At 33.0% G+C, this 72,089-nt stretch overlaps 3 protein-coding genes across 5 annotated transcripts in view; 2 read left to right on the plus strand and 1 right to left on the minus strand.

Moving 5' to 3' along the window:
- The first annotated feature begins 6,282 nt into the window (after nt 1-6,282).
- LOC145584857 (SPX domain-containing protein 4-like) lies at nt 6,283-14,938 on the plus strand. The gene is made up of 3 exons (XM_081641642.1): nt 6,283-6,808; nt 13,788-13,950; nt 14,161-14,938. The coding sequence occupies exons 1-3, from the start codon at nt 6,443-6,445 to the stop codon at nt 14,652-14,654; spliced, it is 1,023 nt and encodes a 340-aa protein (XP_081497768.1). The 5' UTR covers nt 6,283-6,442; the 3' UTR covers nt 14,655-14,938.
- Nucleotides 14,939-16,247: 1,309 nt separating this feature from the next.
- On the plus strand, nt 16,248-23,305 carry LOC145584858 (proteasome subunit alpha type-3). Its single transcript, XM_081641643.1, has 9 exons — nt 16,248-16,468; nt 16,599-16,682; nt 18,541-18,614; nt 19,229-19,315; nt 19,413-19,497; nt 19,619-19,665; nt 19,998-20,063; nt 21,547-21,637; nt 22,944-23,305. Exons 1-9 carry the CDS (start codon nt 16,325-16,327, stop codon nt 23,013-23,015), a joined length of 750 nt encoding a protein of 249 aa, XP_081497769.1. The 5' UTR covers nt 16,248-16,324; the 3' UTR covers nt 23,016-23,305.
- A 41,220-nt stretch (nt 23,306-64,525) lies between these two features.
- The window catches only part of LOC145586213 (nodulin homeobox-like), a 19,917-nt gene continuing 12,353 nt past the window's right edge, over nt 64,526-72,089 (minus strand). Inside the window, exons 9-17 of one of the 3 annotated variants that reach the window (XM_081642991.1) lie at nt 71,257-71,418; nt 70,641-70,932; nt 70,408-70,533; nt 70,252-70,321; nt 67,800-67,863; nt 67,509-67,701; nt 67,153-67,430; nt 67,023-67,057; nt 64,526-65,363 (exon numbers count right to left, since the gene is read on the minus strand). In XM_081642991.1, the coding sequence (XP_081499117.1) occupies nt 64,793-65,363; nt 67,023-67,057; nt 67,153-67,430; nt 67,509-67,701; nt 67,800-67,863; nt 70,252-70,321; nt 70,408-70,533; nt 70,641-70,932; nt 71,257-71,418 (1,791 nt within the window). In that variant the 3' untranslated portion in view covers nt 64,526-64,792. Of the gene's footprint in view, nt 65,364-67,022; nt 67,058-67,152; nt 67,702-67,799; nt 67,864-70,251; nt 70,322-70,407; nt 70,534-70,640; nt 70,933-71,256; nt 71,419-72,089 lie in introns of all 3 variants that reach the window. The other 2 variants (XM_081642990.1, XM_081642989.1) reach the window with 2 other exon arrangements.

The following is a 72,089-nucleotide window of genomic DNA, read 5'->3' on the forward strand; positions in this document are numbered from 1 at the left end:
AAAAGAAATACGTTAAAAAGCATAATGGTGTCAGACAAAAGCAAAACGGATGCCTTGTTGGAATTCCACAAAACAGCGCGAAAAGACCTCGTTGCCCCTAGTTATGCATTTATAAATGCATACCTTTCCTCCCTTTAAAATGCCTCGTAAGATGGGGATCTTGAAAGAGAAAGTAGGTGAGAGAAAATATATATTTTTATTATTTAAGTAGAGACCATAAAAGAGAGAGAAATGATAAAATAATTTGAGTGGGGTTTAAAGTAAGAGAGAGAATTGATAAAATATAGTATAAAGTTACCAAATATAGAAGTGATGCATTTAGAAAAACACCCATAAAAGGAAAGTGATGTAAATAAAAAAACGGAGGGAGTAATTTTTTCTTACCAATGCTTCAAAATTCCTATTTTAATTGTTTTTTTTTTTTGTGTGTTTTTAAACTTATTTTTCCCATTTCAATTTTTGAATTAATGTCATTAGTTTTTTAATTTGCTAGATCATGATACCAAATTTTATTTCCAACTCTTTTTTATAAAAGTTTCGTTAATAAGGAGTATGAAACATAAGTGAAAATTGTTTTTTAATATTTTTTTCTTCAAATTGTTATTTCCATAAAAAGGGTTGGAAAATTAGGTGGGAATTTTTTTTTTTTTTTTTTGTTGTAAAAAACCATGAAATACAAACTAAATTAAGCATGCGTGTGTAGCAAGGCCATAGAAGGGGGAGTGCAAGAAGGTGTCTTGCACAGGGCCCCAATTTTCCGAGGGCCCACTTTTAATTTTTTTTTTAACTTTTTGTTTGCTCTTTTTTTTTTTCTAAATAGCAAAAGTTGATACTCGTATTTTTCTGTAGTTTCATATTTATTTTTAGAAATTAATTAAGTCAGCATTAATGCATTATTCTCACGAGTCACGCCTAGCAATTCTCCAATTCCTATGCACAATTTCATCTCCCTTATTCAAGCTTCTATTTATTAATTTCATCAAATTTTCACACCAAAATTTTCTCTATTAAAGACAGGCATATAAACAAAAATAAAATAGAAATAAATTACAAATCCTCATATAGTCATGTACTCAAATTGCTTTGTGAATTGTTGATTTAGGAATTTAATTTGAGTGATTTCGATAAATTCATGCAAGTTTTTGCTTAGTTCATCCTTCGTTTGATATACAGTAAGGTAATTTTCTTGTTTTAGCAATGTCAATTAGTTTTCTTCTAAATATACTACGACTCTAAGAGTATGTATTAGTTTTTAAATTTCATGAAATAAGTAAGTAAACGTGTAATTATTTTTGTTAGTGTGTTTGAAGGTTGAACCTGTTAGTGACGTGCCTAGTCTAAATAATAATGTTGATGATACTAATAATGTTAACGTTGTTTTTTTTTTTTTTTTTGACACGAGTGTTGTTGGTGATGTGCCTATTACAAATAATGTGTATTATTTGTCGCTTTGATTAGTAAAAAAATAAAGGTAAATGCTAACGAACGCCCCAAAAGCGTTGGATAAGAATAACTAAAAGTGGAAATATCAAATAAAAATGAACATTCGTCACACCAATCGACGCGTGATTTTGGCATGCATTCCCAAGTTAATACCACTTTAGGAAATGTTTTAAATGCTTATCCAACGCCGCGGGGCGCGTTCGTTAGCAAGATAAAAAAAAATGCATATTACTTAAATGTAAGTACTACATTAAAAATTAAAAATTGGTGAGAGTGAGGGATAACTCAAGTGGTTATAGCTTTCCTCTCGGTGTCAAGTCGGTGATCCTGGGATTGATTCTCATCAATCGCCTTTGTGGCTCTCTAAACACCCAAAAAAATTAAAAATTTGTATATTTTTAAACGGATTTTTCACCAAATGCCTCTGAGTTATTTTTTTATTCACCAAATACCCATGAAAATTTTCAAATTCACCATTTCCCACGAGTTTTACAAAAATGTCATCAAATGGCCTTAATGACCGACGGTGGTTAACTCCGTTAGTCATTAGGGTTAATTATGTCATGTGGCAGAACCTAATTGGTTATTTTTTTTAATTATTTCATTAATTAAATAAAATTAAGAATTTTTTTTTAGAAAATTTTTCCAAAAACAAAACCCCACCAACCAGACACCTTCCGTTATACTGCCAGCCTCGCCAGCACCGGCCAGGCCCCTACCGCCGGCGCTAGGCCTTCCCGACACCGGCCAACCCCCTACTCTATCCCCCACCGACGTTGTGCTCACCCATTAGCCCTCACTGTCTTTCCACCTTAGTCGACCATCAAACACCCTTTATCGTCTTTCCACCTTAGCCGAACATCAGTGAACTACTCCGGCCGAAACCCTTCGCCGGCAGCCCAGGTACCCTCCTCCACGTAAGCGCCACCCACCTTAGTATAAACCACCACCTCAAAACCATTAAACCCCAAAATCGAAACCCTAAAATCAAAATCTAGGGTTTCGATTTTGGGGGTTTTTAATTTTAGGGTTATGGCGTGGTGATTCATGGGGTGGAGATGGAAGGGGGAGGGTGGTTTGGGTTTGTCGGTGAAAGGATGAGAGTTTGGACACCGGTGGTGGGGAGGGGAGGGGTTTTCGATAGAGATGGTAGGGGGAGGGGCACCAGCTAGTAGGGTGGAGATGGCGGGAGGATGGCCAGGTGGGGTGTCAGTTTCGGATGGCGCCGGCACGGATGTCTCCCTGACCCCTGCATTGGCGGGGAGTGGCGAGGATATGGTGGTGGCCGGGGTTGGCTGTGGTGGGTGGTTTTTTTATAATTTTTTTTAAATTTTTTGATAGTTAAATGTATAATTATTTTTGAATTAAAAAAATATTAAAAAAAACAGGGAATAAAATTATGTCACTTGGCAATTTTAGCCTTAATGACTAACGGAGTTAATGTCCGTTACTCATTTAGGCATTTAGTGACATTTTTGTTAAATTCAGGGGTATATGGTGAATTTGAAAAGTTTAATGGGTATTTGGTGAATAAAAAAATAACTCAGGGGTATTTGGTGAAAAATCCGTTTTTTTAAATTATTAAGGGCCCATTTTTTATTTTAGAACATGGCCCCCAAAATCAGTGAGACGACCTTGGTGAGTAGTTGATAGGAATTTTAATTGTCGGTTAGGGTTAATTTTTTGTTTTACCAAATTGTCGTCATAGTTTGAGGTTTTTTCTTATTTACCAATCTAATCAATTGATCGATTAGAGTTGGGGCCTGTTCTGTTCAGCTTAATTGCAGTTAAGTTCTGTTCAGCTCCAATCAGTTTAGTTTAGTTTAATTCAATTCCTAATTTCCTTCTCTCATAAACAATTTCATTTCAATTTTATTCAGTTCATCCCCATCAGTTCAGCTCAATTGTTTTTAGTAAATTGGAACATGCCCTCAGTGAGTAATCTTAATACTACTTCCATTTATTATTATCTGCTACTTTGGGGCCGGTATTATTTGTGAGATATAAAATATTCCAAAGTTGCACATATTCTCTCCGTGTTTTAATAAGTGTTACAGTTTGACCAGTACATAGTTTTAGGTAATTTAATTGACTTAAATAAAATAAGAGGTAAGTGGAGTAGTTGGAGTATTGAAAAATTGTACTGCCTCCGTTAAATGTTATGTGCAACTTTGGGGTATTATTTGTGAGATATAAAATAATCTAAAGTTGTACATAACATTTAACAGAGGCAGTAAAAGAAAGATAGTGGGGTTAATAGTTTATTAAAAAGTAATGAATGTGTGAGGAAAGATATAATAAAAAAATAAATAAAAAAAAAAGTAGTAAAGGGTTTAGGTGGAGTTAGTCTTAAGTACTCCTGGAGTCCATAAGCATAGTACTCCTCGGATACCATACTACCATGCTATACATGTTATTATGTTAAAACCTTGAGTTATTTTAAATTGAATCTTATATTACTTTGCTAAACTATAATGTTATTTGCTTAAACATTGTGTTATTTATTATATTAGACTTTTGTTTTTTTGTTAAAATACTGAATTGTGTTATTTTGGTTTAAATCATATGATGATCTTTCTAAGCATGAGGTTATTTTGCTTAAACTTGGTGTCATTTTTATTTAATATAAATTATTTTATTATATTAATTAAACATTGTATTGTTTTGCCGAAAACCTTAAAATTATTTTATAGGAAGTAGCTAAATAACAATAGAGAATAAAATCGAAAGAGATGAATATAGCCCGGTGAACATAACATATAATATTATGTAATAAAAAGTTTTCAATCAAATAACATAGAGTTATATTATACTGAATAGCATAATGCACTAGGGTGAGCAAAATTTAGGATACCCTGACCTGGAACTGGAACTTGCTTGGAACCGCAGGTTTTAGAACCGGATCGATTCCGGGTAATAAAATTGGGAACCTGTTGCAACATGTTTCGGTTCCGGGTAATAAAATTTTGGACCCGAAACCTGTAGGGTACCCTGTCAGTATAGGTTCCCTATAGGATACATGAAACCGGAACCTATCATTTAAACCCAAGTATAAAAGCCCTATATCAAAATTGTATAAAAGCCGTCACCTACCTTTCTCCCTCCTCTTATTCATTTTTCATTTTACTCTTAAAGGTTTAATTAATGGTATTAATATAAGTATTTGTAATTTTGTATTAAATATTTTAGACAATTAAGTAACTATTAAGCTTACTTTGAAAGGCAGGGTACCTTGTTTCGGAACCCGAACCTGCAGGTTCCGATTTCGGTTCCTAATTTTTAGGAAATTGTTGAACAGGTTCCGGTTTTGGGTCCTATTTTTAGGAACCTGTTGCAAATGTATCCGGTTCCGGGTCCTGAGATTTTTACAGGGTATCCTGATACGCTCACCCCTATAATGCACTAAATAAAGTAACATTCTTCCATAATATGATATACATACAATGATAAAATTGATGTAATAACATTATTGTATAGTAAAATAACATGAAATACAACATTGAATAACATAATACACATTTTGAAATAACATGAAATAGTAAAAACTTTGTATTTCATGAGTACAAAAGAATGCCCATACAGAATAACATATAATTAATTTAAAAATAACATATATACCAATTGAAATAATAAGAAGTTTATATCGAAATAACATGAAATGTACACAACTAGGAGTACCTTGTGCATGATACTCCAGGAGTGCAAAAGAAATTGCCGTTTTAGGTGAGGACCATGAGAAGAGAGAGATATAATATTTAAATGTAGTTTTTTGACAAAAAAGAAAGTGTAACACTTATTAAAACACGACCGAATTTGAGAAGTGTAACACTTATTAAAACTAGGGCTAAAAGTGAGCCGATACGTTTGTGAACAACTCGCGAACAAGATCGGTCAAAACTCGATCAAAGCTTGTTTATTAAGTATTGAATGAGTCCGAACAAAAAGTTTAGGTTCATTAAGTAAACGAGCCCAACTCGAACACCTTTGTGCTCGACTTGTTAATGTTCACAAACACTCGTTCATAGCTCGTTAATAGCTCGTTCATATGAACATTCATATGCCCGTTTATGACTCGCTCAAGCTCGAAGCAATTAATTTTACTGTTTTAAATATTCTTAAAAAAGTACAATTTTAATATGGAACCAAATTAATTATAATCAATAACTACCATATATAATCAATTAGCTATGTTAATAATATCATATATAAAATTAAAATATACGAAGTATTAGTTTTAAGAAAGTGAATAGTATATTTGCTTAATTTTTCACTAATAAATGATAATATCAATTACTCAATTGCTACCTATCTAATTATTATGATGAATATCATCAAAACAATTTTTCTGATTAGATTATACTTATAATTTTGCAAAGTTGATTAATATTAGCTTGATTGAGCTCGTTCACGTTTGAGCTTGTTCACATCAGAGCTTGTTCAAGCTCGAACTCGAATCACAAACGAACGAGCTCAAACCGAGCTCGAACAAGGCAAAACCTTAATGAACAAAGCTCGAACACAAAATTATGAAGCTCGTTCAAGCTCGAGCATGTTCAAACACTTGAAAACTTTATCGAGCTTAACTTGAACAAGTAAAAACTCAACTCGACTCGGCTCGGATCGTTTGCAGCCCTAATTAAAACATAAAAGGAGTAGTATTTAACGGATGTAGTATTCAAAGTGTAACCATTATTTCGAAATAGAAAAAAATAAGCAAAAAAAAAACAAAAAAAAAAAAAAAAAAAAAATCATTGACCTACACTACAATACAAGACTTCAACCCAAATATTCGCTTACCTCACTTTTTTACATCTCATGCATATCTTAAATTCAATTAATAATCCAAATTTCAGATTCCAGATTCTCTCACTCCCTCACTTTGCACTTTCTAATTTCTATCCCCTCTTTATTTCCTTTCAATTTCTCAAAAAAAAGTTTTCTTGTAAAAAATTCTAAAATACTGTTCTTTTTTTTTTTCCCTGAAAATTGGTTTTTGAGCATGAAATTTGGGAAAGAATTTCGAACCCATTTAGAAGAAACTCTACCAGAATGGAGAGACAAGTTCTTGTGCTACAAACCCTTGAAAAAGCTGCTTAAACGATTCCCATATACAATTTCTTCTGTTAATAATAATACTAATAATTCTAATTATAATAGCAATAATAATAGTATTAATACTCAAAATCGTCAACTGGGTGTTGGAAATTATGAAGGTGGTGGGTCCAGTGGCAGTCGCAGTACAACTGAGAGATCCATGACATTGGAGGAGTTTCAAGATTGGTTTGTTAGACTTCTCAATGATGAACTTGATAAGTTGAATGATTTTTATGTTGAGAAAGAAGAAGATTTTGTCATCCGTTTTCAGGTTTGTAATTTCATTTATTTTCGGTTTTTTTGGGTTAATTTTGATTGATTGTTATTTATGAATATTTATATTCATTAGATTTTTTGTGGGGTTGTTGAATTTTGACTGATTTGAATGTTGTTAGTAAGAAGTTTAGTGTTTTGTTGAGGTTATTGAAGTTTGATTTATTGATTGTTAGTGGGGGCATGCTTAGATTAGGTATTAGATAATTAAGTTGATGGATGCATTAGTGGAGTATGGAAGTGGGTACTGAATCTTTTGAACGATTCGTTGTCGAAGGCGAGATTGATTTGTAAATTACTGAATTGGTGAAGATTGTTTATGGTGGATGAGAACTTTCAATTGTAGTTTAGTATAATAAAGAGAGAATTTATCATAAAGTGACAGTATTTTGGGAATTCGATGATTTAATAGCATTATTAATGGAAAGTGCTCAAGACTTTTGGTATTAATTAGAATTGATCAGCCTAACTAGGTGATTCCTTGTGGATTGGTGTGTATGACATACATTGTCATTGAGGATTCTGAACGTGGGTAAATTGGTGGACCTTATCTTGAATCTGTCCAATTGATGGAGAATGAAAAGAACAGCTTAATAGAGAATCAAGTGCCCATAGTATCAACCCATATCCGAGAGTCTAAGTAACATAGATCACCCATTACTAGCATAAACCATTAGCTCATAGAATCAATTGAGTTGCATGAAAGGTTTAAATTTGTAGCTGTTAAACCTTAATCTTTAAAACACACACACGAGTTCAAAGATAAAGTTTTATGCGTATGAGATGAATGCATAAAGAGTGACATTAAGTCATTAAGCATATAAACCATCATAGATTACTAATTTGTAAGGATTGTCCTTGGTAGAATCTGTAAGTGATCAGCATGAGTTAAATCACATTTACTCTTTAAATGGTAACTTCTGGAAATCCGAAGTACTCAAATTGTTAAGCTAATTAAACTGGCACTATATTACCTTTAATAAGAAATTCAAATAAAATTTAGCAAATGGAAAATACAACAGAACTGCAACTTATAATGTTGAGAGTTAGACATGAAAGTTAGGTGAAAAAAAATAGGAAATCAAGTAAGAAGGTAAAAATTGCACAGCCAATCAGGAGTTTAGAGTAGGTATAATTAAATCGGTTGTAGTGTACAAGTCATTTAAGCTGCAGGTACTGTGTCATGTTCCATTACCACTGATTTTCTCAGCTTGGATTTTATGTGTAGACATCTCGTCCTATATTTTATTTCTTTTTCAAGTGAGACTTCACATGAACTATTACTTATAAAGCCTTATTCCACAATTGTTGGTTTCACGGCATCATAAATGCCATGCCTTTTGGTATGCTTCTCGATTCTATTAGAGAGATTTGTGCATTTTTTTTTGTAAGTTTCATGAGCTGAGTGTTTGTTGATTGCCAAGCTATTGTTTCCCCGTGAGGTTCAATAATTGCATTTTTTACCATCCTAGTGTTTGACGGGTGGAGTTGAAATGTATTGAAGCGGGTTTGATCATAGGCAAACACCTGCTTATCTCATCCATCTCCGTTCACCCCCTTTTAATTTACTAACGTGTTTTGAGGAACCTCTCCCACATCTTGTCTTCATTTGTTGTCATTCCTACTTGTTGCATATCTTTCTTCTTATTGCGTGTATTGCTTGCTGTAAATATCATACCCCTTTTTTTTTTTTTTTTTTTTTGTTTTTTTTCCCTGCTTGCCACTTCCTCTTAAATGGTTGAGGTTTTTTTTTTTTTTTTTTTTTTTTTTTTTTTTTTTTTTTTTTCTTAGTTTTACTCATAGTTTTTGACCCTTTTGGCAAGTATTATTTGTCATGTACCAAGTGTTTTTTTTTTTTGAAAGAATGTACCAAATGTTTTAAGTGGTATTATCTTAATTTTTTTTATCTTTAAGAAATTAAGAAGCTAAAATTCCAATACTGACCCACTCACTTGCGCCACCCATCCTCACTTTTAGCTTTGAGTTGGCGTGCCATTTCTTTTTTTTTTTTTTTTAATTTTTATAAATTTTGTAATACTCTGAATGGCTTAGTGGTCTTTAAAGCTCATAATCTTGATTTAGTGTATGTCTCTAGAATATATAAAAACTGGAGAATAACAAAATGATATTGATGAAAGCATCTTATGTTTTCATGTGAAGCAAGGAAACTCTTTTATAGACAAGCCTGTCTATACAGATATGGACCCATTTGTTGTCTTTTAAATTTGCATATTATTATGAATAATGCTGAAGGTTGAAAGTGTTGAGACTGCCTTTGTATTACTTATTTATTTATTTATCTTTTTTCATACTTCACTATTCTACAAGGCCTTTGTACTTCAGTAGCTCAATCATCATTCACTTGGATAGAATGACTAAATGATTTTGCAAACTCGGTGAACATCTTTGAGGAAAGGGAAATTAATTATATGAGTTTAGGAAATGAGAATAATATGTGACCATTTAAGTCTTTAAGGGCCAAACCAAAAAATTAAACAAGTTGAAACATTAGCAAGGATTGAAGATTTTGAGGTTTCAGAAGGGAGGGAAGTGATAGCTACATATTTGTAGGCTGAACAAGAAACATAAGTTTTTTTTGTGGAAACAAGTGTGTACTCATTGGCAGATTATTCACAACTTTCATGCATAGTATATGTATATATTACCGATGATATATTGTGAAATAAAATTCTTACACATATCTAGCAATGTAAAAGGCTCAAGGCACCTAGGAAGCACGGAAACTACTGCTGAAACCCCACCGTTTTGTAATGGACTCGAGCTTGCTGGACTCTCACACACACAATTAACACAAAAAACAGAGAGAAAAGATCGAATCTTTGATTGAAAATATTGAAAACAGGGATTTGTACAAGCTAGCAACTTTAGGATGCCAATTTCCATTAGTGACTTTAGGTCACGCTCTCAAAATAATGTCTTGAGGTCACAACTCTCCCAAGGGTTCACTCCCAAAATTCTGCCTGCCTCTTCCTTTCTTATAATAAAATTAAAGACTATTAACCTCAATATACTAGACTACCCATAGTGCCCTTCCATAGGTTAATTTATTACACATTTCCATGTTAATGAGGCCAAAGATGGCTAGGACTTAAGGTTTTCCCATTCTAGTTATCAAAACCCAAGTTATTGTCTTCCTACATTTGTTTAAAGGTTCTATAAGATGATATGGATTGGTGTGCACAATATGTCCTCCATTTCTTAACCTTTGAATCACTTTGACTTTTATACTTTTCACACATTCTACTTTGATTGACTATATATGGTGATTTATACTCAAAGAAAGACATAGTCATGTGGGATTTTTATTTTTTATTTTTTATATTCAGTTTGTATTTTCAAACTATCTACTCTTAGTAATTTCTACTTATAAAAAAGATTAAAGTTATTTGTGGTTGAAATCATGCATTGAAAACACATGAAAATGGATGTCTTGCAAGTACAAACACTAACTAATAAGTAAAGATGTTGGTTACTGATTTCAGTTGTGAGCCTTATTGAAATAGGGTCACCTCTACTAATAAAATTTCATGATCCATATTGGGGTACTCAGTAGGTGTAGGCACCCCATGCACCTCTGTATACACAGATGTGGATAACTTTATTTTCTTACCTGCCTCCTCCTTAGTAAGTTGGAAGCTCCAATATTTTGATGTAGTCGTAAATTGAGCAAAATCAGATTTCTTCTTTTTAATGGATGGCTCTTGTAATGCAAGCAATTTTTGTAACAATCTTCTATTGGGAACCTTTAAAGCAACGATGAGTGACTGTGTATGACCATGTAACCTTTGCTTTTATCTTTGTGGGTGAGAGGGATTATTTGGGTTTGTAATATAGTCACACCTTTAAGTGAGAATTGCATTTTATTTATCCCTGGATACGTAGTTTATCATCACAATTTCACGAGAGAAACATTTTATCAAGTGAAATCTTTGAACATATGACCTCCTTAAACCCGGTCTCTCTAGAGGTCATGGTAGGTTGTTGATTTGGTTTGTGTTGGACTTTTATACATCTGGAATTCCCTTGAATACACTTACACACATAGACACACACTGGCGGACTTGTAATGGCTGTTGTATTTGATGCCTCTTTGACTTGTAAGGTGCACACATTGGCAACTAAGATACAAGCTTTCAAATTAAAAAAGAAAAGAAATGGCACCATTTCTGCTAACCTAAAGAGTATTACAACACAGAGTTACATGTTACTATGTAAAGTGCCTAGAATCAATTAGTACCAGAAACTCTTAAACTTTGTATTAATAGATGAATCTTGTAGTAAGACGTGCTTTATAATAACGTTGAGTAAATTACTTTGGTAGTATTCATAGGGTATTTAGCAATACCCTTGTAGATTTCCAGTGCATGACACTTGGGTCATTGGGTGTGCAGGATGGTCCGAATTATGACTGAGGTTATGCTTTTTGAAATATTTAGTCCTTTGTATTGATTAATGGACTTTGCATGATACATGTAAGTACGTAACACATCCTGAGTGTACCAGGATTAAATGCATCTTTGTCATCCTCCTCTTCCTACCTTTAGCGTGAGTTGGCTGCTTGCTTGTTGACTTACATGCTGCCTACCCATATAGTTGTTATGTTTTCCCAGGTGCCTTAAGTTTAATTTTATGAATAAGTGCATCTTTACCATTTCCCCTGTCATTCCTTTATTCTGAATAGGTTGATGTCTTAATTACTTGTTGTCTGCATGTAGTCAGTTGAAATAGCTGTGATTTATGCTTCATATCCTATGTATATGTATTAAACAGTTTCATATTCGAATTGTTAGAAGTTTCGTGATGTTTTTTTTGGGGGTGGAAGGGGCATTTGTTAGACTCATTTCCAAAGTCCTAAGTCCTTAAAACCTAATATAAAAGGCCCACCAACCACAAGCAGTTTAGAAGTAACAGAAAAAAAAAGCATGAAATTAAAATTTCCCATAGAAAGATTTCAAAATCAACAGGGGAGCTATAAAACTCACGAAATATGGATATCATGGACAAGAAAAGAACAGTTACCCCAGCAGCAGATTTTAGCCGCTGAGTTTATCCAACGGACCCCTTAAAACCAATGAAAGCTATAGAAGGAAAGAGGCTCTTTAGAAAAAGGGCATCAACAAACGCAGACTTGCATTCAATAGCTTTTAGTCTTTCTTTAGTCCTCACGTAGCCTCTAGGTTTAGTGGCCTAGATTATATAAAATTAGTACGAGTAGTAGTTTTTCAAAATGTTTTGGAAACTCTTTCAGAAGTCCGAAGCATTCTCACTAAGTTTGTTTTGGAGGTAACTCCTTTATTTGTTTGCAATTGTCTAGAATGATTATCAATGTGCTCTTTTTTGCATCCAGTTGTTGCATCTTGCATGTGCTCTTACTTAATTGATTTTGTAGTACTTAATTCATAGAAATTATTCATGAGCGAGGTCTTAAGCCATAAAAGACTAGCAACCTCAGCCCAACACTCAAGACCCTTAGGCCTAAAGGATAGGTTGCCACATGTTTGTTTGCATTTTGGCATTAATAATAGTCAAAGTAGAGCATGTGAAAGTGTAAAAGTGAAAATGTAGCTAGTATCAAGAAACGGAAGAAGTATATCAAGAAAGCATTTGATCTATTTGCACTTTCTTTTGAAGGGGCCTGGATTTTGTGATGGAGGAGGGAGTTGCATTGTTACCTAATCATTAAAATTTCTAATACTGAAAACTTGGATACTAATCTGCATTTTCCATAAGCAAAGGGATCATGCACCAAGTTATAAGTTTGCCCATCACTGTCTTAAAACTTTTTATTTCACCAATTTGCCTTCATCATACAAATTGTATCTTTTTGTCTTACTAGTTATCAACAAAGCAGCCAGACAAATCTTAAAAATTGCTTCTTTGTTAGAAATCTTAATAGCCTTGGTTGAAACTGCAGATATGTGGTGTTGAGGATCCCTAATAAGTGCAGAATGTGGTGAGTTTAGCAGCTTTGATTTAAAGATGGTTACCTGAATGCATTTGCACTTCACAGGCTAGAAGATTTTGCAAGTGCTTCAGGTAAACTAGATGATACTTTGAATTGTAAACATGACATATAGTTATCCTAGTCTGATAAAATAATAATTATATATAACCAGGTAATCTGCTGTCTGCTTGATTATTTATCTTTGATCGTCACGATAACAAATATTTTGGCTGTTATTGTATACGAGGCATAATGTGGTTTTTTGCTTTAGTTGTTAGGAGCTGGTAGAAGTCTACTTCGAGTTACTTGAGTGCTAAGGTTATCTTGTATGATTTTGAGTCTCAGAATTATTTCACTTCTTTTTGCTGTTTTTGTAAAAAATCTCTTTATCTTGTTGTTTCATGCCTATACCATATCTGTTACCAAAGTGCCTTTCACAAGACTCCTATATATACAGGGTATTGGGGGATCTAAGATCCACTGCCTTGCCATTGCACTAATAGCTGTGTCCATTTATTTATTTATTTATTTTTTTTTTTAAAGCCATGCCCATGATGCTGCTTAAGCCAAAACGAATTGTAGAAGTGATTGTCAAAGGTTATATAAAATCGAGAAGATGCACAGTGATTATAATACCTTTTGCTTTCAAGTTTTTACTTGCATAATTTTCAGAATTCTTTCACTGCTTTTTGTTGGAGTATTTATAATATAATCGCTTCATCTGTTACCAAAGTGCCTCTCACAAGGGTCCTATTTATACGTAGTATGGGAAATTTAAGATACACAGCCTTGCCATTGCTTAAAACCTGTGTCCATTGAATTTTTTTACAAGTATTTTTAAACCCATAACCATGTAGTTTGCTTTTGCCAAAAAGAATTGTAGAAGTGATTGTCAAAGGCGATACAAAATCGAGAAGATGCACAGTGATGATTTTACCTTCTGCTTTCAAGTTTTTACTTGCATAATTATCAGATATCTATTGTATGTAACATGTGCTTAATATTGCTACAGGAATTAAAAGAAAGAATTTTAAGGGTAAGGGAGAACAGAAGGGATGAAATTCCAGCATCAGAAAGTGAATTCAGTGAAGAAATGATGGATATTCGCAAGGAGTTTGTTACTATACATGGAGAAATGGTGCTTTTGAAAAACTATAGCTCCCTCAACTTTGCAGGTACAGTGGTTACATCTTTTGCTTTACCTATGGTTACTTATTTTGATTCATAAGGCGGTGTCACTCATGATAGGGAGATGCTGCTTCCTGAAAGTATACCTCCCTAAATTTTACAGGTATAGTCAGTTTGTGTTTCAGTCATGCTGAAAATTATCATGCAAAAAATTTATAACTAACTCCAAAGTGCAACCTGTGAATTAATATTGACAGGACTAGTTAAGATATTGAAAAAGTATGACAAAAGAACAGGAGGATTGCTGCGTCTTCCTTTCACACAACTTGCAGCACATCAACCCTTCTTCACTACCGAACCTCTTACTAGATTAGTTCGAGAATGTGAGGCTAATCTTGAGCTTCTTTTCCCTTTAGAGGAGGAAGTCACTGAATCTACTTCTGCTCCTCGGGACCAAAGCCAAGCAGATCCTGCTGTCTCCGATGCAACCAATATGCCTTCTGATGCATCATCATTAGGGGAAGCGAGCCAAGATATATACCGGAGTACACTTTCTGCAATCAAAACCATACGAGGCCTCCGGACAAGTTCAACCTATAATCCGTTGTCCTTTGCAGTGATATTTAGGGACCAAAATGATGAAGGTAGTGGAGCTGTTACTGCTGAGAACTCCCCTTCCAACAGTAGCCATGGGCCACCATCAGAGAATGAGGAAACTGTTGAACAAGATGATGCTGGTTTGACTCCATGAATGTTGGAAAGCCTGCAGCTTTTTGCTAACAACTTAGTGTAAATCCCCAGCAGATGGAGCCTCTGTACCATTGAACACAACACAGACTTAACATTCGGGCAAAACCCTAAATGTCAAACAGTAACAGCTTTTGTTTTGTGTATTTCTTAATAGGGCCATGCTCATAATTACAAGTTAGCAAACTATAGTGATAAAACAATGAAACTGCTTCCAAATATTAGTAGTTGCTATGTTATGACTTTGTTAGTCGGATATCAATGTAGTTTTAATTTATGTTCTGCTGATTTTATTTTTTTCCTCTGCCAATTTAGTTTACTGTCACAGAAGCCCCTCTTGATAACATTACTATACTAGTATACTGACAGTTGTGCAAGTTTGAGTTTGTTGCAGAGTTGAGTTTATTGCTTGAACTGGTAAACATTTTATTCAATTATTACAGGAATAATGGTACTGCAGCAAGTTTGTTATATGGGTTTGATTTCAGTTTTTTTTTTTTTTTTTCTTCTTTGTAAACACATTTTAGGGGATAAGATATGTGATTCCTCCCAATAGTGACTTGTAAGGAATTCGGTGTGCATTGTGTATTTACTTTAACTATACATAATGAACAAGATACATATGAGAGCACACTTGAAACCAAGACTTTGGAAACAAAGAAGACATCATATAGAAACCACTATAACATGAAACTTCTCTCTTTTATCTTGCTTAATCACAAGTTATCATCAAACGCACTAAATACAATTTCTTTCTTTAAAACTTTGATCTAACCTTACTTCAATTGAACAATCATCTATGTATAAGTGTAGTTAATAAAACTACAACCTAGAGTCAACATGCAATAATTTTTTGGGATTATCAACTCCATTCCAATTAGAAGATAAGAATAAGCTCATATCACTTGCTACTTGACTAATATAGTATCGTAGATCACAATGAAGACATTATATGCTTCATCGCTTTATGTATGGTACTCCCTCTATTCTTTTATTACATGCTCGTTTTTCATTTTTCACAGGAATTAAGGAGAATGGAGGGAGTATGTTATTTGCAAATTTGATGTACCACCATGCCATTTAGGGATGATCATTTTGTTTGATTCAAGTAAGGACTCTTTCATTTTTGTTGGGGGGGAGGGGGTGTTATATTTTCATTTGACTTAATCTCAAATCATTTACTATCTAACTACAAATCGAATAAATTTTGGTCAGGTATAATATGTCAAAACCAAACAAAATTGACCAATTTTCAATTACTCGACTAAAAAGAATTGCACCAAACCCTAGATCAACTCGCAATAAACATGTTGATCGTGAAATTGGAATTGAATAAACTCGAATCAAACGCATAATCAATCTTAAGTAGATTAACTAAAAACTTAATCTAAACAACCCGATTGCCACATCTTAATATTACAATGTAGTCCAAAATAAGAATAACAACTCGCAAGGGGAGTCCGTGTAGCGCACCAATTTGTGTCTCTGCCCTTTTGCTCTTTACATTGAAAACGAAACACAGATCTCTATCTTGCTCTCTACGAAATCACCTGCTTTTTCTACATTTTCTAAGAACGCCTTTTATAACTTTGTAGCACAAAGCAGCAGAAACACACTCACACAAACACAACCAAACCAAAGCAAACCAATTTAGAGGAGAGAGAAAAAGCAAAAATGAGCAGCATCGGAACAGGCTACGACCTCTCGGTCACTACTTTCTCACCCGATGGTCGAGTTTTCCAGATCGAGTACGCTGCTAAGGCTGTCGATAACAGTGGTACTGTTGTTGGCATCAAATGCAAGGATGGAATTGTTTTGGTAATTTTATTTTTAAGGTTTTAGTCGAGATTAATTATTGTTTTTAGGGTTTTTATTGGTTGATATTTTGATTTTGAATTTGAATTTGGTTTTGATTTTGATTTGGATTTGTGAATAATGTTGAATTTAGGGTGTTGAGAAGCTTATACAATCGAAGATGATGTTACCGGGTTCGAATCGACGAATTCACTCAGTTCATCGTCACTCTGGAATGGTTATTTTCTATCCCTTTTTGTACTGCGTTTGAACTTAAATTAGGAATTGGAATGGAATCTGTTAATGTGGTGGATTAATTGCAATTCAACTCTTTTTGCCTTGTTATTTCCAGCTAGTTTATTAAGTTTGAGAGTTTGAAACCATTAAGTTTGTTTTTGATTACTTAGTTGAGGAGTACGATTTCTATCGTGTTGAGTTGTTACCGGGCTCGTTTCATTGGCTGGTTTAGTTTTGTATCTCGTGTTCGTTTCGTTTCGTGGCAGTGGGAAGGGTCATTTTGGTAGTAAGGTGATGTGGCGATATTGATAGTTTTGGTACAATAGAGTAGTTTAGGTGGCTAGGGTGGTGATAATGAGTTACAGAGTTGAGGAAATGAGTTATGGAGTGGAGGGTATATGATACCCATGGGAGGGGTAGAGTTTTAGTAAGGAGGACCGAGATTTATGGTAGTTTGGAATGAGAAGGAAAATAGTGAAGTATGTACCTAAGGAGGAAGTGGGTTTCCATTCTGTTTTTGCAGACTGCAGAAAAATAATCGTGAAGCGAAATGCTTCCCTAATCTGTAGTTCGATGGCTGTTCAAGTTTCTTTACTTCATTTATCAATTGCTTTAGTTTAGGGGCATCAAAAAATCTTTTAGTGTTATTATTATAAGGAACAAAGAGAATTGTGTTTGGTGGCTGGAGTAGCAGCTGTATACTTGATGCAATTTGGGGAAAGAGACTAGGTAACAATGCCAGTTGATGGCCTAGAAGAGGCAAATTTACATGGGTTTCTAAAAGGCAATATCTTTGGTTGTTTGATATGATAGTCTGAATCCTTAGGAAAGAGTTAGTGAACTTGCTGATGATCAGACCTTGGGAAAATAAGATTGATATGTTAGCCCGTCCCAAAACGTCTTTCTTTCTACTTATATGCTAAACTAACCAATTTATATTCTGCATAAAATGAAATTCAATTTAAAGGTTTGATATAGTGGTGCTGTACTTGTGGGGTTTGTACAAAATATTTAGCAATAGTTGTGATTTATAGTGATGGGATTAAAGATTCCTCTCACTCTCCTCTTACTAGACTGTACATCTCACCAATTTCACTTGTTCTCAATTGATTTCTTTGTATTCTTTGTGATTTTGGCCTTGTGGTTGGTCCATAGCTAACTAGTTTACTGATAGTATTATGGGTTTTAATTTTTAGGGTTATTAGAGATTATCTATGTGTAGTTCAGGTAACTTGACAACATCAAAATTCACTGTTGGATCCATACTTTTACATTGGCCATTTTTTGTTGTTGTGGTGATTTATTCAGAGTGGGTGGGTAAAAGGGGGGATAGAGGGAGGAGTATAGCAGGATGCACAAAGGGTATGATGATCTTGCAGATGAAATGAAGTTTACAATCTGATGAGCTTTTAGTTACGGGGAAAGGATTTTGAAGATTTTAATTCTTTTAATGTTGGTTGTTTTTTTTTTTTTCCCCCAAATTGATGGCTGAGATTTAAGTGTGTTGAATAAAAGGTAGATTAAACCAGAAGTTGGGGGCACACAATTCCTAGCATTTGAGGTGTTTTTTTAGTTCTATAATTTGCTTTCATTTGTTGACTTTGTTCATGGCCTGATATCTCTTTCAAGGATTACTTTCAATTCTTTGGTTCTATAGCAACGTTTCTTTTTTTTTTTTTTTTTGCTATATGACTGTGTGGGTTAACACTTAACAAACTATGTGAACTAATCTAATTCTTAGCACCTTTATCCATTTTCATTATGTGAATGTGTCTATTTGTTATTGTTTTCTCTTCCAGTTGTGTGTATTTGCACTTTCTCACCCTTCCAAACTTGCCATTTCTTTGTTTGTAAAACAGGCAGTTGCTGGATTAGCAGCAGATGGAAGACAAATAGTTGCTCGTGCTAAGTCAGAAGCTACAAATTATGAGAGGTTGGTAATGATATGTGCTTATGCCTATGTCTTTTGAGATCATATACTCATTTGGCCTAGTAATTTTTCACTGTCTTTTGGTAGTTTGTAAGCTGTAGTTTGGCTTTAGTAATTTATCTTGTGAAATTAAAAAAAGGCAGCCTCGTATCTTAGCCATTGATATTTGGTAACCCGAAAAAAGTAACTGAGTAATTTTAATTAGTGGCCTTGTATTACAGTTTGTTATACAGTGTCAAGCATTAATGATGGATTAACTGTTTATTTAAATTAATTTGAGGTAACTATGACTATGTATGTTTATGCTAGCAAAATTGTATTAACCTCAAAAGTTGGTCACCACCACTATGTGGCACATGATATTTTGCTCCTCAAATTATAATTTAAATTTATTTTACTTTATTATTATTCCCCTCCAATTCTATTCTCTTTTTCCTTTTGTAGTCACCTTCCCCTACTTACACCACTAGCTCCCCCCTCCCTGACCTTTACCTAGCCACCACTGCTCCCCTCTCCCTAGCACCACCACCATTCCACAATAACCCCCACTTGCGTAACATATTTATCATTTGCTTGCTACTTCATGAAAGCTAACTCTGGAAAATACTCTTCTGTAGTACCTATGGTGAAGCTGTCCCAGTGAAGGAACTTGCTGACCGCGTTGCTAGCTATGTGCATTTATGCACACTCTATTGGTGGCTCAGGTTCTGTAGAATATGCCATATATTAAATTACTACTAGTATGAATTTTTTGCCCTACATATGTTTAAGTCTCACTATCTTTGATGATGTGTGGTGCAGACCTTTTGGATGTGGAGTCATTCTTGGAGGTTATGACAGAGATGGACCACAATTATATATGGTTGAGCCTTCTGGAATTTCATATGTAAGTTAACAGGTTTATGCTTCCACTTTCTTTGCATCTATAGAGTTAAATTTTACTCTTTTATTTTGTAATTGCTCTGCTATCTTTATGCTTAAACTGATCTTACTATATTTTGACACAGAGATATTTTGGCGCTGCTATTGGAAAGGGGAAACAAGCTGCTAAAACGTAAGCTGGACCTTCATGCTCTAGATTTTCCTAATAAGGGCCTCCTATTGAATACTGTGACTAGTTTTTTTCTCTACCCCTTCCCTCCACCCCACCCTAAATGCATTACTTATTGTCAAATTGCAGAAAATGTGGTTGTTTGATTTGGGTTGCGTTTGAGTGGAGATAATGATTAATGCCTTTTTTCTGAATAATTTTTGTATGCAATAAGTAACTAAGTATTCATCCTATGTAATTATATAATCCATAATCTGTTATTCTTTCATGCATCTTCAGTAGTCTTACTTTGTTATTATATTAAAATTGAGATCTTTTAATTGATTACATCTCAGGGAAATCGAGAAGTTGAAGCTCTCTGAAATGACCTGTAGAGAAGGGATCATTGAAGTAGCCAAGATGTATGTGCTTTTTTCTTATGGAGCAAATTCCTTATGGTTCTATATTAACCTTATTAATTTTTTGCCTTCTTTTATAATGAAGATATTGTTTTGAAAAATACTACACTAGTCAGTTTTTGGCAGTTAGAGAGCTATTTTTCCGTGCATATGCACTATTGCTGATGGAGTTGGTGTCTCATGCATCTTTTAGTCTTTTGGGGTCTTGATGCTATCCTTTCTTCTCGTTGCTCCATATTAAGTGTTCGGTTTTGACTTTTGTACTATTTACATTCGCCACTGACTTTGACCAATGTTTGTGTATTATACATAAGATTAAACAGCCATGTGGGTGTTTGTTAGATTTGTCTCAATGTATAGTTTCCCTATAACAATTTTTTATAATTTATTGATAATTTCAGATATTGGTCAAAGTTTTGCATTGGCATATGTGTGAGTCAAATAAGGGCACTTTAAAAAAAAAAAAAAAAAAAAAAAAAGAACAGAGGGAGTATAGTATTGATTTGATTGCTCTCCTCTTTCCAAATGTAATTGTTCTCATGTCCCTTTGTAGGCGAACATTGATGGAGAATTTTTTTCATAAGTTACAACCACTGATTTAAAAAGACGATCTTTTAAAAGTAATCATAATGATATCTCTTATATCATTTATGTTAAATCATATATCATTTTAACAATTTAATTCAATCTACTCAATTGACAATTATGGCTTGTTATTTAATTAGTAAATTAGCGAAAGTATATGGCTTTTGCACATTAAAGTTGGTTTATGGAAGCTGTGTGATGCCCTCTTTTTGCTGATACACCTAAAGCCTTAATAGATAACTAATATTGACTTATTTTACCATTGGAGAAATCTAGAGCTCATGATCAATTTGGTCTTTTCTATGAGCCTTACCTGGCCATTTTGGATGCTTTATATCTTGGCTGTTCTAAATGGCATTATGCAGATTTGTTTAGCATATCAAAGTTTTAGGATATGGAAATGATGTAGTACTTTTCCAAAGAGTAGGAAACGGAAATAAATGTTTTATTTTATTTTATTTTATTTTATTTTTGGTTCATTTTTAAATGAGAAAGAAATTGGTTTATTATTTCAAATCTGAGAAATTAAGATGTTAAAGTAAATGAGTTTTAATTCGAAAATGTCCCTACCTTCAACTGGTCTTACCACGTTTTAAATGTTTAGCCCCTACTTTTGCATTGTTTTCCGCCTATCATGATTGATCATTTATACCACAACTTTTTTTCTTGATTGATAAATCCCACTTTGATACTGGGTAGCTTTGTATCTTTTTTACTTTTGATAAGTAGCTCATCATAGAAGATGGGAACTGTTGACAGGGAACCTTATAAAGGGTCACTTGGAATAATTTGTATATATTTTTCTGCTATCTCATCCGCGTGTTTAAAATGAAGTTTGTTAAAGTATTATGATTGCCTGCTGGGATCATGATTACATTCTCACACTTGTTTGCAAATTCAGCATATACAAGGTTCACGATGAAGCAAAAGACAAAGCTTTTGAATTGGAGATGAGTTGGATTTGTGATGAGTCAAAACGCGAGCATCAAAAGGTAATCTCTTGTACTGTCCTTAAATGGCATTGCACCTTATCATGTAGAGCCATGGAATTAGACTTGAATATAGGTTATTTTCTTGAAGCTTAAGATTTTGTGTAATTCAATACAAATAAATTTATAAGCCCACCAAATGTCCTTGTTTTTATATGAAATTCGTCATTTTATGTGAAATCTATCAAAGAAAAGTATGTTGACAAACCACCTATTTGTCAACACCTTTTGGATATTTTATTAGCCAAATGATTATATACTGCTAAAAGTACATGGTTCAGTTTTTGTGCTTTGATTTACTGTTCTAAAGTTCTTTATGGTCAAGATGGAAAAAAGCTTTTATTGACTGAAAGGAAAGAAAGAACCGAAAAGGAATCATCAAAGGGAGAGAATGGAAAGGAATTAGATTAAGGGTTTATGTTGTTTCAGAGATATGGGAACTGGGAATGATTATCTATGATTAATATTTGCTTTTTCAAAATGTGATAAGGGGAAATAAGCTTGATTTTCATCACCCCCAAGCATCAGTCTTCCTTCATCACAACTTTCATAGTTTTATCCTCTACTTATTCCTTACCATTATAATCCTCCCACATGTGCTGCCATTAATGCCAAATATCATGGATGTTCTGGTTTTCATGGTTGGCTGCTCTTGATTAATTATTATGGTGTTTGGCGGTCTGGTTCTTGTACTGAGATTTGTGGAGTCCTTACAGTGAGCGTTGGTATGGTACTGGGTTGGGTGTTGGATGGTGTGTCAATTACTCAGAATTTTGCGAGGGTGTAAAATTTCATGTTGGGTGTTGGTGTATCAAGTACTCAGAATTTTGCACTGGTGGAGGTGAGCTTAGTAATTGTTGTTTAGTAGCTCCTGTGGTGAGGGTAGAAAATAGAACTGATGGTGAAGTTGTATGGCTGATAGTTTCAACTCTGACGGTGGGGCTAGAATTGGTTGTTATGGTAGTGTCGTAGTGGTGGGTGTATTGATTTTTGAGGGATTCTGGAAAACTTGGGGGAGAGGGGTCAATAAAATCAGGATATTAGGTTTTGAGGCATTTGTTCATGCCAAAAGTGGTGGTAGGGGCTTGCAGAAATTTCAAATCATTCAGAAGGGAAACAACTCAAACAAGGATGTTCATTCACTCGTTTTTTTATTTTTGTTGTAAACCTGTAGCACGTCTGTTTTATGGTTTCGTGGATCAGCAGTAGATTACTTTGTTGTTGTATATCCAAGATGTTCATTGTTAATTGTCTTCTGTATATGGAGTAATATTTGCTCATCTATCATTCTTTTCCTGTTGGATTTCAGGTTCCTGAAAATCTTCTACAAGAAGCCAAATCTGCCGCAACTGCTGCACTGGAAGAGATGGATGCTGACTGATATGCTTATGTGGGGTTTATTATTATTACAGAGTCATGTATTCAAGTGAACATTTCTGGAGTTTGGGATTGGCAGTAATTTGTATTCACTTCTCGACAGCTGCCGATGTGGCTGGCCCTTTATTCCAAACTTTTGAGCTTTTAGAAATGTGTTTTTAGTTGAACTGCCGAATTGTTCACCCCCTTGGGTAAGTTTAGTTTTTAGTGGTGATAAAATTCTTAATGAGAGGAGGTTGAACCCAATTGCTTTGTACTCATCTATTTACAAATAGCATTAGATGTTGATGTTGATGTTGAGTGTTAATGATGTGAGTCGATGCAGTGCGACATAGTGAAGGCACCACATAATGTTGAAACTCATTGTAGCCCATTTGTGAGTGTCCCATATTGAAAAAAGAGGATTTATAGTTCCACTTTATAAGACAGAGTAGTTAATCCTACTATTGTCAATTGGTTTTAGAGTGGAATCTCTTTGGTGTTGTTTATGGACCAATCAAACTCTCCTTATTCGCGTTGCCCATAAAAGTGAAATTTCAGAAAATTGTAAGTTGGAACTAGTCATGATTCATGAATGACTCCTATCAAATTGGATTGGGGATATTGGGTTCGAGGAGGCTAAGTTATACTCCCTCTATTTTTAAATACTTGCTTAAAAGAAGTTGGAGAAAGTAATAAAATGTGGAAAAAGTGGGGTAGGCGGAAAATTAAAAAATTGTAAAAGCAAAAGTAAGTTGAGAGAATTGGAGAAGAGAGAATATGAAATTAATAAAATATTATTTATGTTGAGACCACTAGTTGAGAGAAATGAATTAAATATTGTAAAATCTTTATAAATAAGGAAATAGAGCAAGTACTTAAATGGTCAGAAATAGAAGGTAGAGCAAGTATTTAAAAATGTAGGGAATATACTTGATGTGATAATTCTTTCAAATAGTACATGAAGAGGTCTCTTTGGCAAAGTCCTCGTATTTTGCCATAATATTTGATACGGAGCTAGTATGATTAACGCCTCGTTTGGTTGGTGTAGAAATTAAGTTCCCTGAGAATTTCTAATATAGGGAATATTTCTCATATGTAATTCCTAGGATTTAGATGAATTTGTTAGGTTATCATGTGAGAATTTATAAATCATAGGAATTGTGAATGATTAAGTATGGGGTGAGTGAATATATTCCTATGTTTTGTAGAAAATGAAAACTCACACGAATTGTAATTTCTCCATTTTTACTCTATAATGCCACCGAACAATATGGTCAAAACAAAATCATTGAAGATTTCATTGCCTATGGAAATCAAGTGCAACCAAACAATACCTAAAAAGATTGGAAGATGCGGAAAATTTCTAGTTTACCAATTGAAATGCTGCTGCAATAATTTAGATAGGGTTAAGGGTTTTTTTTTTTTTTTATCTTTCCTTGTTGGAAAGAGTATTTCAAACAGTGGTGGAGCCAGGATTTCTATTATGGGGAGACAAATTTCGGAGGTTAATGTTTGACAAAAATCTCAAGAAAAAAATTGATCACATAAATTGTTTAATTTTTATTTGAAGTCACATATGCCAATTATTTCTATATGACAAAAGAAGAGTGAAACAAGAAATAGGGGAAAAAAAGCTGTAAAACAGTAGAGTTAGGATTCAAAACTAAGACCAAGTATCAAACATATTCATCCTTGTAATATCTTTTTAAGTGTATTTTGTTTATACCTTTTTATTGCATCTTCTTAAATTACCAAAAAAAAAAAAGAAAAAAGAAAAAAAAAAGTCAGATTTGCATAATAATTATGAAGCATAAAAGTCAGATTTGGTATGCTTCGGGATGCAGTTTTGAAAAGAGAACATTGGGTAAGGTTATGGATTTTGGGATAGGAAAAGTGTTGGGCTATTGAAATGGGTAAAATGGCTTTATGAAATGATAGAAAATGGAAATGGCTTGGAAATCTAAGCAAGTTCAAGTGCTCATTTCTTCCAATACTTTACTTAGACCAAATGGCGGTGAAAGATTAAACTCATCATCGAGTTTCAATCGTGAAAACATTATTTGGTGTCTACATCTACGTAGGCACATTTTGAGCAACGCCTACACTTATAATTTACTTGCTTGCCATAGCTTCTTGTTTTATCTGTTCCTAGTTTATTATATATATAACACACCTAGAGTTTACTGACCTGAAAACACAAGCTTCAACGAAACTATTAAATGATGTTTGCTTATCATCATCAAAACCATATAGGGTTAACTGGACATGATATAAATCATTTTTAACGACATTATAATTTGGTGATTGGAGATGGTGAAATCCACCGAAGTGTTTATCATATTCAAATGAAAATGAGTTTTCATTGTGTGCTTTAATTAGCATATTCATCCAGTCGATATTACGCACGAAATTCCAACCTTAATAACCTTATAAGCTAAAAATACTAAGGAAAAAGCTTTAGAAGAAACCGCAACTTCCTCAACCGCAGATCTACCAAATGTCCTCAGTTGTCTCTCAGAATGGAAGAAAAGGAAGGTTGAAAAAGCGGCAAAGTCACTGGAAGAGGACTTGGCAGAGATCGGAGTATTTCCTGAGGGGGAAGAAGATCAAAAGGCTCTGGAAAAACATGTTGAAAGGTATGTCGTAGGTTATAGAATTGATTTTGCATGGTGTAGAAATGCTAAGTTTTTAGAATTTCTAGATCTGATTAAGTTTCAAGGGGTGGGAATTCATGTTTTCTGTTAAAGCGAAAAATTACTTATACCAGTTGGCCATGTATGAGTTCTGTAAAGAGTGTGTTTGATAATGATGTGGGCACTAGTAAAGTAAATAGAGTAGATGTGGAATTTAATGTTAGGAGACTTGGAACTTTGTTACAAGTTCCTTGTGAGGGTTTGATACCTATATGAAGGGGGTAGTAACTGTGAAGGTGGAAGGTCATGCTAAAATAAAAGTAATCTCATATTTCGGAGGAAAGAGGGGTGTGAGCGTTATGAATCACAATGACTTGTCTCCACTGCACCAATTGTTGATTAATCTTGTGAAAAAATCTTTAGTTCTAAGAACTCAAAAGAAGAATGAATAGTGCTATCTGGATATGGCCTTAAATTTTTGCATTATGTCAAAAAGAATTAAAATCAATTTTCCTGCTTTGATGATGCAAACCTAGAACACTTTGTAGAAAAGGAGATAAAGGTTGGATATGGTGCTATTCTTGCTTCGGTGTTTGAAGATATAGCTAGGTTGGATATGGCAGATCTTGAGAAGATTCTCAAGATGCTTGAAGAATAATGATCAGCTTTCAAGTTCTGCAATCTATCCCCTAGCCTATATTAATCCCCTGCCCTGGTTTTATGGAACAATGTTATGTTTATTTTGGTACTTTGGAACTTATTTTGGTCTTTAATATTTTCGAACTAGATATTTTAATAACTCTGGGTGGTTGGTTTTTGCTATGTTTATATTTTTTGGAACTTTGTCTATATATGAATGCATTGCTGGTTAAGAAAATATGGGTTAATTTCTATGAAAGTGATGGATTAAGAGAACTAGCTAGCGCTGCTTCCAGTTTCCCACACTCGATGAATTGTTTATGGAATTTTGATTAGATGAATAAAACTTTGAAAAGTCAGCTTTTTGATAATGCCAAAAGGGGGAAAAGCAGGAGCAAACTTGGAGGTGAAATTGTTCTAGTTCCAGCTAAGTAAGTAACAAAGGTTTCTCTTCTCTAAATTCTTTATGTGCTTTTTGTTTTGTTCACTTTCTTTTCGTATTTTAGTTTGAATGTTTGTATGTTTCTTAGCTATGCTATGTTTAATTTTGTTTTCTTTTGAAAAAATTAAAAAATTAAAAAAAAAAACAAATATAAACCTTATGTTTTACTTTGTTATCCTCAAAAGTTTTGCTCAGTTTGTCATCATCAAAAAGGGGAAAATTGTTGACTCTTAAGAGATTTGATGATGATGTTAATGATTGAGCAAACTTTTATCTAATAAGAGTTTTCTAGTGTTTTGATGTTTGCAAAATGAGTAAACTCTGAGAGTTAAAGTGAGGTCTAGAATAGTGGAACTTAAGAAGACTAAGGATGATAAGTAAAGACAGAAGAAGAGTTCCCGAAAGAAGTTCTCTGAACTAAGCTGGATGGAACTACAAGGTGTTCCTTAACAGGAGCATATCAAGAGCTTCCTAACAGAAGCATGACAACAAGTTCCAATAGGACTTGGTCAGCAAGTTCTGGTGTAATGCTGGAGAAGAATGACAGCAGGTTGTCATGACCTGGACAGCAGTTCCAATTGGAACGTGACCTCAACAATCAAGAACCAATGCAGAGCTCGAGATATCAACCAAAAGATGAACTTCATAATTTAGGTTGTATTAAAGATAAGTTTGTTATTTAGGATTAATGTAAATATATAATTGGTTGATACGCATGGGACTTATTAGTAATCAGATAAAGCTAGGCAAGCTAATTAAATCATAAAAGAGTATCATGAATTTATGAAAAAGAATCTAATTGATTTTATCTTTTAAAATCTATTTTACTTGGTTTTATCTTTTTCATCTAGAACTTTATCTTTTATAAAAACGAATTTGACTAAGAAAAGGTTTTCTTAAAAACGAAATTGAGTTTACTTGATTTCTGTTTTAATATGATAAGATTGAAATTCTGATATATATTTAACTTATCATTTTATCAAAACCCTACTTTGCTAGTTGACGTCTTATGTAGCTTGCATTATAAGTTTTAATATTTTGTATGAAAGTATCATCTCATTCATCGTATATATAGATAAATTTATTAATACTAAAACATAATTTTTATTTTTAAAAAATTAAAATCCTAATATCTAAAGATAATTGTTAGTTTTTTAAGAAATTTTGCGAAGAAGTACCATATAAATGATGAGTTTTGAGAACTACTATCATTTAAAACTTTTTTTTTTTGAAAAAACTACCACAAAAACATAAAAAGTTTGAGTAGCACTACTTTATCAAGTTTATTTGGTAATTGACATCATAGTGTAGTATGTACTCCCTCCGTCCCTAAATTACATTCCTCCTTTCTATTTTGGGTATTCCAAAATTACATTCCACCTTTCTATTTTTAGTAAGTTTTTTTTTTCTAAATATCCCAAATACACTCTCTTTTTCAGTTGTACTTTTAATGTATAATTAATGTATTTACATTCCACTTTTAATGTTTGGTTGACTAATGTACTTTTTCAGCCTTTAATTTTTCAGAATCCTTGTGCCAAATTACAATGAATATGATTGGTTAAAAATTTTCAATTAGGAGCATGTGATTGGTCCTTTTTTTTTTGCAAAGGATTGATGACATGTCATGAGTAATCACTAATCTATCTTTATTTTACTTAAAAACATTATTTAATGTTTTGTACTTCCCATTGCATTATCTAATTATTGTTATTTGTCTTATTCTTTCCTCCTTAATTCCCGTGTAAATTTCCAAATAAGAATGTAATTTAGGGACGGAGGGAGTACTCATTATTGTTTATGAGTTAATGAATGAAATTAGTTAGTTTGGCAAACTAAGACAATTTGATCTAAAAACATATTTGATAAACATATATAGATAGCACTCATTAAAGTATTTGATTAACAATCACAAGATGATACATCAACAAGTACAACGTATGTTACAATGATGGATGGGCTGCTTACATGTAAGCAGAATTATTCAAACCAAAGCATAGATAAAGGATATAAAATAGAAACGATAAATACCATATTAAGCGAGAAGAAGAGGAATATTTTGGTTGGTGTTGGCAGCAGAGATATCACATTTGGGGGGTTCCTTAGGGAACAAAGAGTAAGGAAAGCATGGACTATCACCTTCGTTTGAAGTAAACTTTAAACAAGTTAAGTTGTACTGTTCGTCGAAAACACGTATGGCACCGGTTATGGTCATGAGCGGACCAAATGGGACAACAATCCCAGGGAGAACTTCAACATAGAGTCGGACAGTGACTCCCTTAACGTCGCTGAGTTTTCCAGTAGATATGGTGGCCGAAATCGTTGGTTGGCACTTGAGTATATTTTTTACAGGGCCTAAAGCCTTAGTCACGGTACAAGCACCCTTCAAGTTAATCGTTAAACTGAGGGAGTCTTTGGGTAAACTATGGCAGCTGTAGCTCTGCACATCATTCGGGAAAAGCGAGAGTGGTAATTCATACTGGTTCAAGATCTCAGAGATTGAAGCAAAGCCCGGGCAGAGGGCATGCGCGAAGGACAGTGTTTGAGTTAGAGTAAGTGCGAGGAGGGCCAAGGAGAGAGTGGCTGTTTTTGGCGACATTTTGGCTATTGGATGACTATGTTTATGCTGTATTGGATCAATGTTGTGGTGCTGGAGCATGCATTTCATGCTACTCTATTTATAGGTTCAAAGGTAAACGAGTATGTACGCTGTTGCAGGTATGTGTTTTCCTTGTGTGTATGTAGTCACCTGTTCATCATGAGTTATGGGATCAAACCCCACTAGAAGCAATTTTGGGTGGCGATTCCCTTACCCTTCCCTCCCCCCACCCCCCCCCCCCCCCCTCAAAATGCCTAACCCATTAACTTGGGCCGGGAGGACTTGTGAGAGCTTGAGAGGTCCTAGCCCAATAGGGCCCTTTTCCTTACTACCAAAAAAAAAAATAAAAAAATGCAGTCACTTGTTCGTACGTGTTATGTAAAGAAAAAATTATTTGGGAATCGGGAGTTGGCACTAAATGATATACTTCATAGCCGGTGAATTAAATTTTTATTTTTCGATTTACATGCCAAAAAATGTCTCGTAAAGGTTTCGGGGGTCATTTTGATTCTTAAGGATCCGAATTGAGCTCGAAACAAGCAAAAAAATAACATAAATGACTCAATTTGGCTTAAAAAATAAAGGCACACAAATCGAGATATTTTATAACACACTAAATGATTCATTTATGCTATTTTTTTGCTTGTTTCGAGCTCAATTTAGGTCATTTAAAGATCAAAATGACCCCGAAACCTTTATAGGACATTTTTCGGCACGCAAATCGAAAAATAAAAATTTAATTCACCGACTCCGGTGAGAATGGTGGCCGGAAAACTCACTATAGGTGTGATTTGCACCCTAGTCATTAGTTTGTGGCGTTTTGGCCACTAAACTAAACAATGTACAGGGTGTTGGGTGCACCCAAGCCATAGTTCAGAGTGTTAATGTCAATATATATTATATTTACTTTATTTTTTAAAAAACAAATAATATTTAATTCTTAGAATATATGATATACATGTATCTTTACTCTCAAATATTTATTTACTATTATAGTGCTCGTGCGATGCACGGATTACAAATTATTATGTTAATCTCGTGGAATAATAATACATGGAGTATGAACAAATTAAATTCAATGCGTATTATAGGTTAATAGACTCCTTTAAATTGACAAATGATCTATCTATGCGAGTTTTCAAAAAAAAAAAAAAAAAAAAAAAAAAATAAATAAATAAATAAATAAATCAATTTCAGAATACAAATAAATTTATGGTAATAATAGTGTTTAAAAATAAGACTTTGTATAAGAGAAATAAACTAATCTATCCACGTAATCCTAGTAGCGGTCTTGCGAGTATCATATATGAAAAATTATTTTTTTTTCATACGACCACTTGCTTAAGTAGGCATTAATTCTCGCAGTCACCAATTTATCGAGCCAAATAACAAACTTTTTATTCTACCCGCCTATAGGTATATGTTTTTTTCTTAAGCATTGTGTATGAACTTTTACACAATAGTCATACAACTAAATGAGCTGATAACATCTTACTAAATATAATCCATAAATATTTAGATATTGGTATAGATAAATTTCATATAGATAAAAGATACATGTTGAGATTTAGAAAAATGTTAGTCATAGTTTATCAACCAAACACGTAATGTAGGGCTTGTTCACATTTACTTAATTTCAGTTCACTTCAATTCAGTTCACTTCATTTTAGTTCAGCTCCAATCAGTTCAGTTCAGTTCAGTTAAGCTCCAATCAGTTCAGTTCAGTTCAGCTCCTAATTTCCTCTCTCATAAAATATACAGTTCAGTTCAGTACAGTTCCAATCAGTTCAGTTCAGTCAGTTCAGTAAATGTGAACAACCCTTACTCTTATAATTATAAATTAATATTTTGGCATAAGAATCATATTCGATACGTAGGATACAATTTTTTATAAAAATATGAACATTAATAATTGTAAAAATAATGTAAATTACAAAATTGAACATATTCTCCATATTGATTGAAACTTATAAACTATCTAAGTTAGTTTAAATTTATTTTAAAATATTAAAGTTTCATACATCATCTAAACTAGTTTAATTTCATTTCAAACTAAAATAGAAATATAGAATCTTACATTATTACTAAGTATAATGCATCATTATATATATTTTGGCATATTGTTATGATATCCGTTGACATATTATACCAATAAAAATAACATACATGTTTTTGTTAAAACTTTAGGTTCTATTCTGATATATGTATAAATGACATTATTATTCCTTAATAACATAGCAAAAAATTTATACTTGGTATAATAAAAGATTATTTATGATATTGATGCAAATATATATTTGTGAAATTCCTAGGCAAGGATTTTCTGATTTGGTGAATATATGGTAAATCCTATGTATAATCAATCAAGGGATATTTAACAAAAAATAATAAAAAGATTTTTTTTTTTTTTAATTTTTTCCTTGAAAAAAATTTAAGGGAAAAAACAGCACCGGGAAGTGACACGTGTCATTCCTGGTGTTTGTTTTAATATTATGTTATTGATTTATTTTAATTACTTCCTCCCTTATTATTTAGATGTATGACTTTTGTAATTGCGAACTCATAGACAATTTTTGGAATAGAGAGAGAAAAAGAAAAAATAAAGAGAGCTTGCGTGATTGGAGAGAAATAATAGAGAGAATTTAATAATAAAAAGAAAAAGCGATGCATGTAAATTAAAACTTTTATTTTAAAAAAGTGATGCATCTAATAAAAAACGAAGGAAATATAATTTCAATAGAAAATCTATGTTGAGATGTGGAGTGGACTGTAGATTTGTTGTAGTTTGTACCCTTGGAAGAAAATCCTATTACCAATGATACTAAGATTCCAATTAAAAGTCTGATAAAATTTATATTAATTTAATTCATTAATTAAAAAAAAAGTCATATGACACCGACTAATGGATTCAATTTTAATAAATACTCCTTTTTAAAAAAAAAAAATCATCACTAGATTATGAAAGTAAACATCGTAACAAATTAATAATGTATTACATGATCATGTTTATGAATTCTAAATATAGTAGTAATAAAAAATAAATAAAAAATTAAGTTAAATGTAACATATGAATACTGCAAAATTTCAAGTGAAGCATTTAAGAAAAAATGGAGGGAGTACATAAGATATTAAATCAAATCAAAATTCACTTCATAAAAACTCCGATCGTCGAGTATATCTTGCGCTATGGAACATATTCTGTTTATACAGCCTTATTGGAGAGACAATCTAAAATCTTTTGTAGCCATGAGGATTTTTCCTTTTGCTTCATCTAATTGTATACAAAAACTTTAGGAAATTTTGATTTTACCACCTCCAAAAACCACTTATTTGCTTTTACCATATCCTTAAAAAAAATTTATTTTACCACCACATAAAAAAAATGAAAATTGGCTTTTACCACCAATCACCGCCAACTAACGGATTCCGTCCATAAATCCGTTAGTGAGGCCTACCATGTCCACGTGTCACCATATTATTGGGATTTCCCAATAATATGGTGACACGTGGACATGGTAGGGTCCACTAACGGATATATGGACGGAATCCGTTAGTTGGCGGTGATTGGTGGTAAAAGCCAATTTTCATTTTTTTTTTCTTTTATGTGGTGGTAAAATAAAACTTTTTTATATGGAGTGGTAAAAGCAAATAAGTGGTTTTTTGGATGTGGTAAAAATCAAAATAACCAAAACTTTATTAGCTTTTTGCGATCTTGTATAATTTATCACCTAGGCTTAAATATGAAGATATTTATTTTTAATTGGTTGAACATGGTATATAAAAATTATAATAAAAAAGAGTATTCTGGTAATGGAATGTAAACTAAAAAAAATTAATAGTAATAATCTTATGGGATATTCTTGCCGTAAAACGGTAAAACAAAATTTATATCATTCTTATTTATCTTAATATTTATTCTTATTTAATACAATTATAAAATGGATTTATCTTAATATTTTTGTCTAATTACAATAAGGCCTCGTTCACCTTATCTTATTTTTGCTGAACCGAAATAAATTTTATTAACCTGAAATTATTTTTACTGAATTTAAATTATTTTTACTGAAATGAAATTATTTTTATTGAAATGAAATTAATATTGCCGAATTGAAATTATTTTTGATGAATTAAACTTATTTTACTGAGTATTATTTTCATAGGAGCATAACAATATCAAATATTAATGGATACAATGCATGATGCATATATTTTGACAATGTATTTTATAGTCATATATAGGACGAATCTCATCATAGATAATTGACGACGTTTGGTAGCAACATTAATTTTCTTTGACATATGATTGATTATGAAATCTTGGAATATAGTCTATCTTTGGTCCTTTGCTTTGTTAGAGGAGTAGGGGCGGCCCAAATTGTTTCTCGGATTTCCACTAATTTTTTATAGGTTGTATGATTGTCTATTTTTATAGGTTGATGTGTTGCTTTACTGTTGGGAATGAGGTTGCGATATGCGTGTAGGCTTGACTAGGTCTTCTCCTTTGACTCAGACTAAGTTGTTTGACTTCGTATCTGGGCGGGTTGTGACTGATGCAGTTCATCGTAAGCGGGGCAAGTATGAAGATAGTTGTTAGGCGATTGGGTATGGTTTCCTTCCTTTCTCTTTCTCTTTCTCTTCTCTAAGGGAATTAGAGAAGGAAGCGGATGCGTTGGTAAAACGGGTCCAAAAGTTCTCGAAAACTCAAGACATTGGAACACGTGCTGCTACTCATAGAATTTGCTATAACTAGAAGAGTGGGGGCCAGATTCTAGGCTTTCCACCAATTTTTTTTTTTTGTAAGTTGTATGACTTTGTCGGTTTTTTTATTTATAATAATAATAGTGATAATAATTAATAATAATAATAATAATTTTCCTCAAAGTAATAATAATAATAATAATAATAATAATAATTTATCTACATTATTTGGGTATATATATTATGGTAATTTTTTTTTTTACAAAATACATTCATGCAGGACTAATAAAAGACGGTTAATTACGCTACTAGTCTTATGTTTCATGGGATGCGTGCGTGATTGATGTATGAAAGCTTAAAATTATTTTTGTGATTTTGACTTTTAACTTTAAAAACATCTATCAAGTGTAAAAGGCAAACTAAAATGTTAAGGAAACAAAATTAGATATAGAAGGAAAAAAAATGAATTCGAGTGCATGTAGTTTATATACTACCTTCGTTCTTAAAAAATATTTCCATATTAAATTTTCCTATTTTCTAATGCAAATGAAATCAAGTATTTGCTTGAAAATTGTATAAGAAATAGATTTTCCTATAATTTAATGCAAATGAAATCAAGTTTGCTTGAAAATTATATAAGAAATAGTCAATCATGTATCAGATTATAATTTGATTTATTAACACAATTTTTAAGTGATACATTCTCGTTGAAGATTGTAATTACTAATGTCAAATTTTGTGTTTTTTGCCATTTTACATGATTTTTTCTTTACAAAAATGGTATTTTTTTCCCAATTCAGAGTATTAATTTTTACCACTTTAGCTAATTCCATTTTTCATTAAAATTGATTTATTAAATTATTGATGATTTTTTTTATTATAGTTTTTCTAAAATTTTTGATTGGAAATTTGCAATAATATTACTTAACATTATTTAAGTTTAAGGGGCAGTAATTGAGATAGTTCAAAAGTTAGACACGAACTTTTTACTTCCCCTCAGGACTTTGGCTTATAAAATAAAAATTAAATGTAATTTCAATATTCATGATGCACCATTGCATGCTGAGGTCCATATAAAAATCATAGCCGGATTCTTTTAAGTTGAATTCATTACGAGATTTTCATCACTGTTGTGGATATACTTCCTTTGTTTTTTTAGTTGACATCATTTGACTTTTGCGTTATTCACAATCTTCTTTTTGACTAGTTTTTTTTATTTATCTACGATAAAATATATTCATACAGGTTCTTCTTTAAAATCGTCTTAATGTATATTTTATTTAAATCCTTTTTTTGTAAGTTTACAAAATCAATAACTAGAGATATTAATCGTTAAAATAGTTTGTTGGCAAGCATGATAATAAAAAGTTAGTATATTATCACCCAAATCATCATGGACTCTTGATTTATGTTATGGCCCTTATGGGGTAGTTAGTTTGTCTATATCAAAATCATCTCAATTTCTACTTAAACTATACTCCCTCCGTAACCAACAAAGTATTGGCTCATTTGGTAAATTTCTTATGTTAGAAAATCCTACATGTTTGGGGTTCGAATTCTATCATGTAAGGGTGTACGGATTCCCTTATCTTCCCCTCAATTCCAAGTGTCTGGCCCGCAAATATTAGACTAAAATAACTGTGAGGGTTAAGGTCTAGTAAGGGTCCTCCTTACCAAAAGTGTGTATATAATGAGAAGAGAAAGAATATAAAAAATATTAAAAGTAAGTTATAAGAAATCATTAGTGAAAAGGAAAATAATAAAATATTAATACGAACTATAGAGTATAAATTTTCAAAAATGAAATTAAATCAATATTTATTCAAATGAATAGAGAGGGAGGAGTAGTCAGTATAATTGTATGACGAATTGACGATAGATGGAGAAAGTTGCATGGTTATTCAAAATAATCTGCGAGTAATCAAAATAATCTGCGACTAAGCGACACTTTGATAATAAAAGGACATAAAGAACACGTGAAGGTGGTGTGGTGTGGTGTGGTGTGGTGTACGGAATAGGAAGTAGTCTACATGTAATATGATTACATATCGTCTTTCAGAGCCATTAGAAGCCCAAATAATGAAGGATTAGAAGGCCAAACAATCAGTGCAATTTCGATCTATATACTTCTTAGAATATATGAGATGCATGTATGTTTTTGCGTTTCGTTTTGCAGTTTTTGATTTTAGGTTTTTGTTCATTAAGAAAATCTCATTTATCTCATTTTTAAGTATTTGTTAAGGGAGAATCGCATAAGTGTTTTGCAATATCGTGATGGCCGGCGGCATAGTGATTTAGGTTGAATGATGGGCGTTCTTCGGAGTGTATAATCGGAGAAGACAACCTTTCGATTTTTTTTTTCTTTTCGAGCCCCTTCTGTTTGATCCGTAAAAATGTAATATTTGTTCGCAAACTTGTTTGTGACTTACCTTAACTATTTTTGGTCATTACATAAGGAAAACAGTGTTTTATATAATCTGTTTGTAATTAAAACTAAATTTTGTTTAGGTAATTACCTAACAACGCACAAATAGATTACAAAAATTGCAGATCTCGGTTCTGGATCAAACAGGTTTGCGAAAAAAAAATCAAACTCTAAATCGCAGAGCACAACCTCGTTATCCATTGATCATTACAAAAATTGAAAGATCTGTGTTTTAGATCATCATGATATACGCTCCTAAGGCTATTTTCATCCTCAAAACTATAAAACATGAGTTTTAAATAAATCAAAATTCTCAATCAAACCCTAAAACGAAATTTGTTTATGAATCATGGAAACAGATTCGAAACCCAATAAACTCGATCTTTGGACGGAATTTTGGTCTAAGTTCCGAATAGATTATACAATATTTTTGGGTGGGTAATTAAGATCATGAATGAAGAACAATGATGAAAGTTTTATTTTCTAAATTTTAGTTATAATTTAATTTTTGAAAATGATTTTAAAAAGATAAAAATAAATTTTAAAATACTATAATTACGTATTTGTTATGTAATAAAGAGAATAGAGAATAGTGTAGAGAAAGATATAGATGGTAATGCAATGTGTTTTATCTTCCATTTCATTAAGATAAGCCATATTTATACATGATCATATTATAACCCATAAGACAATGAAGAGTCCATCTAAGTAGGGGTTATAAAGTGTAGTAAAGTAGTCATAATATAATGGGGTTACAAAGGGGTTATAATGGGAGTCATAAAGATGTGGGAGTTACAAGCCATAATGGACATCCATAATAATAACAATTTACAACACTCCCCCTTGGATGTCCATTATTGAAGATTGTGCCTCGTTAAAACCTTAATAGGAAAAACCCTTTGGGATAAAAACCTAATGAAGAAAAAGAGTACAACATTTTTCGTAATACGCTCGAACAACTGCCTCATTAAAAACCTTACCAGGAAAACCCAATGTGGGACAAAACCATGGTAAAAGGAAAAAGAGTGCAGCGAGTATTTTCTCCCCCTGATGAGTAAATAATTTGATATCTTCTAGTGTAATAATCTAATGCCTTAGTAACTTCACACTTGTAGCTGAATAACATTCCTTGATAGTTGATCCTCCATGATATAATCGAACTTGAATCTTCTAATCTTCACTGTGAGGCATCTTCATTTCTCCACACTTGTGAGACCAATATCTATATTGCGTTTACCACTATCTTATATGACATTTTTGTTTTAAGTTGCCTAACGATCAAAATTATACCTACTTCTAGATGACGTAAAAGTAGCTATTGATAATCAAATATTGATAATAATTTATGGCAACTCATGATATCTTGATAACATTACCTAACCTTATATGAATAATTAATAACATAAGTAATTACTATGTACTTTACTCATGGTTCTTGTGGACCATAAGAAGATTATTCTTATTGTTATTTATCTCATTATTATTCTTGTTTAGACATTTTGCATTTTATACGAGAGTTCTCCAATGTGTACAAAATCGATTAACCCGACATGACCATTAACTCAAATAACTTCAGGTTGATATATCAATAACTTAGTTACCAATACTCTTCATGATTTTGATAACAATATCATCAACATTGTCATTTTTCAGAATATAGAATTTGAAGGGCTAGATATTTGAGTACGTTGTATGTAAGTTCTTCGGAAACTTTTCATGCATGATTTATAACATGCTATTGGATCATCATCATATAAAATTTTGAAGTATAAATTTCTTCTTGTAAGTCTTCATCATAATTATAAACTCGTCATACCACAAACATTCACATATAACACAATTGTTGTATAGAACTAAAGCATGCAATATGAGATGTAGAATTCATGTTAAAATATAAAACAATATATATATATATATATATATATATATATATATATATATATATATATATATATATATATATAATGAATAATGCATCAAACTACATCCTATACATACAATGAGTAATGCATAAATCTAAAACTCAAACATGCATATAAATTAAAGAATCAAAATGCAAACACTGTACAGTGTGGATTTCAGAAATCCGTTTTCTAATTGGACTACTAATCCATGATAAACTTTTGATCATTAGCATTCAAATTTCGTTGGACTTCTTGTCCATGATAAGCTTTTTTTTTTTTTAGTTTCAATGTCGACATCAAAATGGACATATTTCTGATCCCTTATTCACAAGTCCATTCCTTCTGCATATGCATATTATTTATCGATTACATCATATACCGATATCATATAATTCCTCAAGATAAAATTTAATTTGCATGTTATTTTGACAATGATATCTGAATACATTTCTCATTGGTACCATTATAATTTTTCTTACATAATAGGCCATATATTATAATAATTTAGATATCTATACCACCTATCAAGGGTATTTCTCATGTATTAATATACTGTAATTGTACTTTAAAAGTATCAACTGCATTATCTTGCCATATGTAGGGAATATTTCAAGCCATTAACCCCAAGCTTGAACCCCACTAAAATTATACACTTAAGCATGGTGGCGTCCAAAGGGAAGAAAGCTAGAGCAAAAGAGTCGCCAACAAGTTTTAGGAACTTGTAAACCGTTCACAAGGTGAAGATTACGCCCCTTAACGATCCAGGAGATCGTCAACTCCGAAAGGTCTTGAACCAAATAGGGTTCGGGGATGAAGGTACAAATCCAACCTAAAAGAGATTGAACCTGCCCTAATAATAGGCCTCTACTTTATTCTTCTCGTATTCATGTGCGCTTTCTGACTAACATGCAATCAATAGGTTAACCCTAAACCTGTTTATCTATGTTGGTTGAATTTAATGCACAAGAAAACTATTATTGGCGATCACTTGAATTATAATCATATTAACCCTAAACAAGATTATTAATTATCTTATTAAGCGTGATTACAAGTACAAATTTCCTTTAAACATGCATAAAAGGCGTGATCAAGCAATAACAATAATAATCATCAAGCAACATAATAACAATCATCATAATTATAATCATAATCATAATAACAATCATAATAATCATAATTATCATAATCATGTTAAAGCATAATATTAATAGCAAGATCCTAGGCATGATACTAACAAGATTAATAACAAACCCTAGCATGTCACTAAACAATAAAAATCAAAGCTTTAGCCCTAACATGATATTGATATGATATTGATATGATATTAAAAAGCATAGGAAGCACCCTAAACATGATACTAAAAAGCAATAAAGACATCCTAACATGATACTAGGAATTAAACAAATTTAAACATGCTTTCTACAAGAATAGAGCAATAAGATTACATACTTTGATGCCTCATGCCTCTTTCTAATAACAAAATACATGCGTTAGTAACTTCAAGGAAAATATAAAGTCAAACAATCAAATCAAATAATGGAAATAGAGATTTGGGACCAAACGCTCAGAAATTATAACCTTTTACGTCTAGGGCGAAGGCAACTTCGAACTTGGCTAGGTGTGTCTAGAACTCATGAATGAGGAATTTTGTTTGAGGGAAGGTTTAGAAAAAGAATACAGAGGGAAGGAAAGCTTTTAGCTTTAGAGAGAGAAAAGAAAGAGATAATTGTAGAGAGTTGATGATTAAAATTGATGATTGTGAATGAATAAAAAACAGAGGTTTAGGACCCTGTTTATAAGAAAATAGTCCGGAAATAGGTAGAATTTGATAAGGAATAAAACTCCACTCTGTCGCTGCAAAACCGACCTTGTCGCTTGGCGACAAGCTCTGTCGCGTGGCGACAGGCCTGTCGTTTGGCGACAGCCTGGATTCCTATACGCTTTCAAACACGGAGTCCACTTATTAATCAAAATCGATTTGTAAAGTCCGTATGAAAACTGAGATCGTATTTTTCATAAAATAATATTTTATTCAAAATAAAACTCATCAAAATATAATTATTAATTCTAATCTTATTAGGATTAAAGAGAACCTTCTAGAGAATTCTAGAAGACTATAATCAATTCTAATAACTTTAGGAATAACAATTAACATTGGGCCCTCCCTTAGATCATTGGGCCGCATGTAAAGATCAAACCGGGCCTAGTTTAGTATTTTGGCCATAACTTCCTCATTATTCATCGGAATTGGGATTATAATATATCGTTGGAAAGCTCTTTGCAAGCCCCATCCAACTACACTATTATTGGACCCTTGTCATGGACCAAACTAAACTGGATTGGCTATTTTCATAAAATAGAGTTGTTTTCAAAAACAGAAAGAAAGAATTTAATAAAAACCAACCGCAACAGTTGACCTTTCACACTTTCACCTCGTTCGATAATCATTCGACGCAAAAGGTATTCATCACTGGGTTTGGTTTTGGGGAGACACATTTGGGTGTCTACACCATATATAACATATTTATATTGGAATCGATCGTACAATCTACACTTCAGGTGTAGTGATTTAAAGAAAACTTGGCAAGATCTATCTTAATGTATGCACATAATATCTTTATCACTATAATAAGTTGGCATGTAACTTTACAATGTATCATTAGAGGGATCAACTATTTATAATATTGCCAACTTACTTCAATTCTTATCCCTAAGTTGGTAAAATTTTTCAAATATTGGGGCAATTCTTCAGCAACTTAAAATATAATTTCGTGTGCAACAAATTTCATCTCGTAGGATAATCATATATATTCAACAAATTTCGATCTCTTATGGAGAATAATGAAATTTTGTTCTACTCTATTGATAGGGAGATTATGAATTGTGCAGTTGTCTATTTTCTTATTGTCTTTCTTATGTGCTGACATACAATAGCTTCTAGTCACTTAGAACTACAAACATTGATAGTATGATACTAGTCACTTAAAACTTCCACATATAACTTGTACTTGGTGAGCTTCTAGTCACCTAATATTTGTAAACATATAAATTATTCTAGTAAACTTCTAGTCACCAATTATATTATCTCTTGAACTTTTCTTTTAACATAAACTATTAAAAATCACAATCCAATTTTAGCTCAATCTCAATGGAATGTTATGCCTTGCCATTCAATTTATTTCATATATTCAACATGAGAGAGCGTCAGCACATTATTTCTTTCATAATCAAATTAAACTTCAGGTATCCATGACGGAAATTTATTAAACCCCGGATGGCCTAATTTTTAATTATCACATCTAATCACTTTTTCTTTAGTATTTAAATTATGGTTAGTTTTATAATACTGGTGATCACCTTATTAGAGATACTTTATGCATGGCCATGAGTAAGATGTGATATAAGTACACCAATGTGTTTCTTTCTACAATTGGCAAGACAATTAACTAATACTCAATTGATTGTAATCTTGATACATGCTAATTTTGTTGGACAACACTTTATACTCTTTTGGAGTACTTTATATAATCATAACATATTTTAATGTATTAGAAATGATCTCTTCAGGAGATCCATCAAACTGTGTCACTTTTTCAAATTTGTCATTGTCAATTATTGCTCCTTTCCTCTTCCAAGGATCCTTATCATTGTAACCTTTTGGATTACGACACTTCAGGTGTGCTAGTTTCAAATTTCAATAGCAATTGATCTTGTCCTTCTAGAACATCAACTTAATATGTACATTTATATCTAGTATATAGGTAATGACATTTATTCATATCCATCTTCAGGATGGTATCATTCTAAATATTTGATTATCATGTGGCCACCTCTATTAAATAAATTATTAATATTTATACTAGTGTATGTACCAAACTGACCATCAACATATTTAATTATTCATGTGCAAGGATTATTACATAAAAACAATGGAATAGATACTATATCCCCCTAATCCTGCATATGGGGTATAAAAATAGTCCAACAATCTTTAAATTCCTTGTTCCTTTTAAGCCATAAGTTCTATTGCATTGCATGTATCAAACAAAGCAAAGTTATTCATTTCCTCTTGCCCAATTATATGAATCTTTATATTGAAAATTTTCAAAAGTATGGGCATAATGAATACATTATTCAACTAATTAATTAATCTTTTCACAATGTCATGTTAAATCAATACTATGTACTCATGTTTGTAATTATTATGAACTTTACATGAATGATAATCGTCATGCAAACATGTACCTTTTAATCATAAGAATTCTCATTCACTTCCGAGAATGAGTAAATTCAATTATTTTTCAACATTCATATATATATATATTGAGTTCGATATCTTAAATGTGCACCCAAAAGACAATATTAGAACTAATAAAAAATATTTTGTATATTTTTCTCTTGACATTGTGTTTATAAAATCACTTTACTCTTGTGAATGATGAACATTTTCAGATCACGGATATATGACCCTTCATTGATTTAAGGAACTTCAGGTCCTTATGTGTGGACACTTCATGTTCAATTCATACATTATTCCAACTTCATGTACATACGTGTAATATATTATATATAATTGAATTAAAAAAACTTACATTCATACTAAAACCATGATAGTTGTACAAATCATAGGAAAGGAGTTTGCAATTAGTATATTAGTAGTAAATTACTTGTTGTCAAATTCATCTTCAAACAAGTGCTAGCTAGCATGAATTGAGGTCAAACAGGCCAATAAATATATGACATCATGTATGTATAAATAATCTCAATCATAAAAGTGAAAGTACTTTTAAGAGCTTCAAAAAATTACAATCATTCTTCGTATAGATTAGGCCACGAACATTAATCATAAACTCATCATAGTATTGAATGATGTCTCATATCAAATATTAGGGTTGATTTTAACAATACCGAGAAGGCTCAAGTAATTAATTAATTTGTAACATTAAAATATACTCGATAACATATCACAAGCTACTTCAAGCAAAATAAGAAACTAAGGTCATATATATAGTTTAAACAATCTATGCAAGAATTACTAAATATTGACTTCTAGTCAATAGATCTAACAATTGCATAGATGTAGGGAATATTTCAAGCATCCCACACTTGATCCCCACTGTGATCATACACTTAAGCATGGTGGCGTCCAAAGGGAAGGAAGCTAGAGTAAAAGAGTCGCCAACAAGTTTTAGGAACTTGTAAACCGTTCACAGGGTGAAGGTTATACCCCTTCACGATCCATGAGATCGCTAACTCCATAGTGGTCTGGAACCATGATTGGATATTCGGGGATGAAGGTACAAATCCAACCTAAAAAAGATTGAACCTGCCCTAATAATAGGCCTCTACTTTATCTTCTCATATTCATGTGCGCTTTTTGACTAACATACAATCAATATATTAACCCTAAACCTGTTTAATCTATGTTGGTTGAATATAATGCACAAGCAAAACTATTATTGGTGATCACTTGAATTATAATCATATTAACCTAAACAAGCTTATTAATTATCTTATTAAGCATGATTACAAGTATGAATTCCCTTTAAACCTGCATAAAAGGCGTGATGAAGCAATACAACAACAATAATATATCAAGCAACATCACAATCATCATCATCATAATATTCTCAATCTCATGAAAGCATAATAAGAATAGCAAGATCCTAGGCATGATACTAACAAGATTAATAACAAATCCTAGCATGTCACTAAACATTAAAGATCAAATCTTCATCCCTAACATGATACTAACATGATAGAAGGAAAGAATAGGAAGCATCATAGAAACATGCATGATATTAGAAATATTAGTTATTACCCTAAACATGATACTATGAAGCAATAAAACATCTTAACATGATACTAGGAATCAAAAAAATCAAAGCATAATTTCTATATCAAAATAATAACAATTAAATTACTTACTTGGATGCCTCGTATCTCTTTCTAATAACAAAATACACACATTAGTAACTTCAAGGAAAATAATAAACAAACAATTAAATCAAATAATTGAAATAGAGATTTAGGACCAAACCCTCGGAAATTATCAATCTTTCACGTCTAGGGCAAAGGCAACTTCGAACTTGGCTAGGTGTGTCTAGAACTTGTGAATGTTGAATTTTGTATGAGGGAAGGTTTAGAAAATGAAGAGAGAGAAAGCTTCTAGCTTTTAGAGAGAGAGAATAAAATAGAATTAGATGGTTGTGAATGATTAAAAACGGAGGTCTAAGACCCTATTTATTAGAAAACAGTCCGAAAACCGATCGAAAACAAATCAAATCCCATTCGGAATAAAACACCTCCTGTCGCGAACGACAGAACTTAGCGCCAGACGACAGACACTAGCACCAGGCGACAGTCTTGTCGTCTTGCGCTAAGTCAGAAATAAGACGTGCTTTGCACGTGGAATCCTCTTCTTAATATGATTAAGCAGCAAATTCCGCGTTTATCAAATTAAAATCGGGTTTATCATAAATTACTTATTTTATTCCAAATAAAACTCTTTAAAATAATAATTATCAATCTTAATTCCATTAGAATTTAAAAGAACCTTTCAGACATTCTTGAAGTTTAAAATCAATCCTAACAACTTTAGGAATAATAATTAATAGGCCCTCCTCTAGATCATCAGGCTGCATATAAAATTCATTTCGAGCTCAATTTAGTATTTAAGCCATAACTTCCTCATTATTCATCGGAATTGGGCTTATAATATATCGTTGGAAAGCTCTTTTCGAGCCCGATCCAACTACACTATTATTAGACCTTCATCATGGACCAAACCAAATTAGACTGGCTATTTTCAAAAAATAGAGTATATAAAAAGAAATATTTTCAAAAACAGAAAGAGAGATATTTTAATAAAAACAACCGCATCACTAGACTTTTCACACTTTCACTTCGTTCGATAATCAAATGACGTGAAAGGTATTCATCACTGGGTTTGGTTTTGGGGACACACATTTGGGTGTCTACAATAGAGTATTTGGACGGATTAGAATATGACAAAATAAATTAGTCTCAACAGATTAACTGTAGGGAATATTTCAAGCATCCCACACTTGAGCCCACTGTTATAATACACTTAAGCATGGTGGCGTTCAAAGGGAAGGAAGATAGAGAAAAAGAGTCGCCAACAAGTTTTAGGAACTTGTAAACCGTTTACAAGGTGAAGGTTACACCCCTTAACGATCCAGGAGATCGCTAACTCCAATAGGTCTGGAACCATGACTGGAAGTTCGAGGATGAAGGTACAAATCCAACCTAAAAGAGATTGAACCTATCCTAAATAGGCCTCTACTTTATTCTTTTCGTATTCATGTGCGCTTTCTGACTAACATACAACCAATAAATTAACCCTAAATTTGTTTAATCTATGTTGGTTGAAATTAATGCACAAACAAATCTATTATTGGCGATCACTTGAATTATAATCAAATTAGCCTAAACAAGATTATTAATTATCTTATTAAGCGTGATTACAAGTACAAATTCCCTTTAAACATGCATAAAAGACATGATCAAGCAATAACAATATAATATCAAGCAACAATAATATATAATCACAATCATCATAATAATCTCAATAAAGCATAATAATATGATCTGATTAGCAAGATCCTAGACATGATACTAACAAGATTAATAACAAACCCTGGCATGTCACTAAGCATTAAAGATTAAAGCTTTATTCCTAGCATGATACTAACATGATATAAAGATAGAATAGGAGACATCATAGGAACATGCATGATATTAGAAATCTATAAAAGCATCCTAACATGATACTAGGAATCATAAAGACATCCTAACATGATACTAGGAATCAACAAAATAATCTAAGCATGATTTCTATATCAAAATATCAATAAAGCAATTAAATTACTTACTTCGATGCCTCGTACCTCTTTCTAATAACAAAATACACGCGTTAGTAACTTCAAGGAAAATAATAAACAATTAAATTAAATAATTAAAATAGGAATTTGGGACCAAACCCTCGGAAATATTAAACCTTTCACGTCTAGGGCGAAGGCAACTTCGAACTTGGCTAGGTGTGTCTAGAACTAATGTATGAGGAATTTTGAGAGAGGGAAGGTTTAGAAAAAGAATAGAGAGAAGAGAATAGAATTAGATGATTGTTAGTGATTGTTATTGATCAAAACGGAGGAGATATGACCCCTATTTATAGAAAAATAGTCCGGAAACGATAGAAAATACTTCAAGTTCTATACGGAATAAAACTGGAATCTGTCGCCAGGCGACAGGATTAACGCCAGGTGACAGATGTTAGCGCCAGGCGATAGACTTTGTCGTTTGGCGCTAATTAAAGGATGAAACGCGCTTTTGTATGGAATCCTCTTCTTAATATGATTAAGCAGCAAATTCCGTTTTTATCAGGTTTTGTGATAAAACACTTATTTTATTCTAAATAAAACTCTTTAAAATATAATTATTAATCCTAATACTATTAGAATTTAAAAAAACCTTCTAAATATTCTTGAAGATTAAAGTCAATCATAACAACTTTAGGAATAATAATTAATAGGCTCTCCTCTAGATCATTGGGCCACATGTAAAAATCATTTCGAACCCAATTTAATTTAATCCATAACTTCCTTATTATTCATCGGAATTGGGCTTAGAATATATCGTTGGGAAACTCTTTTCGAGCCCAACCCAACTACACTATTATTGGACCTTCATCATGGACCAAACCAAATTGGATGGGCTATTTTCAAAAAATAGAGTAAGAAGAAATATTTCCAAAAACAGAAAGAGGAGATATTTTAATAAAAAAAAACAACCTCATCACTAGACTTTTCACACTTTCACTTCGTTCGATAATCAAATGACATGAAAGGTATTCATCACTGGGCTTGGTTTTGGGGAGACACATTTGGGTGTCTACATTAACCAAAAGTAGAATATAGCTCAGACGAATGTTAGTGCAAATATAATCCCCTTGCACCCAATTCAATATATCTTAGAATTCTACCAACAAACAACTCTTTACGCCAACCATTATCATCAGGAAATTTTGTCAGAAAAAACCATTTAAAGCACTGTTTTTGTCAAAAAAAACCTTTTTAATTTTTTTTGGCAATCTAAAACATGATTCTAATTTTTTTTTTTTTTTAAGACAACCAAAAATCCTAATTACCCTAATTATCCTCTAATTTTCCCTAATTATCCTTTAACTCTCAATTAATTATTCTAAATTATAGCATTAATTAAAATAAAACATAAACCCCCACCCCACCACCAAGCAGCCTCTCCCTCCCCTGCAACAGCCGCGACGGACAGAACCCTCCCACTTCCTCTACCCTGCGCCGGTGCTGATGCCACCCCTACCCCCACCGTCAGTCCGTCACCCTCCTTCTTCCCCTTGAACCACCATCCTCAATATTCCTGGACATGAACCCAGCCCACCTTCCCCGCCGGCACCAACCCACAGCCACTACCCCCGAGCCCCAACCGACCCCCTCCCTTTCCCCCTACCCCTATTCGTCGGCAAATTTTACCTTCCAAAAGATTATCCAAACAAATCGCACAAACTTTGGACCCTTTGAATCTCAATTTCGGAAGAGCTTTTGGGTTTGATATTGTGAGCGTTTTTTGGCGTCGATCGGGGATAGGGGCTGGGCTGGATCATTGTTGGCAGAGGAGAGGGCTAGGCTTGTGCCCAAATAAAGGGAATATTAGGGGTGGTGGTTTAGGGGGAAAGGGGAGGTTGACGGTAGATGATAGGGGCGGCGTCGGTGCCGTCGCAGGGGAGAGGGAGGAGATTCTAGCCGCCACGGCTACTGCAGAGGAGGGGTGACTGGGGTGGGGGTTAGGGTATTTTATGTTTTTTTAATTTAATTTAATTTAACTTTTTGATAATTAATTGAGAATTAAAGGGTAGTTAGGGAAAATTAGAGGATAATTAGGGTAATTAGAGCTTTTTGGTTGTCTTCAACAAAAAAAAAAAAATTAGATTCAGGTTTTAGATTGCCAAAAAAATTTTTAAAAGGTTTTTTCGAACAAAAAGAGTGCTTTAAATGGTTTTTTCTGACAAAATTTCCTAAATATGGTTGATCGAATTGTTTTAGTCAATGGTTTTTACATTATCATTTTGTTTCTCATGAATTCAATAATAAAATATAATATATAAAATCCAAGTGGCTTACTTTTGTTTTGGATGATGAAATTTAACCAAATCAATAACAGGCCCATGAACAATAATATGTGAATAAACCATATCATATCAATCATATAATAATCGACATACACCTTAGGCATGCCAAAGTAAAAAAAAAAAAAAAAAAAAAAACATAGTGCCCCATAAACCCAATAATTCAACCAAATCTAGTTCAAGGTATACAACCACATGATTAATAATAATGTTGACTTAACATGGTGAATTAGATAAAACAATACTAAGTATAAAAATCATTGTCAGTCATAAAATTCAACGTGTAATTATCTACCTACATCAATTTAATGAATTACTATTAAGCAATATACAAATTATATGCGCACCTTTCAAAGATTTTAGATATGATTTTTATTCGGACGTGTAGAGTAATCATATAGTGATTAACGCTATATTAGCATTTCCTTGGTAATTAATTACACACTCGGTTAGGGCTTCATGGTGATGTATGCGAGTCTGATTAACTCATTGTTTCTCTGTTAGTAGTCACTCTTCGTTCTATCAATTGCTTAATCGGCTATGGCTGCTCAATTGGCTAGGGCTTGGTGCTGATAACGTGTTATGTAATAGAGAGAATAGAGAATAGTGTAGAGAAAGATATAGATGGTAATGCAATGTGTTCTATCTTCCACTTCATTAAGCTATGCCATATTTATACATGATCATATGATAACCCATAAGACAATGAAGAGTCCATCTAAGTAAGGGTTATAAAGTTTAGTAAAGTAGTCATAATATAAGGGGGTTACAAAGGGGTTATAATGGGAGTCATAAAGATGTGGGAGTTACAAGGCATAATGGACATCCATCATAATAACAATTTACAATAGTATTCTTTTTTTAAAAAAAAAAGAAAAACATGTATTTATAGTACATTTAGGATTTTAAAAATAAATAAAAAAAATTAACCAATCATAATACATGACACATCATCATGTTATGGCGCCTTTTCTGAAAAATGACACAGTTTATATCTATTAATTCTAATTTCAATAGAAATCCACATTTAGATATGGCATATATGGTGGAGTGGAGATATGTTGCAATTTGGGCCCTTGGAAGAAAATACTATTACCAATTTGGGCCCTTGGAAGAAAATACTATTACCAATCAGTTACTGTGAATGACGACACGAGTCACTTTTTGTGTTGTTTTTTCCCTTTAAAGCTTTTTTCTTATTTTATTTATTTATTTATTTTTTTTTTTTATCATATCTTCTTACATATATATTTAGCATACAAAAATCATATAACCTTTTTATTTGACCAGCATATTTCTTTCCAACAATAATAAAGATTCATGCCTGCCATGTTTATATATTGTAATATCAAAATTCCCTCCAAAATATTATTCCACAAATATGGCTAATATTTTTTTTTAATTAAGGAAATATTCAAATACATTTAAATTCTACATGTTACGATGATAATATTGACAACGAGATTTACTATCACCATCATATAATAAGATCATATCAAATATAACTATAAAATAAATATTATTTTTAACAAAGCATATTACATGTCAAAATTATATAGTAAATATATACAAAAACATTTGAATCATGCAAAATATTAAATTAATGCAACAACTAGATTAGATCCCGTGTCATGCACGGTAATTTTCACTATTTATTATTAGTTTAACACTATATTTAAATATTATACAATGCAAAATGAGATAAAAAATTTGTAATTACAAACTAAAAATAAAATAATATCATACTCCGTACTAAAGAAAATTAGTGGAAGTATTACATGCACGACTAACAAAATAATTATGGATTACGCTACAAAGTTATACCAAGAAATGAAAATATTATTGCATAGAATTAAATAAACAAATACGAAGTAATTAATATATTGTTGAATGTATATAAATGGAATATAATTACATAGTAATGGAAATATTATTGCATAGTATTAAATATTCTTCAAGAAGGTTTGGGAAAAAAAAAATTATTTGTGCAAATTTTTTGAAAAATGAGATGACATATGTGATAGGTCATTCATGTTATCACCTTTATTGTAATAATATATAATAATATATAGTTATAGTAATAGTTATAATTACGGCTTTATGTGTTAAAGTCAATTTGATATGAAGTACAATATAACCTAAAGATTTTTTTTTCGTACTATAAATTAAATCCATGTGATTGTAATATAACATAAAAATATCGCAAATAATATTAATATTAATAGTAAGAATCTTTAATTTCTATTATAATGTATAAACTAAATATATGCATAGTATAATATTATTGTCTTAAATAAGTTGTCAACCAAAAAGATATAAAAAGAAAAATAAAAATAAATTTTTTATTTAAAAAGTGTTTTTTTGAGGGAAAAAACGACACCAGAAAGTGACATGTGTTATTCCCGTTGTCTGTTTTAGTATTATGTTATTATTGATGATTAACATAATCTATCTATCTATAGTTTTAATACCAAAACAACATCAAGAAAGACGACATGTGTCACATTCGAATGCTTATTTTTATATCCAAATTCATTTTTCTCGCTTTTTCCATGTGTCAACTGTTGTCTGATGTACACAATATATTCAACAAACCATAACATGTTTCTAGTCATGCATTTTGATTCGTCAAATTATAAAATTGATTTTGGTATTGAATGTTGTGCAAACTTCAATCTACAATAACAACTTGGACACTCATCAAAGATAGAAAAATAATCTATTTTAATAAATATCGCTTGACCTTCACTATTTTTTCTACATATTCATCATTTTTTGGTGTGGTTGGACACGTCATGCGACAACCAGACATATCAAGGTGTCGTTTAGTTGCTATGTGAATTTACTTTTTATAGAAATTTGTATTTTATGGAAATTAAATTTGTTGAGCAATTAGGTTTTGATGATTATAAACTAATGATGATTATCTATCTAACGTGTATGTTAAGTTGTGCATAGAAAGAGCAAGTTATGTTTGGAACAGGATACAAGGAACCTGAGCAATGACAAGTATATATATAAGGAACTTGAGCAATATAGGATAAGCAATAGAGGAACAAGAACAACGATAAGTGTTATGGTTGATAAGCATGATGATGGCTAAGGAACCATGAAGGTAACTATGTAAACATGTGTTTGCATATGTTAGCTTCATAAGGTAAGTATCCTATACATATATAGGTCATGTATGTGTAGGAGTCTTTTAATTTAGTTTAGTTTTCTTTATTGTTTTTATAAATGAAAAAACTAACCTTCTGAGTTACTTTGTTATCCTCAGAAGTTTGCTCAGTTTGTCATCATTAAAAAGGGGCAACTTGTTGACCCTTATGAGGTTTTGATGATGATGTTAAGAATTGAGCAAACTTCCATTTAATAAGGATTTTCTAGTGTTGTGATGTTTGCAGGTTCAGTAAGCGTTGAGGGCTGAAGTAGGAACTGAAACAGAGGAACTTTAGAAGATCCATGAGGATACAAGTAAAGTTAGAAGAAGAGTTCCAGAAATGGAACTTCCCGAAGTTTCTCAACAGGAACTTCAAACGGGTGTAACGACCTGGTTCTGGTGTAATGCTGGGGCAAACCCTAAGATCCAGAATATATCAAGACTACAGGATTCCAGAACAAGAGTTTCAGAGAAGCAACATGAAGACAGAGAAATAGAAGTATATTGCTCTAAGATTCATGTAAGTATGTTGGACATAAAAGTCGGTCTGGAACAAGTCTTTATAGAACCAAGGTGAACTCCAAACAGTCAATGAAATTAGAGTAACTGACTTGTCAGGAACTCGGAGACTGTCAGAGTTCAGGAACCTAATAGGAACTTAAGTGTGCACGTTGTTAAAAGTCGGTTTTAATGATATATATATTTACCTTATACGTGCATATCTTTTAGGGATTTGGTTTTACTGAATAAAGATATTTATCTTCTAATAAATCCCTTTTGGAAAAAGATAAATTTTTGTTTAAAAAGTATTTTTAAACTAAAAGATAAGATTGAAATAAAATCTGATTTTATGTTAAGTTTATCTTATTATTATTGACAGATTTTATTCTTAACAAAAAGATATATTTTCGGAAAACTTGTTTTTAGAAAATATCTTTTAAACTTATCTTTTCAGAAAATCTATCTTTTTCAAGATGAAATGAATAATTCGAGTGTACTATAAATATGCTCATATGTATTCATTCAAAGTTGAGGCTGACGAAGTGTAGTGGTCGTGCTTAATGGTTTTATCCTTCACCACGAAGCTAAGTCAGTTCTCCTGGTCAAAGTTCCTATCAGGTTTTGGTTACAGTACGTCCAGTGAGTTCCAGACAGGTCTCGAGTGTCCAACATATTAGTTTTATCTCTTTATTCATAGATATGTATTTAGGGATATTCAATGAGATCTTGTAATGGGAAAAAGGGTTTTTGAGTGTTTTGTATTTTGGGGTGAGATTGTGGATTCTCTTAAATTCACACAAGTGATGAGTTTGAAATCTCGTAAAATTCGAGTGGTAGTTAGTCACCCCGAGTGTGTCTTGGGTTGCAAGTGGGAAAAAGGAACCTGAGTGTGTCTTAGGTCGAGAAAGGAACCTGAGTGTGTCTTGGGTCGAAAAAGGTGCCTGAGTTTGTCTTAGGTCTGATAGGATAGGTTCCTGTCAATCAGCAAGTGTCTTAAGAGGAACTTGCGAAGCAAAGGTCTGTGTAATAGGTTGTACTAGGAGAGTTGCCTATTATAGTGGAATTTGTTTATAAGTCCCAATAGGGCCGAGGTTTTACTTCCAGTTGGGCACTGGATGGTTTCCTCGTAAAACTTGCTGTGTGCTTTAAGTTCCTTTACGCTTTAATTGTTTATTTCCGCTTAAGTTCCGCGATTGGAACCTACTACCATTCACCCCCCCTCTTGTAGTAGTTCATCTAAACTAACAATTGGTATCAGAGCAGGTGCTCTTGATAAACCGGGCAACCCCGAGGAGCGAGCAAGTTCCAGGCTAGGATGGATATCTACAAGGAATGCAACGAATGGAACTCAACTCTAGAACGTACCCAATACCACGTGAAGACCAAAGTCCGCTTGTGAAGCAGAAGAGATTTAAAGATGAACATCTTTGAGGTAAGTGTCTCGTCTTTGAAGTCTTGATTATATGCATGATATTATGTGTACAAGTTCCTTGCAGTATTTCTAGTTAAATTTTGGATTTTGTTTTGAAGGTTTGCAAATCAATTCTGTGTAACCTCAAATCTGATTTGTAGTGTGAAAAGTATTTGTCAGATTTACAAATTGATTTATTTTTAAAGAATCGGTTTACTAGAAATAGTTCAAGGAACGTATTGTGTAGAATTATGCATATTTGGTCTCTTGGAACCTGGATTACTGCTGTATGGAAACTTAATTCTTTGGGCAAGGTAATGAACGTATATTTTGAATATTTGCCAAAGAATGACCTTATCATGTGTATGTGTTATTCTGAATATTTATTATGTAGACACATGATGTTTATTGTTAGTAAAGATAGTTGGTTTAACCGTAGTTGTTTAATTATGGATTATTAACGTCAATTACTAACATGAAGGTACCCAATATATATTGGGTAACCAAAGCCAAAAGATGACTGATTTTGCAGGCTATATGAGTGAAGACAACTTATTAATAACGATGATCTTTGGTTGTTTGTATATAAGAAATTATGTGCAAGTTCCGCTCACTAGAAAGCCTTTATAAGAGGGTTATAGTAGGTGAAGCGACAATATGGATAAGTGTGTAAGTCACCTATACATCTCTCTGTAAATATTGGTCATGTGCTTTTGGTATGTATTAATCCTTCACAAATTCCTATTGAAATTCAATTCCCTATTCTTATGAAGGTTATTTGTGAATGGATGAAAAGAGAAGTTGTTTTGATGTTTATAATGTATATCATGACAAACTAACTTCTCTTCTAGTTTTGTGCAAGTTATTAATAATTGTTTTGTAGGTTTGTCCATTGAGACAAATAGGTGCATAAAAGTTTGTTCCATTAGGAGCTCAGTGCTTAAATTGGTTGGAACTTGGTGAACTTGAAATGATAGAACGAATTAGGGATACAGGAATAACAAAGTTTCTATAACAAGGTGCTATAGGAGTTATTGTATACGTTCCTGTAAAGATTCTGGTTCAAGTTCCAGTTAAGTTCTTATTATTCAAAGTTCTTTGGAACAAAGCATTAATTCCTGTAGCAGACTCTTATGAAGGATGATGAGTTAAGATGATTATCTTTGACTGCGTGTTGAAGATTCATCATTTCGTTGATGGAACGACATCTAAAAGGGAGTACTCTTACAGGAACTTTATGTTTCAACACTTTTATGCTTTAGGTTTTATCTATCTCTTTTGACTAACCTACTGACATTTTAAAGGCACAAAGGAATCTCTTGGGTTGTGAACTTTCAGGTTATATCTTTTGAATGATAATATGAGGGACTTTGACAATTTGAGATTAAATCAACACGTTCCTCTACCCAAGATACAATGGTCTAAAGGACCAGAAGGACATGTTCCAACTTTATGTCAAAAGGAACATGGAAGAGTTGAAGGTTTATAATAGGAGGGAACTCGCATTATCTCGACAGCGAGGTTTCAAAAGAGATGATGATGCCAAATCAAGGTATCTCTTACTATAAACCTACAATGGAAGAACTTTGACTTATAATACTAACACGAAAGGTAAAAATTTCTACATAACAGGAAGTTAGTAAGTCAAGTTCCTATCCCATTGTGAATATTTTTCTCGTCGAGTTTTTAATGCACATTCTGGTTTTCAATTGCTTGTAACTCTAGTTGTTTCATGGCTTCAAGATGACATCATCAATAAAGAGTAAAAATGTCACATTTGAAGGGAATAAAAAAGGGAACACATCATTTGTGGATCTCAAAGTGATTCCTAACAACAACCTGACATTTCTAGGTTTTATTGAAGATGAGATACTTCTATGCTTCAAACTGTGAACATGTAAATCTTTTCATGCTTGATAAACCTAGTAGGAACTCGATAATAGGTATATGTATATGTAAGTTCCAAACAGGTTAAGATCGAAAAGCATGAGAATCAAACACATGTTACATTCTCTTCCAACATCAGGTAGATGGTAAGCAACACTAATCCATTGGATCTTAGTGATATGGATATGTTTACCATGTGATATGTAGAGACTAATTGAAAGAGATGTCTTGTTTATAAGTAATGAAAGCAAATGTGCACTTGGTTACTTTTCTTAATAGAAGAGACGATGAATTGTTTGAAAGTCTTTTCTATCACAGGGTAAGTGGCTAAGTGTTCATCATCTATGAGGTTATAGATCTAACAACGGAACCTAGTTCCAGTCATGTTTAGTGTTTGTTGCAGGAACACAGATTGATAACAAGTTTTCAATTTTGAATCATGAAAGACAAGAAGAGAACAAAGTTATATACTAATGGTCTTTGCAGGTTCTTTGGAATAGTTTTCAATGCCTCTTGCTACATCATCAACACTGAAGCAATAGATCTTTGATTAACAAGACACCCTATGTTCCACTTAGGGATGTTTGATGATAGAAGTGCCAAGGCGATTTATCCATAAACGCCGAGAACAGCAAAACATAAAGAGTTTACCCTATCTTATTTAATGTGCAATAAGTGAACATATTTTGAGACTAACATGTTTGTTCCCATCAGACGGGTGATAAAAGGTGAACTCGCAAGTTCTTGAAGAACTATCTGAGTTCCTAGTAAAGAAATATGTCACTAAGAATAACAGCAAGGGATAGCTACATATGCTGAGGAACTTCGAGATGTTAAGTTCCAACTCATGCAGCAAAGTTCAAAGAACTCAATACAAGAAAGCAAGTTCCAATGAAGTTCCAGAGCTGAGATAATATTTGTTCCGACCAGCAATATCTCAACAAACTATGGAACTAAAGTGTCTTTCATGCATATGTAACCAAAGGGAAAACCTCAACAACCAAGGATCAGAGAAGAGCTCGAGATATCAACTGAAAAAGATGGACTTCATAACTCATAGTTGTATAAAAGATAAGTTTGTTTTTAAGGTTGATGTAAACATATAATTGGTTGTTATCAGGTTAGATGTGCAGCAGGAACTTAATAAGCTTAAAAGGAAGAGGATGCATGTCACATCCTGAACCTATTCTAGAACACCTAAAAAGGGTCGGAGATTAAAAAGGGTGTTCTGGAAAATGCTTATTGAGTAAGGCACGTGGATGGAACAAGGCCAGGTTGGTTCTTAAAAGAAACAACCAATACAAAGGTATGTATTGTCTTTAAGGAACTTGTTGCGTGTGTAGCTAGACTTGAAGCAAATTGAATAATATTTGTTCTTGCTGTTTATATGGGATTAGAGTTGTACCACATAGATGTCCTGTATGTCTTGATATGAATTTTTGTAGACGTCTATGTGGAACATACTCTAGGATAGAATGCTATCCAAGTTCCTTCTTGAAAATTGAGTTTTAAAAAGTATCAATTTTTGTTTTCAAGATGAACTGAGTTATTAGTAGTACTTGTTTACATTGATATATCTCTGGTACTACTAACGAGCCATTGTGCATTGATTTTTGCTAATTTATGATAAGAAAATATATTTGTAAGCATTAACCACTGACAATGGAACTTGAGTTAGAAGTGGAAGTTCATATTAGATTCGAGATCATCAAGGAACATAACAGCCACTTCAAGAACTCCAAGGTAAGCCATCACATTCAACCAATGCTTTAAAGTTATATTTTTACTGGTAAGAGACTACATAAGATACAAGTTCCTTTTCACATGTCGGCATTAGATGAATTGAATTGATATATTTGTGGTATGAATGCAATATGTGAATTTGTGAATTGATTCTCTTATGGTTTTGTCTTGACTTGTCATATTCTTGTTTATTGCTTAATAGAACAAGACTTGATGAAACATAACATGAGTATAAAGTATTTTTCCCATAAGTTATGTCAAGCTGGGGTTCCTATGCATGTAATACTTAAAGTAAAGAATATGTGCTTATTGTTTATGTGTCACACTTAATTCTTGTGTTGTAAAAGACATACTTACTTGCCTAAGAGTATTAGAGGTCTCATAATAGAACTATGGGTGCTGTCAAACACGAAGTTCCTAAGTTGCCAAAGGAACAATGAAAGAAACTTTGATGGAACAAGACAGGTAAGTTCCCAGACCGTTTACACCTCACTTGTTTAAATTTCAGAGGGAACTAACCTATATTTTAGCCAACTTTCAAGCATCCACGTCATATATCTTCGATCGCAACATTATTCTACAACTCTAAGTTGTGTGTCCGTGTTGCATATACTTTAATTGTCCCATATTCAGAAAATCGAAGATTCTTATTCACCCAATTCAATTTCCTCTTTCCGTTCACACACTTTTACTTCTTATTCTTGATTCCCATGTGCTCTAAGTTTGTTGATCATCTTTTTATGATTTGATGAAACATGAAAAATGGTGACTATATTTTGAGGGGGAAGTTGAAGATAAATAAAGAAGTAAGTACTTGAAAAGGAAGAAGAATGGTAAGGGACTCAGGGGGAATAAGGCAGGAACCAAGAAATCAAAATGGTTCAGATCTGGTTGTGGAACTCAAGTGTATGAGTAAGTAATATCTTCATTGATTTAAAAATGTGTTATTCCAGGAAAGTATGCAAAATTTGTATAATGACACCCTTTAAAAAAAAAAAAAAAAATAAAGAAAAGAAAAGAAAAAGAAAAGGGTGATCAAATATTTAATTTCCTGGATATCTAAAGATGAAGAATATTGACTTTGATGTGGAGTACTCGTATACTTGGTGAGCTAGTGAAGGAACAACGACAAACGTTGAAGGAACTTGGCTATGATGAAACTGAAATCTATAAAGTTCCAGTATGCAGAATGTTCCTCAAAGAAGTTGGTGGTAGAAGTAAGGGAATTTGGTTATCAATTGGTAAGATGAATATGTGTTGTGTTTAGCAGAAGGTTCAAGAGTATGAAATGAAGAACAAATGTGGTGAACCTTATCATCTCAAAAGGTCTAAACGAAGAGCACAAATTCCATTTCATGTTCCCTCTACTTATTTTGTTCCATATGCTTCTTTATATATCCTTGAATTTGCGCTTTCATTTGTCTATTCATGCAGTTCATTCCTAACTTTTTAGCTCTGATCTTTACTTGATTCTTAACCTCTTATTTGTCAAGTTCAATTAAGGGTTTTGAAGTTGGGCCTTTGGATTGTGAGTTGGAAATTAGTGTGAAAATGGCATCCGTGTTTGAAAAGTGAGTACCTTGAGGCTTTTAGGAACAACAAGTGTTTAACCATTATATATTTACTTATTATATGGTGGTAGGTGTGACATATGACTTTAAGTGTGTATAATTTACGAAAAACAAACATGTGGAACAATACCCTTTTTGATAATGACAAAAGGGGGAAGAATATGTATGATGCTTATGGTATGCAGTAATTAAGTCTAAAGTTCTTACATCATGATCGTTGAAAGTATATATATATTGATAATGATGTGTATTTCTAAGTTCCTAACTATGTTAAGTTCCTGTGTATGTTCTTAACTTGTTCATAAGTTATTTCCTTGAAAAACTAAGGGGGAATAAATGTACAACGATTATCCTTTAATATGTGATAAGCATCATTAGTTTGTCATCATCAAAAAGGGGGAAATTGTTGAGCAATTAGGTTTTGATGATTATAAACTAATGATGATTATCTATCTAACGTGTATGTTAAGTTGTGCATAGAAAGAGCAAGTTATGTTTGGAACAGGATACAAGGAACCTGAGCAATGACAAGTATATATATAAGGAACTTGAGCAATATAGGATAAGCAATAGAGGAACAAGAACAACGATAAGTGTTATGGTTGATAAGCATGATGATGGCTAAGGAACCATGAAGGTAACTATGTAAACATGTGTTTGCATATGTTAGCTTCATAAGGTAAGTATCCTATACATATATAGGTCATGTATGTGTAGGAGTCTTTTAATTTAGTTTAGTTTTCTTTATTGTTTTTATAAATGAAAAAACTAACCTTCTGAGTTACTTTGTTATCCTCAGAAGTTTGCTCAGTTTGTCATCATTAAAAAGGGGCAACTTGTTGACCCTTATGAGGTTTTGATGATGATGTTAAGAATTGAGCAAACTTCCATTTAATAAGGATTTTCTAGTGTTGTGATGTTTGCAGGTTCAGTAAGCGTTGAGGGCTGAAGTAGGAACTGAAACAGAGGAACTTTAGAAGATCCATGAGGATACAAGTAAAGTTAGAAGAAGAGTTCCAGAAATGGAACTTCCCGAAGTTTCTCAACAGGAACTTCAAACGGGTGTAACGACCTGGTTCTGGTGTAATGCTGGGGCAAACCCTAAGATCCAGAATATATCAAGACTACAGGATTCCAGAACAAGAGTTTCAGAGAAGCAACATGAAGACAGAGAAATAGAAGTATATTGCTCTAGGATTCATGTAAGTATGTTGGACATAAAAGTCGGTCTGGAACAAGTCTTTATAGAACCAAGGTGAACTCCAAACAGTCAATGAAATTAGAGTAACTGACTTGTCAGGAACTCGGAGACTGTCAGAGTTCAGGAACCTAATAGGAACTTAAGTGTGCACGTTGTTAAAAGTCGGTTTTAATGATATATATATTTACCTTATACGTGCATATCTTTTAGGGATTTGGTTTTACTGAATAAAGATATTTATCTTCTAATAAATCCCTTTTGGAAAAAGATAAATTTTTGTTTAAAAAGTATTTTTAAACTAAAAGATAAGATTGAAATAAAATCTGATTTTATGTTAAGTTTATCTTATTATTATTGACAGATTTTATTCTTAACAAAAAGATATATTTTCGGAAAACTTGTTTTTAGAAAATATCTTTTAAACTTATCTTTTCAGAAAATCTATCTTTTTCAAGATGAAATGAATAATTCGAGTGTACTATAAATATGCTCATATGTATTCATTCAAAGTTGAGGCTGACGAAGTGTAGTGGTCGTGCTTAATGGTTTTATCCTTCACCACGAAGCTAAGTCAGTTCTCCTGGTCAAAGTTCCTATCAGGTTTTGGTTACAGTACGTCCAGTGAGTTCCAGACAGGTCTCGAGTGTCCAACATATTAGTTTTATCTCTTTATTCATAGATATGTATTTAGGGATATTCAATGAGATCTTGTAATGGGAAAAAGGGTTTTTGAGTGTTTTGTATTTTGGGGTGAGATTGTGGATTCTCTTAAATTCACACAAGTGATGAGTTTGAAATCTCGTAAAATTCGAGTGGTAGTTAGTCACCCCGAGTGTGTCTTGGGTAGCAAGTGGGAAAAAGGAACCTGAGTGTGTCTTAGGTCGAGAAAGGAACCTGAGTGTGTCTTGGGTCGAAAAAGGTGCCTGAGTTTGTCTTAGGTCTGATAGGATAGGTTCCTGTCAATCAGCAAGTGTCTTAAGAGGAACTTGCGAAGCAAAGGTCTGTGTAATAGGTTGTACTAGGAGAGTTGCCTATTATAGTGGAATTTGTTTATAAGTCCCAATAGGGCCGAGGTTTTACTTCCAGTTGGGCACTGGATGGTTTCCTCGTAAAACTTGCTGTGTGCTTTAAGTTCCTTTACGCTTTAATTGTTTATTTCCGCTTAAGTTCCGCGATTGGAACCTACTACCATTCACCCCCCCTCTTGTAGTAGTTCATCTAAACTAACAAAATTCCTACATCAAATTTATGGGAATTGTATAAAGTTATTTGATTGGCATTAGGGAAGTTACAAATCATGGGAAGTTTGACTTACCTAAGGGGGTTAGGTAATTAACTTCCTATATTTTGTTGGAAGCCATAATTCCCATGAATTTACAATTCTCTCATTTACACTTTTTATTGTCAACCAAATAACTCATCCATTTTCAAATTCCCACGATTTTCCACTTCCCCCATTTTTTTTTGTGTAACCAAACAACCTCCAAAACACTTACCAAGTAACCCCCGACCGACAGAGTAATTCTTAACCAAGTAATTCATGAACTACCACACCATGTGGCTAGGGTTACTCGATTAGGGTTAGTTGATCGGTCATGGGTTTTTGGTTAGTGTTTTGGTGTGTGTTAGCTAGGGGTGTTCATAAATCAGTCCGGACCAAAAAAAAAAAAAAAAAAAAAAAAAGGCCGGACCACCCCAGACCGAACCAAATTAATCGGTCCGATCTTCGAGTTTGAAAGTTTATTTTTTCGGTCCGGTCCGGTCCAGTCCAAAACCCTATAAAAACCGGTCTTGGACCGGACCAATTTTTTTATTAAAAATATACATAAAACTTTAAATAATAGTTAACATTATCATTAAGAAGCTCAGAAAACTTTAATGTTATGAACATACAAAAAAAAATGTTAAAATATAGTTTTTCCTTTACTTTTTTCGAGTTTTCCATAAAATTATTGAAAATTAAGAATTTTTTTTAAAAAATATTCTTAAATTGGTCCAAAGCGGTCCGGTCCTGGTTTTTGACCGATTCTTTCGATCCGGTTCAGGTTCGGTCCTAGCATAATCGGTTCGATCTTAGATTCTTATATTCTAATTTTGGTCTCTGGTCCGGTCGATCTGTTTCGGTCCAGTCCTGGACCGACCGATGAATAGCCCTAGTGTCAGTTAGGCCTGGTAAACAGGTCGTTTGGGTAAGGTTCAGGTCGGGTCAATTCGGCTCAACAATATTCAGGTCGTGTTTGGGTAGGGTCGAGTCAATTTGGGTTACGGCTCAAATTCATATCAGCAATTCGGGTAAAGTTCGGATCGTGTCAGTTCGGGTAGGGTCATTATTTAGGACCAATTTTCGGGTCGAGTCAATTCGGGTCGAGTTAAGTTTGTGTTGGGTTACCAAAATAAATTCATTAAAAAACATAGTTGAAAAAATAAAGTAAAATAGTTAAAAAAAATAAATAAATAAATAAATAAAATTATGAGTACCTATTACTTAGTAAAGAAAGAAGCCCTAAACTAAGTAATTCACCGTTATTTCACCCTATTCACTTCAGGAATCGGGTCACTTTGGGTCGGGTCACTTCGAGTCAATCAATTCAGGTTGAAATTGAGTCGGTTCACTTCGGGTCGGGATAACTTCGGGTTTTGGGTCAATTTCTGGTCGAGTCATTCGGGTCTGATCATTTCGAGCATCAGGTCACGTTCGGGTCAACACCATTTCGGGTCGGGTCGGGTTACTTTGGATTCGGGTCAATTTTGGGTCAATGATTACGGATCAACTTTTAGGTCGCGGGTCGAGTCAATCGGGTCGGATTTGGATTGCGAGGCCTAGTGTCAGCTTGCTGGCTGGCCACACAAAAAAAAAACCGCTTATGCAAAGAGGTCTCTTTGGCAAAGTCCTCTTATTTAGCTATTATATTTTTTACGGAGCTGCTTTGATTAAAATGTTTGAAAGATGCTGAGTATGTGGTTCGAAACACTATTTTTAATTTCTAGTCAATTTTCACATTTTGTGCTTATCTTCAAGCTTGCTGTAGTATTCTAATTATAGGCTCATAGCTTCACATTTTGTTTACGAAACAGAAGCTATCTTTTGTAATAAAATAATGATGCATTAATATAATTTCGTCGTATTTGTTAAAATAAAATGTGGTTCGAAACACTATAACAGTATAATAGCCAATAGTCAAGAAATTTCTGTTACATTGAAATGCTGCTGCAATAATTTGTCAAACAAATGATACCATTAAACACCTTAAACGAATACACTCTCAAGAACAACAATGATATACAACAATCCAAACCGAACAACACCAATACGGCAATACCTTCAAATTAAACCTGTATCAAAATTGTGCAATCCAACCTTGGTAATGACACCTACTAGTGCCGTCAAAAAAAAAAAAAAAAATGACACCTACTAGTAGTTTAGTAGAATTTGTTATAACCTGGGTGTACTATACACCCAACTAACCCAAGGTTAGTATTTGCTTTTCATTTGATGATTAAATAAAAAACAATCATCAAAACAAAATAATCATGGGTGTATAGTACACCCAAGTGTATATAACGGCTCTCGGTATTTTAGGGGTCAAAGCTTCCATTCTTTCATTTATCCTGGTGTATTTTGTTAAGAATTTTAGGTAGACGTGTTAATTTTTAACCCAACCCAAAAACCCGACTGACCCGTTCTTTGTGGTTTTTGAACAAATTGACCCAAAATCCGATTTAACCCGTAAATTTATAGGTCAAATCCAACCCGACCCATTTTTGTATTTTGTTAAGAATTTTAGGCAGACGTGTTAATTTTTAACCCAACCCAAAAACCCGACTGACCCGTTCTTTGTGGTTTTTGAACAAATTGACCCAAGATCCGATTTAACCCGTAAATTTATAGGTCAAATCCAACCCGACCCATTTTTGTGGTGTTTTCTTTTTCATTTTAGTATAACTACACTGATAAATGAAAATCTAGTTCTTGGATTGACTTTGATCATCCATCCACCATTCGACATTCGTTTCTCTTGAATCTATCTATCTAAGATTCACACCAATGACCAATTGCCACACCTACACAAACTATTGACTTACACCAACATCTGCATTCAACCGCATAGCCCACATTAACAGACGGCCACTGACCATTGTAAGATGGTGTTTAGTTTAAATTTTGTATAGGCTTGTAATTTAAGGTTGAATTGTATTGCATTGATAAAATTTACGAGCATATATTACAAAGACAGTAATTGAAGATGACGTAATTCTGTAAGTTAGGTTAGGGAGATAAAAGACGTAAAAATTAGATGTTGTTTGGTTGACTTAATTTCTTATGGACATTCAAAATTCCCATGAATTTCATTTTAGACTTGTTTAGTTGACACAAAAAAGTAAAAGTTGGGACAATGACAATTCATGGGATTATCTTACCTAAAACATTGTATGCGATTTAATTCAAATACTCTTAAACTCCGAATTAATTGCAAAAATGCTATTGGTCACAGGTATAAGATGGAGCTGTACAACATGCTCAGAACTCTGAAGCATACATAACAATTAATCTCGGATATCATTAGACATTAGTCATTTACAAATGACATTGTTAAGAGCACAACTTTCCAATAAAAGATGCTATACAAGAAATGGCGCTCAACTTTTAAAAAAGAGCACCCACCTAATCCTGTTAGTTTGTTTCTGCCAACTTTGTGGCTCTGCTTTGTCTTGGATCAGCATTACCAGCTACCTCTACTTAAACAACCTCCTAGACATCTCCCCTTTCTAAACGAGACAACATATATGACACTCCCTAGTCTCTATGGCTTGAGCATCCGACCAGAATCCCATAGCACTCTCATGGTCCCAATCTTTACTTCCGCTTGTTCAAATGTGGCTCCAGCTTCAATAGATGGATGGGGAAGCCTTACAATCCTCTCAGACCTAAGTTCTGTAATATCTACAACACAAGTTCTAGTATCTGACAGATTGCAGCCATGCCATTCACCTTCTACCTGATATACAGTTCCTTTAGCAATTTCTTTCCCTAGTGTATCGGTAAGTACAACAGCTTGACCTGCCAAAAAGTTTACACAACTTGTATCTGTTGCCAGACCTTCATTTTCGACGCTTAATCTGCTTGAACTTTCAGGGTGGGCAGCCTCAAGACTTGGGTTAATACTTATCCCTGAACTGGTTCTCAGAACTGTCGGTACTTGACTGTGGTCATTGGCAGCAGCAGAAGCTGGCAGATCCTCCATACGACTCTCAGGAGAATCCGAAGTTGTCTGCACAAGGGGCCCAACTTGTGTGTCAGTTATAGCATTCTCCTCAGATAATGGGTGACCATCCTTGGCTGCTCGTGCAAGCTTTGCTCTCCTGTTGTTCAACCTGATTACAAGAAGCACCACCAAAATAAATTTCACTTATATGTATCCGAAGATATAAATGGTCAAAGACGCACATCAAAGACCACACGGATGCAAAGTGAATCGAGCTTTCCAAAATGGAGGGAGTATATCAAAACCACCCTTCAGTGAGAACTTCCCACGGTGTAAACCACATCGTCGGCTACAATATCAAGAGATTCATTAATGGCATTTTTCATAATTTTATAGAACTTCGAACCTAATTTTACAAAGATACCCTTAATGAAGCTTCATATCGTAGCCGTCACATCTATGCGACCTAATGGCCCACGACTTACCATAAGGGTTATTCTCACAAACTTCCTCCATTTTTTTATACTTGCAACAATTTGACTTTTACACTACTTATTTGCTTCACTTTGACTAGCATTGGTGATTTATAGCTAAGAAAAAATGTAGTCACGTGGGATCTTATTAGATTCGTCTCAATTTATACTATTTTAATATCAAATGTTTATAATTTTTACATATTGGTAATTAAAGATATAAGCGATTGAAATAATACATTAGCAAGCGTGAAAAGAGAAGTGCTGCAAGTATTAAGAAATAGAGGAATTATATATAATGTTGTAACCAACATAATTGCTTAATTTTCTACACGAAAATCCTTACCCATTTTTTCTTCTAACTATTCAATTTATTTGACTTTAAGGTTGAATATTTGTGTGGTTAATCACTTAATCTTACATACTCCCTCCGTGTTATTTTAAGTATTACACATACCAAATACAACCTTATTTTTTTGCGTGTTACATTTCCTTTTTTTGGAAAAAGCTACACTTTAATATTAAATCTCTCCTCTCATGGTCCCCACCCAAACCCATTTTTACTTTTTTTTTTTTATTATTATTATTTTTCTGCTCACATTCATTAATTTTTAATAAACTATTAACCCCACTATATTTGTTTTACATTTTTTTAATACTTGAACTACCCAACTTAACTCTTATTTTATTTAAGTTAATTAAATTGCCTAAAACTACGTGCCCGGTAAAATTGTAACACTTAAAACAATGCGGAGGAAGTAGAATGTGATTGAATTTCTTGATTTGTTTGAGTAGAAAAATCACAAACTCATCAATCACAATTTCTTGTTTATGTCTCTTTTTTTCTTTCTTTTTCTTTGTTTTTACTGACTGAAGAAGTCCATAAGAAGGTATTGATGGGCTTAGAAGCACTTTCAAAGTCTAAAATGAAGTAGATAATCAAAAGTATTCTGCATATAGTATATCTATGCAAACCTCGACTTCTCTCACGGAAATTACAACTTTGGTAACCAAGAAATGCAAAGCTTAGACATTAATGGAAAAGCATTGCTCTCTTAACATAGATATGGATACATAGCACACATTATATATTACTTTTTTAGTTCGGATCAAAACAGATCAGATAAGCAAAAATAGAGTGAACTAAACATATCCTAAGCAGCATTTAAGCAAGCACATAATATTAAGAGTGGAAACAGGCTAGGTAAGGAGGGGCAGCATCTTAATAAACTAGCTGAACAACACAGGACAAAAAAATTGAAGAGAAAACAGACATCTCTAATTCTCAATAAGCAACAAAAACAAAGAATGTAGTTGATAATGTATATACACCTGGAAAGGGAAAGTTGTCTCACCAATTTTTTAACTGTGAACATGTGACTTCTGAACCCTGCAAGGACCATAGATAAGAATCACATGTAAAAACCATCTATCAACGCATTATAACATCAAATAATTAGTAAAAACAAGCTGAAATTTTCTTACATGTAAACTTAATCTGTCAGCCCATGATTGTAAGGAAGCCAAGTTCTTATGGATATCAGGCTCATCCAGCAGCCCTCTTTCAATTAACGATATTTGTTTATCGTTCATTATATGTCTCTTACGTTTCCTTACTTGCTTTTCTCCACCATATACACTTTCAACCCTTTCATCTTGTTGAACACCTCCAACTACACTTCTATGGAAATGTTCATTTGGCTTAGTATATTCACCATCACCAACTTTATCATTGGGGTTCTGTCCTCTTGTAGTACTTGAATCTGATCCACTTGTCTCTTCATTATGAATCTCCTTTTCAGTCTCGACTATACACTCAGCTAAAGCTTTAATAGATTTACCTTCACATGTCTTCTGATCATGCATTGCACCATCAGCTTCAGCAGTAGCCTCAACGTTAATGCAAGAATTGTCCACTCCTGGAAAAGCTGAATTTTCTGACATACCTTCTCTCAGGTTAGAGTGTCTGGTCTTATGATCAAAATCAACATTTTCTTGAAGAGAAGCGGTACAGCCCCTTGAACTTTGAAGCTCCTAGCGACAATAATAACAGTTGTCAAGAATTATGCAGCCAAAGATAGGTAGGTCAAGTTTGCAAACAGTTCCACTTCATGTCAAAGATACACATTTACCAGTCCTCTATTGACTTCATATTCAACCGGGCCAATAAGTGACTGCAATTGGGTGAAAAAAAGCCTGCAACAGAAACCAAAAAAAAAAAAAAAAAAAAAAAGGAATTTATAATTTATTTAACAAAATGTCTTCATGGTTTATGACTCTTCACTTTGCGCTAGAATTCATCTCCACATTGGCATATTTGACTAAAGATAGCCAAAACAGCGCATGAGGAAGAATTAACATAGATATTCCTTGTTGAAAATTTGTTTGGAAGTAGATTAGGAGCATTGATTAAGAAAATAGAAGCACAAGGAGCAAATACTTGGGATGCCTCAGACTTTACTTCATTCAGCGAACTTGACGGTTCAATTTTTTTTTTTTTTTTTTTAAGCTACCGCTGTTTTAAAATACGTGCAACTTGGGATGTTTCACAATTTATGCATTATTTCCTTCAATGATTTTTTTGGGGTGAATTTACCACATTTGTAACTTTGTTGTACACACTCCCTCTTCTAATCACATAAGGAATGTGTCAAATTTCACCATGTTGTCCACTCAATTGGGTAGCATGTAATAAAAAATGAGGCATATATTGTGAAATGGAGGTAATATATATTTGGCAAATTTGTAAAAAAAAAAAAAAAAAAAAAAAAAAAAAAAAAAAAAAAAAAAAAAAAATCCATTTAAATGCAACATTTTGCGAAAAAAAAAAAAAAAAAAAAAAAAAAAAACCTTTTAAAAGCTTTTTGGCAAAAGGAAACCCAATTTTAACATTTTAGCAAAAGGAAACCCGATTGTTAAATTTTTTTTGTTGAAAACAACCTAATGCCTATAATTCACTTAATAAAGCTCTAATTTTTTCTAATTATCCTCTAATTCTCACTTAACCATTTATTAATTAACTTAATTTATAAATAAAAAAATTAAAAAAAAAAAAAAAAAAACAAAACCACCACCCCCACCACCAGCCAGCCACTCCCTCCTTTTACTCCTATGGCAGCAGCCCTCCTCTTCCCCCAACCGAGCCGCCACCTTGAACCCCTAACTCCCGGCGACCCACCTCGACAGCCACCCGACCCTCCTACCTTTCCTGCTTACCCTCCCTAAACCCTAACACCAAGCACAGGTTGCCTCACGCTTCTTCTCCCTCTTCCTTGTTCTCCTTGACTCACTCTCTCTCCCCCTCTTTCTCGCACTCACCGCCACGTTGCCGATCTGTCCGAGGATCCTCCGCCACTTGATATTGATGCTCTCATCGCTGTCTCATTAGTTGATCCTCTAGTTGAAGAAGAAATCATCGGTGTTAGGTGAATGGTTGGGGTTAGGATTTAGGGAAGGGGGAGGGTTGCAGCGGGGGTTTGGTAAGGGGGAAAGGGAGAAAGGTCGGCCGACAGTTCAGGGCGGCTCGGTTGGGGGGAGGGGGCTGCTTCCATGGGAGGGGGAAAGGGAAAGGGAGAGGGGGTGGCTGGCTGGTGGAGTGGTGGTAGGGATGGTGGTTTAAGTTTTTAGTTTTGTTTATAAATTAATTTAATTATTAAATGACTAAGTGAGAGTTAGAGGGTTATTAGGATTGAATTAGAGCTTAATGAAGTGAATTAGAGGCACATGTTGTCTTCAACAAAAAAAAATTGATCTCGGGTTTTCTTTTGCCAAAAAGCTTTTAAAAGGTTTTTTCGCAAAATGGTGCATTTAAAAGGTTTTTTTTTGACAAATTTGCCTATATATTTATACATTTCAAGTTAATTTCCCCTAGCAGTAAGCACTGAAAATTAACCACCAAATAAAAGTAGGTACATAGTTGATTTGCTTTAGCATTCATATACAGAATTTTCCATCTAATCCCATATGAGGAAATAAACTATAAATGGACTTAGCAGCTAAGTCCTCTGCCTACAGATACATTTTTTCAAGATGAATATGTTTATTTTGACATTTAATTTCGATAAAATTTAAAATTTTCACATGCATAAAATAATTTATTTTTTCAATACAAATTATATACTAGTAAATTTGTAACTTTTACATCATCTAAATTCATTTTATAAAGCACTTTTAAACAAGATCTATTTATGATTCATTTAAATCAATTAAGTGTAACAAGTCTAATTTCATTCAAAATAATACCAAATAAAATAACATTATTAAAAAAATAAATAAATAAATAAATATTTTAACTTTTCATATTGTGAATAGTTTAGAATATAAAAATAATAGAATACAAATGCATGTAAATATACTAGCCTCATATGATTATTATACTCATTCCAGCCTTGTAAAACTAATATGAAAAGAAAAAGAAAAAAAAAACATTAAACCAATACATGTATGATTATGTAGTACTCTGTATAAGTTACAATCAAGTTTGACTTGAGCAATTTACAATTTACAATTTTATTGAAATAAAAATATTATAAACAGAAATCATACAAGCTTAAAGAGCACATTGCACGTAAGACGCCAAATTACCTTAATAGCTGTACATCCTCCTCGTTAAGAAAAGTGGGGATCAAGGATTCCGCATGACCCAATAATGAACCTACACAAATTGTACCAGGAACTCATAAATTACGCAGAAGTTTTTATATCAAAATCTGAAAGAGGTGGTCAGGGAGTTATAGTTACGAAGATTCTTGCATATAGTAGCAGCTTTTTCAGGTGCAGAGTTGAATTCAAATCCAGCCTCTGGATCGTGCCAATCCATCTTCAGACGTTCAAGAAACTTGTGAAGAAATAAATTCCTCTCCTGCTCTGTAATTTAGGGTGAAAGCTAGATTGTTAATTACAAATAATAGTAAGTTGATGCATTTTCAGATGAATGCTTGATGCACATGAAAAAAAAAATTTAAGAAATTAACCTTTGCAAATCTTAGGCACAAAACAATGAAGATTGGAAATCACTTTAACCAATAGAGAAGTTCGTTGATGGGCATAAGATGCTTGAGCATTGTTGGTTGGAATAAAGTTGGATTCATATGTTTTTGCATTTATCGTATCTAGTGTTGAAGATGAGTCCAAAATCCATCCAGCCATAATAAAAGGCTCGTATTCCAGTGAAGCATCTTCTTCCTTTAGAGGTAAGTCAGATGAGCACCAACCAACCAAAAACTGTTGGTAAGGAATTGACAAGATCGCTGCCAGCACTTCAGCCTGGACAAAAATGGAAAGCCTGTGCAATAAGTATGGCAATTTATTTTTATTTTTTAAATAAACAAATGATATGCATGACACGAATAAAGAAAAATAAGCATCAAATGGAATATACAAATACAAAGTGTTATAAGACAATAAACATAAAAGTATAGTATATTTGAAACATGTTATATGGCAAATTTGGCCCCTATATTCTGCAAATAACTGTGTACTGACATGCCAAGTCAACTGAAACTGATGACCAAGGGTAGAGGGGAAACCATGTGATAAGTACACTATTAAATAATTAATAAAACCATAAGGCATTGCAGGAGAGCTTACGAAATATGTTGTAATGTAGGAACGAAAATTTGAATCATCAGAGAAGATATCTGTCAGGCGCAATGCATTGAGCTGCAAAAGCCCCCTTGGGTATGTTTTACCCGAGTGATTCACCAGCAGTTTAAGATCTCTGCTGAGCATGGTCTTCAGTAATGTAATAACCTAGATGTGAGTAATGCATGGATCATTAGTGAATTACCTAGAAGACCCTTGGTTCTAAAAGGCATATGTGAGTAATGCAAATTCCTTCAAAAATACTTGAATGAGAAGTTCAACTCAAGATCTGAATCAGAAATAAAAATGACAATATAAAAAACTATAGTCGAAGTAAATATCTGTCAATGAAGCCCAAACTCAAGTAAGAATCTTAAAATTACAACAATCTCAACTCATAGGCAAGTAAAATAACAGATATTCTCATAATTTCACCAGTATTGTGCTTTTGTATCACTTTAGATTATTATCAATTTAGTGACCAATTTGAATCCTAAATTCCTAAGTTAAAAATCCATAATATACAGCGAAGGAGAAGAAGGTGATACTCAAATTCTGTTAAGTACAAGAAAAATTTACTATAATTACTGAAAAATGGGCCACATAACATTGCTTACAGAAAGTAAAAGATGCAGTATATCAATATATATCATTTTGGACATCTTTCTATTAAATAAGAAGGAAAGATTCCTAAATAAATAGTAGGACAATGTTCTCAGGGAAAGGGAGGTGATTGATTACACTAGTAAACCATTTCACCAATAAACATTCTCTTATTTTTTTTATTAAGTTTTTTTTTATAGTTTGTGAAAGAAAGCGCTGATGGCGATACCTATATG

This window comes from Chenopodium album, chromosome 16 (assembly GCF_948465745.1).
Source record: "Chenopodium album chromosome 16, dcCheAlbu1.1, whole genome shotgun sequence".
In the NCBI taxonomy this organism is placed as follows: Eukaryota; Viridiplantae; Streptophyta; class Magnoliopsida; order Caryophyllales; family Amaranthaceae; genus Chenopodium; species Chenopodium album.

Excerpts from the sequence above, each read along its gene's own strand:
- LOC145584857 (XM_081641642.1), top strand. The coding sequence starts at position 6,443 with ATGAAATTTGGGAAAGAATTTCGAACCCATTTAGAAGAAACTCTACCA. Across the intron at positions 6,809-13,787 it reads ATTTTGTCATCCGTTTTCAG|GAATTAAAAGAAAGAATTTT; the intron begins GTTTGTAATTTC and ends ATATTGCTACAG. Across the intron at positions 13,951-14,160 it reads TAGCTCCCTCAACTTTGCAG|GACTAGTTAAGATATTGAAA; the intron begins GTACAGTGGTTA and ends TAATATTGACAG.
- LOC145584858 (XM_081641643.1), top strand. The coding sequence starts at position 16,325 with ATGAGCAGCATCGGAACAGGCTACGACCTCTCGGTCACTACTTTCTCA. Across the intron at positions 16,469-16,598 it reads GCAAGGATGGAATTGTTTTG|GGTGTTGAGAAGCTTATACA; the intron begins GTAATTTTATTT and ends TGTTGAATTTAG. Across the intron at positions 19,666-19,997 it reads GGGAAACAAGCTGCTAAAAC|GGAAATCGAGAAGTTGAAGC; the intron begins GTAAGCTGGACC and ends ATTACATCTCAG.